The sequence below is a fragment of the Trachypithecus francoisi genome, unplaced genomic scaffold, assembly GCF_009764315.1.
Source record: "Trachypithecus francoisi isolate TF-2019V2 unplaced genomic scaffold, Tfra_2.0 Lachesis_group18, whole genome shotgun sequence".
NCBI classification, from domain to species: Eukaryota; Metazoa; Chordata; class Mammalia; order Primates; family Cercopithecidae; genus Trachypithecus; species Trachypithecus francoisi.
The window spans coordinates 22,274,955-22,347,043 of NW_022681463.1; the positions used below are offsets into that span (position 1 = coordinate 22,274,955).

A 72,089-nucleotide genomic window follows, 5' to 3' on the forward strand; every position below is an offset into this window, starting at 1 on the left:
TCAGCCTCCTGAGTAGTTGGGATTACAGGCACAAGCCCTGCTAACTGTACTTTTAGTGGAGATGGGGTTTCACCATGTTGACCAAGCTGGTCTTGAACTCCTGGCCTCAAGTGATCCACCTGCCTCTGCCTCTCAAAGTGCTGGGATTACAGGCATGAGACACTGTGCCCGGCCTACACTTGGATAACATTTTGGCAGTACTAATCTGGTAGTCATAAAATGGAACTTGCCATTACCCCCAAGATATTTGATCTACCACCTTTGTCACTTTTCCGATTTGTGATAGTAACTATTCACTTCTGCCAAGTCACCAGTCTCTTACTTGTTCTTTGTAATGCCTTTTCCATCTGTCCTGTTTTCACTTTTTCTGTTGTCACTGCCTTATTTAGTTTCTAGTCTTCCTTGCTAGCACACTATAATTACCTCCCTGACAACAATCTCAAAAATAAAAAACCAGAAAGATTTGTTGGCCTCTAATGCATTATTTTGATTAAATCTCTTTCTTATTCAAAAACCTTGAATGGTTGACTATGTATAGTACTATGCATGTTAAGATCAACTTCAAAAAAGTTAGTTATATCCAACGATGAAAAAAGGTTTGATAAGTAACTTAATCAGCAAAGAATCATAACCTGTAGTTGTATAATTAGGCCCTGGAAGAACAGCAAATGACTCAAAGTTTAAATAAGCATCTATTTTAAAAGTAGATTTACCTGTAATCACATTATTAAGTACAAAGAATTATAAAAATTTCCCTTCTGCTAGTAATTAGATATATTTCATTTGGTTAATTCACGAAAACTTGCCAGACAATCCTCATTGTCAAAAAAAAAAAAAAAAAAAAAGTGTTAAGATGTGTGTCTGTGAGTATCTGGCTCTTCACTCTTTACTATTTTAAGTTAGTATTCATGATCTCTAAGACACAGTCATCTGAGTTTAGCTTTCAAAAATATCTGGCCAAATAAGCCCACGTCTAGTTGTAGTCACTTCCTCTCCATTCCTACTATTTCCTTCAGACTTAAACTGCAACATCAGCTCCTTCCTGGCTGGGTTTGCTAGCTTGACAGCTTGCAGACTTGACCTATAAGACTGGATCTTTTCTGTGTCTGCAGCCTGATGACCTTCAGACTTGAACTGAAGCATTCTGTCTTCTCTGGGTTTCTACCCTGCCAGCCCACTCTCTAGATTTTGGATATGCCAGCATCCTTAATCACATGAGCAATTTCTTAAAATAAGTTTCTTTCCATATACATACATATGTCCTATTGGTTCTGTTTTTCTAGAAAATCCCAGCTAAGATAAATTCTGGTACCAGGAGTGGTTGTAGAGGAGCCAGTATCTTAGAGACATGTTTTCTGAATAGGTTCTAGGTTTCTGCATTTGGATCTCTAATCTTATTAAAGACATTAATGACTCTATTGCAGTCATAAAGAGAGCCCTGATAGTCTATAATGTGATGTGGCAACATAGATATGAAAAATATCACCAAGGAATACTCCTAATCAAACATTTGTAACAGGTAAAGGTATGATTAACAATGTATATGATACCTTTAAATATTTTTGTCACACTAATGAGTAAGGAGATTGACTGCTTATTTCTAATGTTGCTGGAGTAAGTGGAGAAACAAAATAACAATTTCAGGGATTTGAATTCCTAACTTAAGTGCTGTATAAATGACCTGAAAGCATGTACCCTGAAGGAGAGCCTATCTTCTGTAGCTACAGGGCTGGGATTGCTGAAAACTAAACCTAAAATCTCATCTTTCCAGTGGCTAAAGTACAAAATCAATTACATTCCCATCTGTCTTAGTCCATTTTCCTGATGCTGTAACAGATTGGCACAGACTAGTTAAATCATAAACAATGTAAATTTATTCAGCTTATAGTTCTAGAGGCTGAGAAGTCTGAGAGCATGGCACTGGCATCTGGTGAGGGTCATCTCATGGCACAGGGCAAGAGGCAGAAGCAAGTGCTTGAGACACAGATAAGCACCAGTGGCTAGACTTTCTTTATAACAACCTTCTCTGGTGATGACTAACTCACTCCTGTAGTAATGACATCAATACATTCAAAAGTGTTTCACCCTCATGATTGAGTCACTTCTTATTAGGCCCCAGTATTGTTGCATTGGAAATTAAGGCTTCAACACAGAAACTTTTGTGGAACACATTCAAAGCATAGCACCAACCTTGCAGGGTGTCTGTTGTTAAAGTTAAGGCATTGACTGGGAAAGAATGAGATCCTAAAAGTTGGAATGAGGACATTTGGGAAGACCCTGATGAAACTGCAAATACTGGGCCTCTAAATTCTAATGAGTCATCTTTGCCAGTAGAAGCAGTCTCTCCATCCATATTTGAAGAGATCAATGCCTCATTGCCTGTGGAAACGGTAATGACTTCCCCTGAAGCAGTTGCCTTGCAAGAGAATGCTGATTCTTCTTAGGGCCACCCCCGTAATCCATCTTTGCTTCTAGACCTATAATAGACTCAAGTCCCATCTGGTTCCTAAAGGGAGTTACAATGTTTGACCCATGAAGAAGTGTGTTGCATTTCAAAAGATCTTTATTTTTCTAATTTATACAGATATAAATCCTAAAAATATGTATGGGAATGGACATTAAATGTGTGGGATTATGTTGGAAGGAACATAAAGAAAGAATAGGTTGAATTTATTCATATGGGCCCACTAAGCAGAACTTATGCATTTAACACTGCAGCTCAGGAAGTTAGAAAGAGTTAACGTGTTTCCAGTTTTGTGCAAGATAGTGTGTCATGTTAGATGGAAATGTGCCCTCCCTTTCACAGTAGTCACCCTGGAAGGCTGGTGCTTTTGTTGAAATGTGTTCCCTGAAAGCTTATGTGTTGAAAACTTAGTCCCCAAGGCAAAGTCACACTGTCTTTATCTGGAGATTAAGTATGGTTTAAGGAGATGCATATGAGTGAAAGTTTACAAGAAGTGGTCTTGTAATGGTTAATTTTATGTGTCAACTTGGCTGGGACTTGGTCCCTAGATATGTGGTCAAATATTATTCTGGAAGCTTCTTTGGGGCAATTTTTGAGGAGATTAACATTTAAATTGGTAGATGTATTAGGGTTCTCTAGAGGGACAGAACTAATAGGATGTATGTATATATGAAAGGGAGTTTATTAAGGAGAACTGACTCACATGATTACAAGGTAAAGTCCTACGATAGGCCATCTGCAAGCTGAGGAGCAAGGAAGCCAGTAGTGGATCAGTCCTAGTCTCAAAAACTCAAAAGTAAGTAAACCGATAGTGCAGCCTTTAGTCTGTGGCTGAAGGCCTGAGAGGCCTTGGCAAACCGCCAAACTCCAAGAGTCCAAAGTTGAAGAACTTGGAGTCTGATGTTGGAGGGCAGGAAGCATCCAGCACAGAAGAAAGAAGAAGGCCGGAATACTCAGCAAGCGTGCTCATTCCACCTTCTTCCGCCTTTTTTCAGCTGCATTGGTAGCCAGCAGGGATGGCGCCCACCCAGATTAAGGGTGAGTCTACCTCTTCCCACCCACTGACTCAAATGTCATCTCTTTTAGCAACACCCTCACAGACACACCCAGAAACAATACTTTGAATGCTTTAATCCAATCAAGTTGACACTTAAAAATATTAACCATCACAGTGGACCTCAAGCAAAGCAGACTGCTCTCCAGAAAGTGGGGAAGGGAAGTATCATTCAATCAGTTGAAGGCCCGAATAGAACAAAAAGACTGACCTCCCCTTAGCAAGAGGGAATTCTGCAGTAGGTGGGCTTTGGACTTGTATTGCAGCACCAGCTCTTCTCTGGGTTGCTAGCCTGCAACCCAGCCTGACGATTTTGGACTTGTCAGCCTTCTTAATCTCATGAGCCAATTTCTTAAACTAAATAAATAAATAATATAAAAGTGGAGTGTGTGTGTCTCTGTGAGGGTGTGTAACCTTTATCCCATTGGTTCTGTTTCTCTGGAGAACACTGTCTAATACACTAAGCAACAGATTTTGTCACCAGGTAATGCTATATACAAATGAAGGTACATACAAGTTCACCATGCTTAAAATCTAATTTGTTCCGAGACAATAGTCACAAGATCATGTTTGTAAGTCAAAAATTTTCTGTATTGATATTTGCTGTATTATTATCTGCCCTTGCCCTTTCTAATCCCTCTTGCACAATGCAACCAGAGGAGCTTTTTAAAAGCACATATATGAAGATTTTACTACCTCCTTTTATAAAATCACTTAATAACTCCACACAACCTTTTGACAAATCCAAACTCTTCAGTGTGTTTCACATGGCTGTGTGCCTCTCCTGTCACTCCTGTCCTCGTATCCCATGATCCCACTGAGGAGAGCTATCTGTTGTGTTCCACACCCACCAATGATGTATTTCCACTTGTAGCCCTTTTTATCTTCCGGCTGTTGCTTTTACCTGGGATATTCTCCCCTGATTTTTCTACTTATCTTTAAAGTCACAGCTCAATTAGTCCAAAGGACATCCTTTCCTTCTTGTTTTGGCTAACATGGAATATATATATATTTTTACTCTGTGTTCCCACAGAGCTGTTATAGGCAACTAGGACTCATGGCATCTTGATTTCCCTCTCCTATCCTATCTTTCCATATCCAACCCTACAGCCTGTACTAGAAGTGGTGACAAGTACTTGTGTTTACCACTGCTTAGGGACACAACGTGGATACCAGTCTCAACCATGGCTATTGCTAAAAATGTCTTATTCTTCTTTGATCAAGCAGAGACAATCCATACACCACAGAAACAATAAATTTAACAAAGAAGGCATTCTGTAGGTGGCAAAGACTTATGAAAAACCATAGCAATACAGCAAATAAAAGATGTTTTCGACTTGAGCAAAGAGAATTAGATCATGTTAAGAGAGAAGTGCTGATATGACGAAAGAGTTCACAGTGAATAGCAAGTATCATCAAAGCAGATTCTAGAACTGGGATCTCTGATGATCCTCATCCAGGAATCTTGCAAGTTCGGAGTCATCTGTACATTATTCATTCATACGCTTTGTAAGATTTCCTCCTACTGTTTTTGTAAATAAATCTGTTTTTCTCTAAGAGAATGACAGCTCTCTTAAAGTTGGGGGGGGGGGGTGGTGAAGAGTGGTTGAAAAGAAGGATCGTTGAAGAAACATTTGATGAATAAATGAATGAAATCATGGAAGCAGGCAATAAAGGCTTACCTAATAAGCCTGTGGTTGACTGCAATAGTAATTGAGAACCTGCAAAATGAGCCTCATCATCTCCAGGGTGGGGAGAATTAAAGGAACGAACATTTCCCTGTCTCCTATTGATCGCCAGCTCTTGTCCTGCCTTGGTGAGAGGCACTTAAAATTATTTCATTTGACCTTGATAACAAAAATAAGAGGTAAATATTATTATTTCCCATTTTATAATTATGGATATCAGTATCAGAGGAGCCAAAAAACGGCCAGGGGAGGAGAGGGGGTGCTATTATTCCCCATATGGCTGAGGAGGGAGGGGGGACATGACATGACATGATGTGACATGACACCCCTGCCATGTGGATCGTTAATGGCTGGGGGTAGGGAGAGGGGGGTTCTATTACTCCCCATATGACGGGGGATGCCTGATCCCCCTGCCATGTGGATCGTAATAGCAAGTGAGGGGGACCTATTACTCCCCATATAGCAAGGTTGCCTGACACCCCCACCACGTGGATCGTCATAGCCAGGGGGAAAGAGAAGGTGGTTATTCCTCCCCATATGGCAGAGGATGCCTGAACCCCCACATGTGGATCGTTATGGGGGGGTTCTATTACTCCCCATATGGTGGGGGATGCTTGACCCCCCCCCACTATGTGGATCGTAATAGCCAGGAGGGGAGAGGGGGACTGGGAAGGGGGGGCACTATTCTACCCATATCGTGGGGGGTGCCTGACCCCCCATGAAATGTGGATCCTAATAGCCAGGCGGGGAGAGCGGGGTAGCTATTCCTTCCCATATGGCGGGGGGTGCCTGAATCCTCCCCATGAGAATCGTAGTAGCCAAGGGGAAAGGGGGAGGGCTATTACTCCCCATAAGGTGGGAGGTGCTTGACCCCCCAACCCCGCCACGTGGATCGTAATAGCCGGGGGGGAGAGGGGGCTGCTATGACTCCCCATATGGCAGGGGGGTGCCTCACCCCCCTGCCATGTGGATCGTAATAGCCAGGGCGGGAGAAGGGGGTGCTGTTACACCCCATATGGTAGGGGGTGCCTCACTCCCCTGCCTGTGGATCGTAATAGCGAGGAAGAGAGAGGGGAGTGCTAATACTCCCCATATCGTGGGTTGGGGGGTTCCCTCAACTTCTTGTTATATGGAGATGAACAGCATTCTCTCCCCTCTTGGATCTAAAACAATTTCATAGGGTGTGTCTACACAGCCTATGATATTGAAACTAATATTATCCTCTGCACCTCCGGATATTAGGAACAATATCCCAAGATGATATATACTGTTTGCGAGATTTGGAGTTATATCATGCTGTGTTTCCCTGAATATTTGTAGAAATCTCACAGCGTGGGTGTACACCCACTACCATATTGGGAGTATCTTCGTACTCCACTCCCTGATAATTAGGAGCCATATCACAGAAGGGGTGTAAAGCCACTGAGATATCTGAAGTAATATCATGCCCTCACCTGCTAGTTATTTGGAACAATATTACAGGAGGGTGTATACCTTTGCGGTATTGGGAGCAATATCATCATCTCTTCCTTTAGACGTTAGGAACAATATCAAAGGGTGTTGTACACCCCAAGTATTATTGGAAGTAATATCATTCTCTCTTCTTCTAGATTGTATGAATCATATCACAGGTAGGGTGTACCCGCCCTTGTTATATTTTGAGTAATGTTATCTTCTTTCAACCTGGATATTAAGAACACTATCACATGGGGGGTGTACACCCTTTCAATATTGGTGGCAATACCATTTTTTCCCTTCTGGGATATAAGAAACAATATCACAGGCGGGGTGTACACCCCTTGCAATATTGGGAGTAATATCACCTCTCCCCATGTGGTTTATTAGGGACAAAATCACAGGTGGGTGTACATTTCCTATGTTATTGGGAGTAATATCATCCACTCACCCTCTGAATATCAGGAGCTGTATCACAGAAGAGGTGTACACCCCCTGCAATATTGTCAGTAATATCATCCTCTTCCCCCCTGGATATTAGGAGCAATACCACGGGGTGGGGGTTTACAGCCACTGCGATATTGAAAGTAATAGCAGCCTCTTTCCCGCTGGATATTAGGAACTATATCACAGGTGTGTGTGCACCTTCTGCGATATTGGGAGTAATATAAGCCCCTACCACGCTGCATATTAGGAACAATATACAGAGGTGTTTACACCCCCTGTGATATTGAGCGTAATATTATTCTCTTTTTCCTGTAGATTAGGAACCATATCACAGGGGTCTGTATACCTTCTGCGATATTGGGATTAATGTTATCCTCTCCCCCACTGAATATTAGAAACAATATCGCAGACATATCTCAAACATAGCAAAGCTCCTCAGCTCACGCTCTTTCCAGGCTGTTTTTAAAGACAGGCCCACACCTGTGTAAAGTCTTTAACTCAAGTTGGATTGATCCAGTTAGCACTCCTTGTTGCTTCTGCCCTCCAGCCTTTTGTATCTACTATTCTCTGCCTCTCTCTGTCATGTCTTATCTCCTCCATTCTCCAGCACTTTAGTAAAATCCTTTTCATCAAGTAGTTTAGCTTCATCCCTGTGTTTCCCAATCTTAGCATGATTGACAGAGTGGGACAGATAATTCCTTGCTGTTGGGAGCTGTCCTGTGCTTGTAGGATGTTCAGCCACGTCCCTGGAATCCACCCACTAGATATCAGTTGTGACAACCAAAACTATTTCCAGGTCTTGCTAAGCATCCCCAGGAGTGCAAAACTGTCCTCAGTTGAGAATCCCTGTTATGGTGCATCTTTCCCTACGTATTAAAAAAAATGTATTTCAGAGGCTTCCGTGAAAACCATAGCCTTCATTGGTTATCTCTTATCTGCAATTAACCATATTTACTTCCTTAAATTCTCTTTTTCATAATTTTCTGCATAGTTTTAGTTCTTTGTTGATATTTAATTTTTCATGTAAATAATGATTTCTTCAACTTTTCTAAAAGCTTCTTTGAAATAAAGTCCTTGCTAAATCTTAATAAGCCCTTAATAAGCCTGTTTTCTACAGACATTCAACTATTTGATAATTTGATTATGTTGGGGCATGAGAATTTGGATTAATGTATGATGTGAAATTATTTAAAACATCTCATGAAACTCAGCAGCAGCTCAAGTCACACAAGGTGTAATGACAGACCCGCTGTTTAGTTTCCATCGTGCACCAAGTTAATCTCTTAAACAACAACACAAATTTGGGTTTCTACCTAGTTTTTCTATTGGAAAAAGCAAGAGATAAAAAGTTGAGGTGAGCTAATACATTCTGAGATGTTTGGTGTTTATATATTAGTGCAAGTGCAAAGTCACTTTTTGCCAGAAAAAATTATGAAAAAAGAGATTTTGTAAATCTGTATTTTTTTTTACATTATCAAATAATGGCAAATTATCTTAATAATTTAATTAATTAATTAATCTTTCAAAATTTTCTAACATCTTTCAAGTGCTTGGGTCTTTGCTCTATTTTAGAAATCTTGAGTTTAGGTAGAAACTGTGATACTGTAGTCTCATAAATCACCTTAAATATTGTTAATTTGGTGAAAATTCTTTAAGGGCTGGAATAGAAGACCTCTATTAATTTAATTCAAAAATTTTAAATTGTGGCAAAATATACATAACATTTATCATCTTATTTTTTATGTTTACAATTTTTAATTTCTATGGGTACAGAATAGGTATATATATTTCTGGGGTCTATGTAATATTTTGATACAGGCATACACTCATACACTGTGTAATAATCACATCAGGGTAAATGGGTTATCTATCATCACCTCAAGCATTTATCATTTCTACATGTTACAAGCATTGCAATTATACTCTTTTATAATACCATCTTAAAAATTTCTAAGTCTGCAGCTCAGTAGTGGAAAGTACATTCACATTGTTGTGCAACTAATATCTAGAGCTCTTCATCTTGTGAAAGTACCCATTAAACTCTGTATCCATTAAACAACTCTCCACTCCTTCTTAGCTCTTTGTAAGTGGCTTTGTTCTTGCACTAGCCCCTACAGGTAATCATATTATACTTTCTGTTTCTATGAATTTAACTACTCTAGGTACTTCATTTAAGTTTGATGATACAGTCCTCGTCCTTCTTTCTGTGACTGGCTTATTGCACTGACCATAAGGTCCTCAGGATTCATCCACATTGTCGCATGTGTCAGAATGTTTTTCCTTTTTAAGGATTAATAACACATAACATATTTTGTTTGTTCATTCAACTGTTGCTGGGCACTTGGGTTGCATCCACCTTTTGGCTATTGTCAGTAATGCTGTTATGAACATGGTTGTGCAAAATATCTCTTTGAAATCTTGCTCTCAATTCTTTTGGATAAATAGCCAGAAGTGGTATTGTTGGGATATATGATAATTCTACTTTCACATTTTTGAAGAAATGTCACACTGTTTTCCACAGCAGCTGCACCATCTTACAACCCTACCAACAATGCTTAAGGGTTTCAGTTTCTCCATATCTTTGTCAACAGTGGTTATTTTCATTTATTGTAATAGCCACTCTAATGGATGTGAGGGGGTATCTCTTTGCTCATTGTGGTTTTGTTTTGCATGTCACTAATGATTAGTGATGCTGAGCATGTTTACGTGTGCTTGTTGGTCATTCATAGATCTTCTTTGAAGAAATGTCTGTTCAAGTCTCTTGCCCATTTTTTAAATTGTGTCATCTGTTTTTTGTTGTTGTTGAGTTGCAGGAGTTCTTTATATGTTGTAGGTATTGACTCCATTTCAGATGTATGATTTGCAAATATTTTCCCCCCTTCCACAGGTTGCCTTGTTGCTCTGTTGTTTCCTTTGATGCCCAGAAGTTTTAAATGTTGATATAGTCTAATTTATCAAGTTTTAATTTGTTGTCTGTGCTTTTGCTGTCAGATTCAAGAAATCATTGCCAAATCCAATGTCTTAAAGGACATCTATTAAATTTATCTTTCTTACAGAATCTAGAACTCATGAAACACTTCCTTGTTGAGCGACTGAATGATTTCAAAATTAACCAATGAAATCTTCAGTTTCCCTACTACAATTCCATAATCTCTATGCACATTTTTTTTATTGTAAAAACTGGGGGAGTCCTTTTCTTCTCTTTCTCAAAAGATCTTTCACTCTCTGCTCTAGCTATTGTGTTCTTTCACAAAGTACATACTCTTTATTTTGACTTAATCTTACAAAACTAGTGCAGCTATTTTGATTAAGGTGTTGTCTCTTGATGCCAGAAAAATGCACCTGATACTATGGTGTGGATGTTAATAAGTCAGTTGAGTTTGAATCCAAAATCTGTCACTATGTTAGGACAAGGACTATGTCTGTCTTTTTCACTGCCTGGCACAAATCAAGAGCTTAATAAATATCTGTTGAATTAATAAAGGTGTAAAATGGATAAGATGCTTAACTCATCTAAATCTTAACCTGTGAAGGGACTAAAACTATCAATCTTATAGGTAAAAACAAGTTAATTACACTTATCACCGATAATTTTGTGAGGATTCAATGGAGAACAAAATGTATTTGTAGGTTTAGCAATGTCTGACAATAGTGATTCCCCATGAATTATGTTGATCAATTACTGCTTAATAAGAAAGTAGACTTGCAGGACCCAGAAAGTCCTTAAAAGTTGCAAAACTGATGCTAAATATATGCATGACACTGTTAAAAAGAAACCATGTAAGGATATTACACTCTTTTTGGGAAGACAAGGTTAGATAAAAATATGTACATAAAAAGAAACATGATCATTGGTGAGTGAAGCAAATATTCATGCCTATTGGAATTCCAAAAGAGATTACAATGGAACTGAATAGCCAGATAAAGCTTCCTAGAGATGATGAGCTTGAGTTGTTTCTTGATAGACAGCTGAATTTAGATGACCGCACAGGAAAATAAGGACATGCCAGGACAGGGAACATTTGAAGTGTAGTTTGTCCATCAATCTGTCTTCAGAGTGTGAAAGCCCTTCAATGTCATGCTATGGATTTTGTATGTCATCTTCTAGACCAGGGGTTGGCAAACTTGTTAACTTGTTCTGTAAAAAGCCAGACAGTAAATATTTTAGGCTCTGCATATTCCTCTTTGCTTTTTTCTTACAGCTATTTAAAAATGCAAAAACCATTTTTAGCTCCCAGGTTGTATAAAAAGAAGCCACAGACTGGATTTGGCATCGTTCACCGACCACAAGGCTCTATTAAAGATTTTCTAGCATTTACTTGATATAACTAGAGGTACATTCTAGGAAAATGACTGAGGGAAGCGAGAATCACCTTACTTATCTTTCTTCACCTGGACTTTTTTATTGTCAGAGAAAACATGTTTTACGATTTAAATACAAGGACAAAGCTTCATATTTTCTTGTTATGTATATACAGAAGAGAATTCTATCATCACCAAGAAAATAATAGTATACAGGTTATTTAGGACAACATTTTCATTGCCTTACACTCTTTTTGCTGGTTAGAGTTGGTATCATAATTGCTATTAATAACATTACAAATGGGTACATTGCAGACACTTAATGGCTACTTTAAGAATTGAATTTAGGAGGTAAAAAATGCTTTATGAACTCTATAATAAAGAAGTTTTATGGGAGCTAGTTAAGAAACAAATGTTATGAGAAGTGAAAATTCTTCTAGTATGTATCATAAAGCATGACAGTCTTTATGCTAGCAACTTAATTCTATAAGCCTTATGTGTCTGTGTTTAAAGATATTTCCATCAAAATCGAGATATGGAGCCAAAGATATATATTGCCCATTTACTAATCTCCTTATCAATGTTATAAAAGATAATTGTTTAATTGTTTGGTTTTTGAGATGGAGTCTTGATCTGTCACCCAGGCTGGAGTGCAGTGGTGCGATCTCAGCTCACTGCAACCTTCACCTCTTGGGTTCAAGTGATTGTCCTGCCTCAGCCTCCCTAGCATCTGGTATTACAGGTGTGTGCCACCACGCCTGGCTAATTTTTATATTTTTAGTAGAGACAGGGTTTCGCCACATTGGCCAGGCTGGCCTCTAACTACTGACTTCAGGTGATCCGCCTGCCTTTGCGTCCCAAATTGCTGGGATTACAGGTATGAGCCACTGCATCTGGCCTAACAAAGAGAGCTGTACCAGCCTTACAGTAAGGTTGATTATGTTGTTATATGAACAAATTTAAGTTTCTTCATCTTTTAAAGCGGTATAGGAGAACCCAAATGCCGGGAGTGTATGATGGTTAATGTTATGTGTCAATATGGCTAGACCATCAAACATCAAACATTATTCTTGATGTTTGCATGAAGATATTTTAAAGAAGAGATTAACATTTAAATGAGCAGAATTTGCATAAATCAGTTTATTCTCCATAATGTGAATGGGCTTCATCCAATCATCTGAAGGCCTTAGTAAGTAAAAGAATAACCTCCCAAGCAAGATGGAATTCTACCAGCAGACTGCCTTTGGCCTGCAACAGCAACTCCTCTCTGGGTCTGTAGCCTGCTGGTTTATCCTGAAGATTTTGGACTTGCCTCTACAATCACATAACCAGTTCCTTAAAATCTCTCCATTTCTGTCTCTGTCTCTGTGTGTGTGTATATATATATATATGCACACAAATATATGTGTCTTGTTCACCACCTGGCACATAGTAAGAGCTTAATAAATATCTGTTGAATTAGTACAGCTCTAAAATGGATAAGATACTTAACACATCTAAATCTTAACTTGTAAAGGTACTAATACCATCAATCTTATGAGTGAAAACAAATTAATTATACTCACCACCTAAAATATATGCATATATATATATATACACACACACATGCATGCAGAGATAGAAGCAGAGAGACTTTATGTATGTATACATCTATATGTATGTACACACACACACACACACACACGTACACATCCTGTTCTGTTTTTCTAGAGAACCCTAACACTGTGTGTGTGCATGCGTCATGCGTGTGTGTGTGTGTGTGATTGTGTGTGATTGTGGGTGTGTGGTGTCAGTGTCTAACTTGAAATCTAAGTTGTGCGGTATGCACAAAGTTAACTTACAGCAGTAGGTGAATGAGCTGGTAGGTAAGAAGGAATCTCCCAGCGTGATTGAAATAAAAACCCACTGACATGCATTCTGTATATAGAAAGCAAACGGACAAAAAAATAACCATTTCAAATATAAGTTCTTCGAATGAAAGCCATGTGAACAGATGTGGGAGCATTACAAGCTTTGATATGAGACCAGGTATTTTCTCATGGAGGGTAACTAAGCCATTTGCTCTTCAGGGAGTAGTGCAAGGACTTATTCATTGATATGTTGATGGTTAATGACTCTCCAAAGCCATCTGGTAAACTTAAAATTTTTACTTTTTACATTAACTAGTCATAATCAGGGCCAAGCATTCTCCTTCAATTATACACAACTATGGACTAAATTTGAGGTAATTTAGATAAGTTCAACTAACAGTTATTGAGTAACTACCAAGTGCTTTTATTAGGTACTGTTCAAAGATATGTAAGAGGCTGTTCCTTCAAGAAACAGTGTTATTGGGGTTAACAACAGCTCCTAAGGCCTTAAAAGAATATCAAAAGAAAGAAAGAAGGAAAGAGAAGAAGAAAGAATATGTGAATAAAGAAATAACATGATAGTCTAAATACATTATCTTTCTTGGAATAAGGGAGATGCTTATTTTAATCCCACTGTAACATAGATTTTTAAATAGAGTGCATAAAAGAAAGTCACTCAAGGTGGAATATCACTCCCTGGCATGTTCTGAGGAAACAAAATTTAGGGCAGGTAAGCTTTCAAGAAGAAGAGTGACAGGTAAGGATTTAACAAAATGGCACGTTCAGAATAACAGAGTGACAAGATCCATTGTGGGGACACCAGGCAGATAGGGATGGAATTAAGTCCCCAGACTTGTGAAGGAGCAGAAATAGGTGAACAAAACTGCTTCTGGAGATTTTGCCTTATTTGTGGTCTTGTCTAGAGTCCTTCAAATAGTTTTAATAAGCAGCTACTTGATGAATGCCCAAAATATCTCAAGTGTAACCTAGCTTAGAATATTAAAAATAGGAGGGTTTTTGTTTTCTGCTACTTGTTTCCTTCCAAACGGTCTCTGTGGTTATGATTTTTCAAGTGTTATCTATTCTTGCTTCTTAGGTTTTATAGTTTTTATTTTTTGGTTAGAGCAACTAAATTTCACTGATAGGGTCTGGAACACTTAAGGATATTTACCCATAGAACTATCTTTTATACAACAGCCTGAAAATAAGTAACAGCATTCTGGCATTTTACATTGTGAAAGGAGGAGCAATTTTATTTATTAGAACATCTAAGCTATTGGCTTTCACCACAATCTAAAATAAACTGTCTTGCTATTTAAATCATGGGTACGATGACCTATTTTCTACTTCTGTTCAGAGAAAATTCAGATAATTGTGAAGAAAAAATATTGAATGTCAAAGTGCATTTGCCTTTGCAGAAATAGTATGAGGTGTTATTAATGAGGATCTGCAGATAATCACAATTTTGCACTGCTCAACATTCACAAATAACTACTGGCTAAATCAAGGGAGCAATTTCTGCTCCTATTGTGTCTTGCATGTGAAGTGTACATGTTATCTCAACATCAAAGTGTGTGTAGTACTACTAAAGGAAGGGATATGATGATAGAAACACTTTGAGCCACAAGTTATCAGTAGATCACTTTGTGGTATGGCAGTGTTCCAACCAGGCATAGTTTCTTTTGTGATACAAACAATTCTTTTGCCTATGTTTGAAATCCAACTTGATATACATGATTTGTTCCACTAGACTACCGGCTGATTTAAGTAGGTACATATTTCTTTTAATTAATATTGTGAACATATAAATTATAAATATATTATACATTTGTATATATTACCATGTATTACTGGGAAAAATATATATATAGTGGTCTAAAAGTTTGTGCTGCCCCAAATTCATGTATTGATATTCTACCCCCCAAGGTGATGGTATTAGGAGGTAAGGTCTTTGGGCGGTGCTGTGTTCTGAATGTTTGTGTTTCTCCAGAATTCATATGCTGAAATCTAATCCCCAATGAGTTGGTATTAAGAGGTGAAGGCTTTGAGACTTGACAAGGTCATGGGGGTGGAGCCCTCATTAATTGGATTTGTGCTCTTAAAAAGAGACCCAAGAGAGCTTATTTGCCGCTTTCACCATGTGAGCAAGAAGCACCATCTTAGAAGCAGAGTGTGGGCCCTCACTAGACACTGAATCTGCTGACACCTTGATCTTGGACTTCCCAACCTTGAGAACGCAGATAAATAAATTAATAAATTCCTGTTGTGTATAAATTACCCAGTCCAAGGTATTTTGTTCTAGGAGCCTGAATGGACTAAAATAACACACACACACACACACACACACACACACACACACACATTTACTTGTTTTTTTAAACCAATGACTTGGAGATAATGGTACTTTTCTGACTGTATTCAGAAATCTAGTTGGTGAGTGGTTGGGGATAGATTTCTTTGTATTAATCAAATATTGATGATTACTTGTTAAATTATCCTTTTTTCATATTTATATTTTGATGTTTCAAGCTGGAAGTTAGCAAACAGTAGCTGCCATTAGTTAAAATGTTCCTGCTGATGGACTAGGTTACATCAGTTTAACTCTCCAGCAAATATACTCAGCCCAAAATGGTTTAAGCACATACTTTTTTGGATGGATTCTTGATAGGACCAACATTTGAACTTGAGTGAGATCTCAGATGCTGAAACTGTAATTTTTCTAATCTGAAGCCCCTTTACAAACAATGGTTTTTGCTTCTGATTTATTTTTCTCTGTTTTAATTTGTACACATTGTTTTCCAGCTTTCACCGCCACTACTAATGTGGTGAAAAGTTGCTCGAGGCACAGGCTGCAGATCATTGAATAATGTAATTATAGTCTGTTGGCTGGCCTCTCAACTCCCACTGAACAGAGTCTCCAGAAAGTGATGACTCACAGCTATAGTGCAGTACAGTGGACTGTAGAAGGGTGACAATTTGATCTTAGTATTTGTGAAATACTAAATATTTTACTTCCTAGTATGGTTAGTATTTGAGCTAAGGCGTCTTATTCTCCAGTAAAAATTCTGAATATTTGAACTCAGATTTGTGATGAAACTCAAATTTGATAAGTTCTAAAAATAAGAATTATAGAAGTGAAAAATTGTAGAGCTACGATGTGATGTCTCATATTCTGGCATAATTGTTTAGATAATTATAAAGCACCAATGAATATTTTGATAATGAAAGATACAATATTTTGGATAAAAATATATTCTCTAGAAATTCTTGGTACATTTTATGGGAGTCATAAATGTTCTTTTATAGTAGCTTGGATATATACTGGCAAGAGTGATTCTGAATTCTACTCCCTTTCTTCAAATATTAAATGGGTATTTACTGTGTGCAAAATTTTACATATTATATAATGATTTTTCTGCTTCTTAGGGATGAACTAAGCTTTATATGATTTTCTAACTGTTTTTTCCAATCATCATCTATGTATGAAACTATATGGAATAAACTGTAAACTATAAACCAAGTAAGGTATCCATGTAAGAAGTTGAAATGGGTAGCCTTTAGGGAGAGTAGAGTAAACTACAATATTTTTAAGTATATAAATACACATAAGTTACATTGTAAGTGGCCTTCTTTCAAGTAAGTCCCATGTAAGCATGCATAAGTGTCCTGTAAGGAGAACTCAGCTACAGGGACTAGTCAATATTAATGACTGCAATAAAACTAAATCTAATTATCAGAGAATCAAGAGTTTAACTTTGATTTAAATGATGTTTTTCCTGTTATTCAGTGCCATAGATATTTTAATCTCCAATCCAACACACTACCTACTAGCACACAAAAGTAGGAATCAGAAGGGCCATGCTATGTGTACCACTTCTTCAGTGTTCCTTAGGTGTCCTACTGTTTGGTGGAAAACTTTTTTTTTTATTGATCTTCCACAATACATTACTGTGGAGATACGTTTGTATATACATATCAACTTTTATACTATAGTCTTTTTATCAGTTACCTTTCTAGTCCTTTTTATCAGCTCTTCATTCCTTCCTGAGCTGGAAGCATGCCCCGTGATGTTTAGTGTGCCACTGATATGAATCTGGTCTGCTACTTGTCCATTAATAACAATACTTTAAGGATAGTGAATTCACTGAAAAGAGACAAAAAACAGCATGAATAGGAATCTCAAAACATTCTTAACTTAAAAAAATATTGATATAGTTTGGATTACTTATGCAGGTCAATGGATTTACATGTGATAACTTCTAAGAAATCCTTTGATTCAAACTACCCAATGAGTTGCTAATTGTGTGCTTTAAAAAAACATAGCATAATCTAGGAATTATTGGGCTGAGTGAATATGGCTAGAATAGCTTCAGACTTGATTTTAACACCTAAGTTACACTTCTAGGGTTGTAATAGAAAAAGGTGAATTGAGAACATTTAAAGAGCATGATTTGAATGAGATCATCTAAGAATGGTTCAAAGAAAATCAGAGAGCACTGAGTGGTGATTGTAGAGAGAAAGAATGAAATAAAGTTTAGACTATAAAATAGACCTTGAAGTGGATAGCGACTGTACCCCTTAGTAATTTGAGGTTGAAATCTAATGGACTTTAAAATTTGGAGGTCTGCTTTAATAGCATCAGTCTAATATAATTTAAAGGAAAGGGAATAGATAAAATTTATAAATCTTTTTTATTTTTATTTTTAATAATCAGGAAGCTAGACTAGAATAGGCAATGCATGCGTCTTCTTTGTTAGGTGCATGATCAGGAGGGAAGAGTGTGAGATTCAGGAAAGAATTAGGTCTTCTCAGGAAGCTTGTGTATCTTTTTTTTTTTTTGAGACAGAATCTCGCTCTGTCACCCAGGATGGAGTGCAGCAATTTCGGCTCACTGAAACCTCTGCCTCCCGGGTTCAGGAGATTCTCCTGCCTCAGCCTCCCAAGTAGCTGGGACTACAGGCACGTGCCATCATGCCCAGCTAATTTTTTGTGTTTTTAGTAGAGACGGGTTTTCACCATGTTAGCCAGGATGGTCTCAATCTCCTGACCTCATGATCCACCTGCCTCGGCCTCCCAAAGTGCTGGGATTACAGGCATGAGCTATTGCGCTCAGCCATCTTATTTTCTTAAAATGAGACAAGTAAATGTCCTTGGGGAAAGTTTTTCTATCTTAAAGATCATTATTCATCAATATAATTTCTGCCTGCATGGCTCAGTACATAAAATTGGGGGCTTTTTTTTTTTTTTTTTTTTTCCAGTTCTTTCATCTCTGAGAACATTCCTTCTTTCAGGGATTCAGATTCTGATTCTCTGTGACATATATCATCATCTATGCTAGTTTCACATGTTTGCATGCTTTGGCAGCGAGAAGTCATCACCAGCTTCTCAGAGGTATCCATGGGCCTCTTACAGAACTCTGCTGTATAGGACACAGATATCTCTGAGATTATCCAAGCTAACATAACTAATTATTTTCCTTAATTGACCTCCTGCTTTTACCTGTTTCTTAAGAAATTCAAGAAAGCTTTATTATGGCTTCTCCATCTTTGGTGACCAACTATCTCATAGAATAATTATTCTCAATCTACAGACACATTTGAATCACCCTGAAGACTTAAAAAAAATGTTTCCTGGGTCCCATGCCCAGAAATTCTGAATGAATGTGTATGTGGGGAGGTGGCAAGTGGGGGACAATATTGAATATTTTTAAAAAGCTTCCCTAGATGATTCTAAAGTGCAGCCAGGGTGGAGAACCACTGGCTGAAAATGTTACGGAGCTTCACATTTTAATTAGTCATGGTAAATTGACAGCAATTTCGAAAATTAGCATGAAAATGTCTTTCTATGCTACATGTAGTGCTCAGATTTGACTGGGCAGATAAAGAGAAAAAAAAGTGAATGAACCAGGTTATTGTATATATCTGAATGGTTAATACCTACCTAAGTCATCTCCAAAGTCATGGTAAAGCTCAGGAAATATAAGGAACTGTAACTTTTCTTTAGTAAATCCTGTGTAAGTAATTAAATTACTGACTACAGGACAATTAAAAACTGACTATAGAAATTTGATTGTTTAGAAGAACCCAATCTAAGCACAAGCATTGAATCATGTATGTTGTTCACGAAATATTCATCAATAAAACACAAGCTTCCCATCCCTTTCTAAGGAATCTGACCTGTTTTAAAATTAGGTCACTGATGCCTCTACTACAGTTATTTTGAGATTTTAAATTAATATATTTTAAAAGTAAGTTTCCTGAAATGTAAATATATTCTTTAATTTCTCTAGTTTTAGTGTTTTAGTCTAAACAGACCTCCTTCCAGACCTTACGCAAAATCTATATTCATTTTTAAAATTTAATTAACAAGGATTCCTGCATTATGAAGGATATTTTTTCCTCTACCTCATCCCATTTCCATTTTCCTTTGATTTTTAAATCAAGATTCAAACCAAGTCTTACTCATTGATGAGCTAAATAAACTGTTCTCTAGCAAAGAGGATGCTTTCTAATTAGCTGTAGGATATAATTAACACATGCTCTGGGCCAGTAAGAATTGGATTTGCCAGATGCCAGCATCTGATAATCCAAGCAATATTAATGGTAACAGGCAGAAGAGTGAATGAAGAATAGGAAAAAGAGAAGAATGTCCTTACTTCAAGGGGATGAGGCTGTCAGCATTTAAGTGTGAAAATTTCTGACAACTTAGTCACTTGTGCTATTAAATATGTTAAAGCTTCCATTTTTAATATGCGAGTCTGTTAGAGCAAAAGGAACCGTGGAGGATTCTGCATCAATAACCATGTATTATGGCAATTAGTCCACAAAGTGCAAAGCTGCCATAGAAACAAAGCATCTTAGCTGAAAACCAGAATCTTGGCTCTACGTCAAAGTTTAATTTTTGATAAAAGCCTACAGTTGGCTTCAGAATTTGTCTAGCACCAGGGCACCATGATAAAATTATATTATTTCTTATTAAGAAACCAGACCATGAAATACTTTAACTCTATCTCATTTTCATGAAGTTCCAATTTATCTAATCCAATTGCAGACACATGTACATGGACCCCAATGAAGATCTAAGAGCTTTTTGTGCTATTTGTAAGGTCCAAAAATAGAAAGCAGCATATTAGATTTGATTCTGAAATAAAAATACATTACTTACAAATAGAACAAAAAGTTTCACGTTTGACTAAATGATTTCAGAAATCTCTTGGGAGCAGAAATGTGATATAAAAAGGGGCATTGCAATTTTACGTGAAACAATCCCTAAGGCCCTTCACATCCATTTTACTTGATCTTTTTATCACAAATGGGGAAGTAATAGTTACTATGAATCCTTCAAAATATTCAGAGTTGCCTAGCATTCAAAGTAGAATAGCAGTATCAAAATGTGTAGGAAGCTTTATTAACTCTACCCCTACTAATGTGAAATCTATAAACATGAATTTGTTCAATTCACATCATGTAATTTGTGAATTCTGGATAATCATGAGGTTTTGTCCATATATATGTAAACTTCAGTTAGGAGCACTGTAATGTAGGCAATTATAATTCCAGTATTCTGTATAATGAACTAAGGATTATTCAAATTGAAAGATTTGAAAGTGATTCAACATAAAAAATGATTGAAAGAACTTAAAATGTTTGTCTTGAGGAAGAAAAGACTAGTTAGACCATAATAGCCATCTTCAAATATTTGAAGGACTTCCGCATGGAAGGAGCAGTAAGTGCTTAGGCACAGCTAAGAACAGCGGTGAAAATTTGAAGCAAGGATCTGAGACTCAGGATGAACTATCCAATCTAATCAAGATGGGGTTGAAATACAAATTGCTTGAATATGTTTCCCGACGTCTTCGTTTACTAGTTGTGTGAGCTTGGAAAAACTGCTTTACCTCTCTATGCCTCAAGTATGTAATCATAAAATGGGGCTGGATTTGCTAGCCAGTGGAGGCTTTGTGAGGCTCAGAGTTATTACTGCACGGTGGACAGAACTTTTGCCTACCATATGATCAGTCCACAGTAGGTGTTCCTATCTTTTATTATTATGCAATTTCATTTGACTACCTTAAAAATCAGAAAACCCCATCCTAGAGAATTTAGGGATTATCCAAAGAACACCCTCCACTTTCTACAACTGTCTGTGTCCCGTTAATCTTGTATAGTAGTGTTATGGCGTGAATTATGTCCCTCAAAAGATACACAAAGTCCTTACTCTCAATATCTAGGAATGTGTTCTTATCTTGCAGCTGAGCTCAAATTGAGATGAGGCTGGTGATTAGACTGAGCCCTAACTCAATATGACTGGTGTCTTTTTAAGCAGAAGGAAATTTCGACACAGATGCAGGAGGGGTAAATATCACATAAAGACACACATATAAGAAGAATGGCATGTGACCTGGAAGGAGGAGATTGAAGTGCTGCAGCTGTGAGCCGAAGAATGCAGAAGAATGACTAGCCAACCACCAAAGCTAAGAAGAGGAAAGATTCTCTCCTATGCAGAGGGAGTGTGTCCAATATCAATACCTTGATATTGGACTTTTGGCCTCTAGAACAGTGAGAGAATACATTTCTGTTGTTTTAAGCCATTCAGATTGGTAGTTGGTAATAGCAACCTTAGAAAACTAACACAGGGATATTTAATAAACACCTGAAAAATGAGAACCTTGTTACCGGAAGGATTTGTATAGAAACTGATACATCCATCAGTCAGGAAGGTTATGGGGAAACGTCCCACACCCGATGGGAAAATAGACTAAATCTATTCAGTGCAATGCTTTTTTGTTGAGTGCTCAAAATTAGGGATATAATGATGAAGTCATAGGACTTGCCCATAAATATTTCATAGTTTAGATGATTTCTAAGGTTCTTATAAATCTAAAACACTTTCATTATTTTATGGTGATTAAAGTGTATTAAATGTAGAAAATCAGCTTGTCCAAGTGTAAATACATTTAACAATAAAACAATACAAAAAAGTGCCCAGTAGAATTAGTTTGCTTATCAAGATAGAATTATTGATCCTAAAATAAAATGCTAGGTTATTAAAAATGAATCTATAAATATAACTTTTCTATAGCAGAACAAGGTCCCTTTCAATACAAAATTTGATACATGTCATTTTATAAGGTAACATTTACAATATAGTAAACAGTGTTTACAATGCACAGTTTATACCTATGCAAACATATTGTTTTACTGTTCATCCTTGCTTAAAGAAAAGATTTGTGTTTTCAAACTCTGTTAACTGGAAAATTGTACATACAGTATGGAGTAAAGTTCAGAATGTAAGTTTTAGAAAACTAATCATTGTAAATTAAACATGCTTTAACCTGTTTCATGTAAATTATTTTACTTTTCAATTTTTATCATGAAAATTCCAAAATATGCACAAAATTAGATGGAATAATGGAATCAATCGCCATGTACCCATCACCCAACCTCGACAATTATCGACATTGTGAAATAGTTTAAATGGTCACTTTGATTATTCAAGGACTATGGGCCCAACATCAAAATGATAAAACAAATTTTAATAAATTTGTTAATACTTCAGTATTCCCTTACAAAGAACAATGATGGACTCATGGTAGACTCCATATTTTCAAATTAATAATACTGATATAATTCAAGTGAGATTTTTATTTGCTTATATTATTTATCTATTTATTTTAGAGATAAGACCTCTTGCTCTGTCCCCCAGCCTAGAATGCACGGGTGTCATCATAGCTCACTGTAGCCTTGAGCTCCTGGCCTCAAGCAATCTTCCTGATCCTCCTGCTTCAGCCTCCCAAGTAGCTGGGACTACAGGCATGAGACACCACACCCAGCTAATACTTTTTTTTTCTTCTTCAGCTACGGGTCTCACTATGTTGCCTAGGATTGTCTCAAACTCCTGAGCTCAAGTGATCCTCCTGTCTCAGCCTCTCAGGTAGCTGAGACTATAGGTGCGCATCATTGCACCTTGTTGAGTTTTGCGTTTTAACACTGTAATGTAGAAAGTTAGGACAGACTGTAGAAAAGCTGGCATTGTGATTACATTCAAAGATCACTCACAAATAGAATGCAGTCTTTCATCTTAGCAAAATGAAAGACTGTCTTTTTTTAGGCAGGCACTTATTCAAAATATGTTAAAATTATGTGGAACTTTTTTTAAAAAAAACCTTTATTTTAGGTGCAGGGGTACATGTGCATGTTTGTTATAGAGGTAAGTTATACGTCATGAGGGTTCAGTGTACAGTGTGTTTCATCACCCAGGTAATAAGCATAGTACCCAATAGGTAGTTTTTTGATCCTGTCCCTCCTCCCATCCTCCTCTGTAGAGTAAACCCTGGTGCCTGTTTTTCCCTTGTGTTCTTATGTACTCAATGTTTAGCTTCCACTTACAAGTGAGAACATGTAACATATGGTTTTCTCTTCCTGCATTAGTTTGCTTAGGATAATGACCTCCAGCTCCATCCATGTTGCTGCAAAGGGCACAATCTTATTCTTGTGATGTGGCTGCATAGTATTCCATGGTGTATGTGTACCATAGTTCCTTATCCAGTCTGCTGTTGCCGGAAATTTAGGTTGATTCCATGTCTTCGCTATTGCAAGTAGTGCTGTGATAAACATACGTGTGCATGTGTCTTTATGGTAGAATGTTTTATATTCCTCAGATATATACCCAATAATGAGATTACTGGACTGAATGGTAGTTCTGTTTTAAGTTCTTTGAGAGATCTTCAAACTGCTTTCCACAGTGGTTGAGCCAACCTACATTCCCACCACTAGCGTATGTGTTTCCCTTTTCTCCCGCCAGCATTTGTTATTTTTTTTTACTTTTCAGTAATAGCCATTCTGACTGGTATAAGATGGTATCTCACTGTTGTTTTGATTTGCATTTCTCTAATTTTTAGTGATGACGAGCATTTTTTCATATGCTTGTTGGCTGTATGTCTTCTTTTGAAAATCGTCTACGTCTTTTGCCCACTTTTTTAGTAAGTTTTTTTTGCTTGCAAATTTAAGTTCCTTATAGATTCTATATATTAGACCTTTGTCAGATACATAGTTTGCAAAGATTTTCTCTCATTCTGTAGGCTGTCTGTTCACTCTGATGATGGTTTCTTTTGCTGTGCCAAAGCTCTTTAGTTTAATTAGGTCCTATTTGTCAATTTTTGTTTTGTTGCAATTGCTTTTTGCATCTGGCATGAACACTTCACCAGGGTCTATTCATAGAATGGTATTTCCTAGGTTATCTTCCTGGGTAGTCATTGGTAATTTGATAGGAATAGTATTGCATCTATAAGTTGCTTTGAGCAGTATGGCCATTTTAATGATATTGATTATTCATATCCATGAGCATGGAATAATTTTCTACTTGTCTGTGTTTTCTCTGATTTCCTTGAGCAGTGTCTTGTAGTTCTTGAAACAAGACACTCTCATCATTCCTATTCAACATAGTACAGGAAGTCCTAGCCAGAGCAATCAGGCAAGAGAAACAAATAAAAACCATCCAAATAGAAGAGACAAAGTCAAACTATCTCTCTTCACGAACAATAAGATTTTATACCACAGTCTCTGCCCAAAAGCTCCTGGATCTGTTAGACTGCTTCAACAAAGTTTTAGAATACAAAATCAATGTATAAAAATCAGTAACATTTTATACAGTAACTACATCCAAGTTGACAGCCAAATCAATAATCCAATCCCATTCAGAATAACTACACAAATAACTAAAATACTTAGGAATAGGCTTGGTGTGGGGGCTCATGCCTGTAATCCCAGTGCTTTGGGAGGCCGAGGTGGGTGGATCTCCTGAGGTCAGGAGTTCAAGACCAGCCTCAACATGGAGAAACCCTGTCTCTACTAAAAATACAAAATTAGCCAGGCATGGTGGCGCAAGCCTGTAATCCCAGCTACTCGGGAGGCTGAGGCAGGAGAATTGCTTGAACCTGGGAGACGGAGGTTGTGGTGAGCCGAGATCACGCCATTGCACTCCAGTCTGGGCAACAAGAGTGAAACTTTGTCTCAAAAAAAGAAAAGAAAAAAAAAAATGAATACAGCTGACCAGGGAGGTGAAGGATCTCCGTAAGAAGAACTTTCAAAAGGGCCATTATTTAAAAAAGCCCTCTTCCCTTCAAAAAATTGTTCATTAACTTTTTAGAAAAAAGTATGTGAATTTCTATGTTTAAAAAAAATTATATTGAAAATTTTTCTCTATTATCAAAATTATTTTCAGGTTGCATAGTTTTCCATTGTATGAACCAATCCTTATTTGAGGATTTCCCTGTTGTTGGCTGTTAATTGCCTTTTCAGATTTTTTCTACTATGTAGAAAACTGTATTAGTCCATTTTCACACTGCTATAAAGAACTGCTTGAGACTGGGTAATTTATAAAGGAAAGAGGTTTAATTGACTCACAGTTCACCACGGCTAGGGAGGCCTCAGGAAACTTACAATCATGGCAGAAGGCAAAGGGGAAGCAAGCACCTTCCTTGCAAGCCATCAGGAAGGAGAAGGAATGCAGAAGGACCTACCACACACATAAAACCATCGGATCTCGTGAGAACTCACTCACTATCATGAGAACAGCATGGGGGAAACCGCCCCTATGATTCAATTACCTCCACCTGGCCTCTCACTTGATGTGTGGGTATTATGGAAATTATGGGGACACAATTCAAGGTGAGATTTTGGGTGAGGATGAAGCCAAACCATATCAAACACTGCTATGAAAGTCTTTATATATAGATCTTTCATTGTTTTGCTTATTATTTTCTTAAGATACATTCCTGGAGGTGTAATTATAGGACCATTGACCATTATAAGGCTCCTAAAGCATTATGCTAAATTTCTTTTCAGAAGTGTTACAATACTTTCTTCTCTAACTACCACAACTCTTCAATAGGTATTATTTTTTAAAAATTTAAGAGAAAAATCTATACTTTTTAATGTTTTAGTTCACAGTTTTAGAATACTAGTAAGATAGAACATTTTTCTTGTAAATAGAACATTTGTATTTATAATATGTATTTATTTTTTAAGTTTCTAGGCCACTTTTCTTGATTTTTTTAAACTTACTGATTTATAAACATTTAGATAATAAAGACATTCACCCAAAGTGTTATTCTAAAGATATTTTATGAGTTTTTATTTTATTTATTTGCAAATCATGAAGTCATTGTATTGCCATCAAATTAGTATTCTATGGAATTACCTGTTCATGTGACTCCTCTGGAGTTCCTATAGTGGGTGGACCCTGAAGTTGCCTACTCAATGTCTGTCTCACTCCCTCGCCTTCCAGCCCCACTACCCCTGCCCCAAGTGTGACATCTGAGTGATTGAGTGCCACCTCCCACTCCTGGGACAGCCCTGAAGTGTCTAACTCGATCACAGTTGTCTCCTCCTCCTTTCCAGTGATTGCTTCAGAAATCTAGATCTGAGTCAATAAGGACATTGATCTGATAGGAAGAGTTAGTTGTGGAAAGAAAAGTCTCAGGTGAATTAATTTGAGCAAGTGAGATGTGAGTGGGAGTTCCCTGGAGGCACTTGGAACTGATTCCTGAGTCTTAAGAGTGACATACACACTTTGGGAGGCCAAGGCAGGCAGATTGCCTGAGGTCAGGAGTTCATGACGAGCCTGGGCAACACAGTGAAACACTGTCTCTACTAAAATACAAAAAATTAGCCGGGTGTGGCAGCATGCGCCTGTAGTCCCAGCGACTTGGGAGGCTGAGGCAGGAGAATTGCTTGAACCCAGGAGGCAGAGGTTGCAGTGAGCTGAGATCGTGCCACTGCACTTCAGCTTGGGTAACAGAGTGAGACTCCGTCTCAAAAAAAAAAAAAAAAAAAAAAAAACAGTTGCATACAGGGAGATCATTTCCTTTGCCCTGCATGCTGGACTCTGTGGTTGTGAAATCTGCAACAGCAGAAGCTCTTTAACGTCCAGTATGAGGATAGAGCCAGGAGATAGCAAGGAGCCAGGATGGAGCTTCACGCAGCATTGTCATCCCCATAGTCCATCTGATAGCTGAACCTCCAGGTACTAATACATTCCTCAGTGTTTATGCTTAAGTTGGATTTTCTATTACTTACAAAAAATTCTAAATAATATTAATATTTATTAATATTAACCATTAAATATCATTCATATGGTTACCTAGGTATTCAAGGCCAGTCTTATTTCTACTATTATACTTCCTGATTTATTTCCTGTGTACTAGCCATGTTATGTTAGAATACTTACTACACCTTCATGTTTTGATTTTCTAAAATGTGGTTCCTCAATTATATGTTACAAAAGATTAATTATTCTTGAAGTTCCCATTCCAATCTTACCTCTTATAGAGTGGCCCATGATTACTTTAGCTGGAACTAATCACATGCACCTTTAAATTATGATACCATTAATTATATTTTTTTCATTCATTCATTCATTTTTTTTATTCAATGCCTGTTGTTTGTCCCTTGAGGACAATAGTATCCTTTTATTTTCACGTCTCATATAATGTTTAGCAACAAGTAACCTATATATTATTTTCTACTTGTCAAGGATTTCCATACATTTAAAAAACTTTCTGTGATATGAGTGTAGCTGCTTTCTAGCTTCTGCTCTAGTTCTTCACATTACAATTCCTTTCAATTAGTTAACTTATTCATTCATTCATTCAATAAATAGTTACCAACAGACCATGATGTACTAGCTACTTAGCTGTGTGCTAAGTGTCCAAAATAAATAAGGCACCATTTCTTCTCTTTAGGAGCTCACAGTGTAAAAAGTGAGGCAAATGTGTAAACTGCTAATGTAAGAAACCCTGAAGTCCATGCTATTCCGCCTCACTGTTAAGGGCCACTAATCTATCATAAATTACCTCTTTAAACCTATTGGTTTTTCTTTTCCTTTCCTCCCAATATATTTATATCGATAACTATTAAACTTACATCTATAGCCCTGACCTCTCTCCTGAACTCCAGACACAAACAGTCTATTCAACATTTCCAACTGGATGTCCGATAGACACTGACCATTTCCAATTAGAACTCCTGAATCTTCATTCTCCCAACTCCAAACCTGCCCCTTTCTAGTCTTTTGTATCTCAGCAAATGGTAATTTTACTAATTCAGTTGCTAAGGCCAAATATCAAGCCAACTTTGACTTCTCTCTTTCTTATATGCGTTATATCTAGTAAGCAAATCATGTATGACTTTACTTTCAGAGTATATTATGGTCTTTATTGCCACAATGCTCATCCAGTCCTGGACTGAGAATAAAGCACCCCACATGTTTCCTGCTTCAACTCCTGATGCCCATGGTCTTTTCTCTACCCAAAGACCAAAGAAGTTCATAAAAAAATAAAAAGGTCAAATTACTTTTCATCTTGAAATGGTTTGACTGCTTTCTATATCCCTGAAAATATAATCCAAGATCCTTAACTTGCTTGAAAGGTCCTAATCTGACCTCATGTTATCATCGGAGCTCATTTTCTTACTCTTTGCATGCTGCTTCGGCTCCAGCAACCGGCCTCCTTGCTCATCCTTGAACAGAGCAAGCCCAAGCCTTTGCTGGGGCCATCTTCCTGGAATAATTTCCTGACATCCATGCGACATACTTTCTAGCTTTATTCAGGTCTCAGCACAAATATCAGTTGATTACATATGCCCATGACCATCCTGTCTAAAACAGCATCTCTCCTCCCTCCTGATCAATATGTTCTGCTTTATCCTCCTTAGCAGTTATCAATTGAAGGGTATATATAATTTTTAAATTTTTCTGTATTCTCTTATAAAAATATAAGCTCTGTAAGAATAGATACTGTGATTGTGAAACCATCCTTATAAACTTTATAAAATTGATCAGGAGGAAGGAGGGGGAGAAAAGAAAATAAGCCAACTTTGCAGCATGCTCAGCATTGATCTTTAGGCAGCTGGCTCTCTGACCTGCGTCCTCCTAGCTGTTTGGTCCTCATAGCTGTTTGATTCTATTGCCTCGGAATCATGTAGCCCTGTTACAAGATTAGAGTTCTCCATAACTGTTTTGCAGGTGACAACTTGAATGTTATAAATTATGAAGTTTTCCATTTGAGATATTCTTTCAAGGCCTGTGTACCAGTGAAACTACTGACGTCAGCTGGTCTGAAGGACGCCATGAGAATCTGACTCACTAAAGAATGAAGTTTCCACATCCTGATGATTTCATCCCTCTTTCCCCAACCAATGACCTCAATTTACCAGACTTTCGTCCTCTATGATTACCCCAGCCCCTCTGGGAGATGGATTTGAGGGTCTCCTCCCATCTCCTTGGTTGACTCCTGTGATCATTCAACTCTACCTCTGATGCATCCCTGCTGTCTGAGGGTGTTGGTCTGTTCCTGAGCGGTGGGTGTATGGACCTGGTGGTCCTATAGCAATGACTACTTCTATGAGTCAACTTGGCTAGGCTATAGCAAGCAGTTTTTTAATTAAACATGAGTCTATGTATTACTATGAAGATTTTTTTAAAGATCTTGTTAACGTCTATATTTAATTCACTTTAAGTAACATAGACTATTCTTGATAATCTGTGCAGGCCTCATCTAATCTGCTGCAAGTTCTTAAGAACAAAACTGAGGTTTCCTTGAGGAGGAAGAAATTTTACGTGTAGACTTCAGCATCAGATTCTCCTCTAGAGTTTCCAGCCTGTCAGCTTATTGTAAATAAATTATATTTATATTAATTTATACTTATATAAATACACTTAAATTACATATGAATATTATATATATATTTATATAAATCTCTGTGTGTGTGTGTGTGTGGTCTCCATCCTCCTGCTTGTTTCTCTGCTGGATCCCTGACTGATGCACACACCGTGCAGCTCTTCACTATATGCTATGCCCTAGCATTGACCTGCAGTGACTGTATCAAACTGGCCCTGTTGCCTTCTAGTTGGAGTTAGCCAGTGGGAAACATTAACAGGAAATTAAGAGACTGCAGCAGGGGCCTATTTATTCACCAGATTTCCTCCTGGCTGGTTACTACAAGTTGACTGTGACTCTCTGCTGAAGGCTTCATCTCTTGTGAGGCAGCTCTTTTCCTGCATCTACTCCCTGTGAGTTTCAGTAACTTCTCCCGCCCACTGTCCCTTCAAATCTAGAAATATGAACTGATTTCCACTATTGCTAGCCATGCAGCATTATACTATCCTTTGCTGGTTTCCCTGAAACCCACTAGCATCTTTGTAAATAAACCTTTTTATTATTATACTCTCCTCTTACTCTGTTTAGGTATGCCATGTGCTCCCTGCTGGGGCCGTATATAAAATAGGAATTTTGTCTTTCTCTACTTCTTTCCTTTCTTTCTGTGCTGTATCTAGCATAGTAGGATTTCTGTAAATCTTTGCTGAATGGATAACCAAATGAGCATGTAGACTTCATTTTGCTCACTAGCTCATAGCTCTCTTACACTACCTCAGAAACAGCCTATGCATATTCCTGCATACCCCACCTACAACGTCTCTCCTCCTTCCCTCAAACTGTTTCCCAACCACTGAGATCTAGTTTAACTTTGAACTTATTTAAGAAACATTCCCAGTTACTATCAGCAGCAGTTATTCTTCCATCTCTTCTGATTTCTCACTGAAAGCAGAGTCAGCCCATAAAACAGAAGTTAGTGCTTAATCATGCCTAGTCTTGCACTATTAGTTTTTGTTTGCAGGGACTTGTTCTATCCTCCCTAAATGACTACGTTTGCTGAGGGCAATAACCAGTTCTCATTCATGTATTTTATAAAACTTGAATAATGCTGATTGTTCTTTCAAAATGGATTAGATTAACACACCTGAATGTCATTTCTAAGTACATGAAAATGTTGAAATTTTCCCTGATCACTTTGTCAAAGTAATTGATTTTCTTTTGTATTGAGAATTTAAAAATCTTCTATCTCTTGAATATACATTTTCCTAATTTATATTCAAGAAACTAAATTTTATATTAGAATCTAATACTGCATTAAACATTTTTATTAAGGTCAACTGAAGTCTTACCTGGACTTACACATGTTTCTGTAGTAATCAAAAAACAAAACAAGGAGAAATGAATAGAGTGAGTTGAGGGCATTGACTAACAGCGAAGATAAATTGCACTGTCTCTCCTTTACTATGCGAACTATTATTTTATGAACATAAGAGACTACATGGCCTGAAACTTAAAGGGCTGTAATCTAGATTTCTGATTTGAACTGAGCCACTAAATTTTGATGTGATCCTCAAAAAGTCATTTAATCTTTTCTGTGTTTCCATTAATTCAGCAAGAGAGCATAAATATCTCTCAAAGCAAGACTCTGTTATACAAAGAAAAAACCTACTATGAGTTAACAAATCTATTTCATAATAAAATTAAAGCCTTTAATAGCTAACAATTATAGCATTAAAGTGGTGGTGTCAGAATTTAACAGATAAACAAAATAGGCATTCTTAAATGTAAGCTCACATTCACACTGAGTAAATAAGGCTAGGAAAAAAAATGCCCTTCTTGTTGGTAGTCTAATTTTTTCCACTGTGAATAATAAAATCCCTTCTCCCTCAAAATCATCAGAAGGGCTAAGTGCTATGGGCTGATTTGTTCTTTGCAACATGCTTTGAAGGAGAGCAAATGTGCTTTGTCAATTAGCTAGTTACTGCCTCTTTCCTTTTAAGAAGATCATCTTGGTCTGATTAGAAAACTAGAGAAAAGAAACTTTAATGGCCAGATGAGGACATGAACACCAATGTTGCAGAGAACCAAATGGAAAGCATTAGAATGCATTATTGATTGTTCAATCTGGAAAAAAATATGGTAATTACTATGAGAATAGCAGAAAAAACAGACTGAAATGTCTACTGTGTCTCCTCAAATTCTGTAATCTTATCTAACTCTCTCAGAGTAATAAAAATGTGAGTGATACTTTCAGATAAAATTGGAGGCATCCATATCTATGATGCTTGAATCACCAAGGCTTTCAGAAAATAGCACACAAACTCTCTACCTTGGCCACGTAGCTTACACACTTCACACATCTGGTCTCATACCTTATAATTTAATGCACAACTAAGTTGAACCTAGTGAAAATCTAAATTAAAAACCTAGTGAAAATCTAAAACAGCATTTGAATACTGATATAGCTGTTTGAAAGTACACTCAAATCAGTTGTATTTCTACCTGACAGTCTAACTTGATACAAATATTTCCACACCCATCCTATTTATTTTTCCCTGTTTGTCAACAATATAAGGATTTTAAAACTTTCAGAAAAATACTGTATATTTCTGAACACTGCATTTCTATTTCAAGGACTTGAAATGTCTTTCTGAAGATCTTGCATCATTATCCTGTTAGATGTCATTTAACTAAATGGGTGTACCACTAACATATATTGCAACATTTCCACTTGCAAAATATTTAAGAGGTCCAAAGAAGACATTATCAAGGACTAAACTTCAAATGCAAATTTCTCCTTGTAGTTTCTTCCATAGAAAGCAATCTTTTTCAATAGTATGTTAGCACATTTTTCTATATGAAGATGAAAAGCTAAATTGTTGGAAACTAACTGATGTTAGGAAAAACGGGGAGTGCATCTTACTGGGATAAGAGAAAACATTATTTAAATTTTAGTAAAAGAGATCACCAAACTCACTTTATTTCTAGAGCTATCCCAAATAACAATATCCATAGTTTGAGAGAGAGGTTGACTTTGGAATGAAAGGTAAGAAAAGAGAAGAGGAAGAAAACAAATATATAAGTCCCATAATCTTGGCAGGTCCACAGAGTCATACGGAAAATTCTCCTGAGCTGTAGGGCTTTTAGCCTGACAGCCCTGATATGTCATCCTTCTGAGTATACACATCCAATTGGAAATGTGGCATTTTATGCATACGCACGCATGCAGTCAGCATAAAAGGGCAATCCATGTCTTAGAAAAGATTCATCTTACAGAGATAATATGCGTAGGGACGAATTTGAGAAAATCACACCACAAATCACCTCTTTGTAGTTCTATGAGTGAGAAAGAAAATCTTCTAATATGGTCTACTGAGACTGAAGAATTTTTGTCCCCTCCCCCATTATTTACCTTTAATATCCATCACTTTATTAAATGAACAAATATACTTTTTGAAAAATATATAAAATTAGTTTTATTGTAAAATGGTTCTTGTCCACTGACATATTGTGCTATGTCTTTTCAGTACAGCATATCTTACTTCCCATTCCTTTTCCATATTGTTTTGCACAAAGAAAGCTGCAATGTTCTGTGAAAGAACAAAGTTAACACCCTATCCCGGTGACTTTGCTCACTGTCCAGAATGGCATCTGGACATCTGGAGTAGGTGACTGTGTTAGGCTGTTTTTGTGTTACTATAAAGAAATACTTGAGACTGGGTAATTTAAAAAGAAAAGAGGTTTAATTGGTTCTGCAGGATGTACAAGCAAGGCACCAACATCTGCTTGACTTTTGGTGAGGGCTTCAGGAAGCTTAGAACCATGGCAGAAGGTGAAAGGGAACACGTGAGTCACATAGTGAGAGCAAGAAAGAGGGATTGAGGGGAGGTCCCAGACTTTTGAACGATTAGATTTCATGTGAACTAACTAGGCAAGAACTGACTTATCACCAAGGGGGTGGTGCAAAGCCATTCCTGAGGGATCCACCCCCACGATCCAATCACCTCCCACCAGGTCCTACCTCTAACATTAGGAATCACATTTCAGCATGAGAGCTGGAGGCGACACATTCAAACTTTATCAGTAACCAAGGGGCTGGATGGTGAAGTCCTAACATTTTACCAGAATCTTCTTGTACAAATGTAATTATGGCAAAAACCTTGAGGAGGTTTTCTTTTATCTAAGTTACATTGCCCCAAATAGAGGGTCCATTATGGTAGGAGGAATAGGGCTTTTGGTTGTAATGCATGCCTGTTCCAATGGTCTTTCCCTCAACACCAATGCTGCCACCAGTAATTCACTTTAAATAATTTGAGAATCATTCCATTAAGACTTAGTTTCAATTGAATTGAAGATGTGCCCTTAAAGTAGAATACTTTTAAGAAATGTGATTTTAGTATTATATTCTGGGCTCTGGTCATGAGTGTTGTTTTATGAGAAAAGATAAGGTGGGAGTTTAAAAATAAAACAATTACTCTAAAAGCAAAATTATGAACCATCTGGAGAAAGTTTAGTAATATAGGAAAACAATGATTCAAATTACACTGAAAAAATATGTTTCAGGCAAATTAGCATTTTTGCTTTTGTCTGAATATCTGGATACTTGTCATACGCTAGCCAGAATTAATCACTAAAAACACAGTCAGCTTATATTTTCATGATTACTTTCACTAGAATAGTTGCTTGTCAAATGTCAAAATCAATCTGGCTTATTTGCTGACTTTCTACTTTTATGTACCACTCTTCTTTTGTTATATTAATTTTTAGACATGCTCATTTAGATCCACAAATTCATTCCAATGTTAATTCATTCCAATGTTACACTCCTGAGATTATTTTCTCTGAGCCTTGTAAAAGGTCTTCTTTCTGCTAATTCAATCTCCCAAAAGCATTTTCACAATCAACAAATATGAATCATGCTATAACATTTTGCTAAATCTAATAATCTACATTTTCTCAGTCTTGGATATCACTCACCTGCAATTACCCCACTGAAATGGACTTTTGTAATTTTTATAGAATAAGATAACCAGATTATGTTAATTAAAGTTGGAAGGCAGGGGCCATGTGTTGCGAGCTACAGAACTTGGCTATCTAGAAGATAATATGTTAGGGGTTGATTATACTGAGGCTTCCTCGAAACCTTTTTAAAATGTGGAAATACTATTTACCCACCCTGTGAATTTTGTGATAAAGTTGAAAAAGTCCTGACCTCAGAATACTTACCATGTAGACTTCTTTCCTCGTGGATTTTTTTTTTTAACTTATATCTATTTTCCCCAGTTGTTATTTTAAGGTATCATAACTTATTTTATTGAGTAGATTAGGTCTTGGAAGCCATAGCTAATTTTTCTATGTGAAATAATTATCCTCACTAATCTTCATTTACTTAAAAAGTCTTTTCTAGGATATTTTGTTCATAAAATATAGAGAAATTCATTATGTAGATCTAAATATTTAATAGTTACATATTTAATAAGATAAAAACCTTCAATATATTTTCCTCACAAATAAAAGTAATGCTATAATAAATCACAAAATACAAAAAAAAAGCAACTTGGATTTTGATTTGGAATTATATCTTACATTTTTGAAGGGCGAACACTGACAACTGAAACAAAACATGATCTTTCACTGCTTGAATTCTGCTTCCTGGGATTTTGTTAAGGCTGATGGCTTTTTGTGTTGAAAAGCTTGATCTGGGCTTTGTATTGAAAAGCTTGATCTATAAAGAAATGCAGAAACATAACAATTCAAAGATAACAATTCAAAATATTCCAGTAAAGGACAAATTTGCCAGTGCTTTGCTAGAAATAAACAACAAATGAAGGTGGTGTGTATTTTTAGAAATATAGTTTGCATGCATTCAACAGTACACATTTTCTATACAATATGTGCTAGGTAGGCACTGGGGATAAAAAGATGAACAAAAATCGGCTTCCGCTCTTACGGAGCTCAGACTTGAACTCTGTGTACTTGAAAGGGCGGGTCCTTTGTATTAGTCTCACCTGAAGTGCTTAGTAAAAATGCATTCTGTATTTGAATCTCTGACAGTAAAGTCCTGAAATATGCATCATTGATATGTTGTAACAAACTTCTTTGGCAATTCTTTAGTGCCCCAGATTAAAGAAATATTGAAGAGATCTGGAATACTGCTGAGGCTGGGGTTAAAAGTGCAGTCCACAGGCCAAGTGTGGTGGTTCACACCTATAATCCCAGCACTCTGGGAGGCCAAAGTGGGCAGATCATGAGGTCAGGAGTTCAAGACCAGCCTGACAAATATGGTGAAACCCCATCTCTACTAAAAATACAAAAATATAGCCGGGCATGGTGTCACGTGCCTGTAGTCCCAGGTACTGTGAAGGCTGAGGCAGGAGAATTGCTTGAACCCAGGAGGCAGAGGTTGCAGTGAGCCGAGATCGCACCACTGCACTCCAGGCTGGGCGACAGAGCGAGACTTCATCTCAAAAAAAAAAAAAAAAAAAAAAAAAGGTGCAGCCCATAATTCCAACTGACCAGGATAATGTTGAGAGCATCACTCTGCCTTTCTTAGCATCAATTTCCTACTCCATAAAATGAGGGTGAAGGAACTTGACAGAGATAATATCTAAGGTCCCTTGCCACTGAGGCCTCTTTCAACTAAGGGCTGTTGTTTTATTATGGCGCTCAATGTTGGGCACAATAATACCTGGTTTCCCCTTTTTCTGTCAGCATTTTATCTTCCTGTTATTACCTCTGGGAAGGGATGATACATTAAAAATACAAAGATAAATAAAAGAATCAAATACTTAATATCTGAGCTTCAAAAGTCAACATCCAGGCAGAAAACACTATATTTAGAATATTAAATGAATCAGAACCACTATTTTCTTGAACTCCCTAAATCAAATGAACATTTCATGGGCTCATAGGATAGAGACCAACCTACTCAGATTAAACCACAATACCAGGGTCAAATGAGATACATTTGGTTACAGAAAAATGATACTAAGTTTTATACATCTTGCATTTGTATCCTGGGATTCACGATCGGTTGTATGTTACAAACATACTTGCTTGCAGTGTCTTACTCATCCTTCCAGACCCAGGTTAAGAGTTCACATTCTTGTGGAGTCTTCTAGTTCTCCTCTAACAAAACGCAGATATTGTCCATCTCTATTCCCACTGCAACTTGTATCTATTTCTATTACACTATGTACTTCATTTTCTGACAATTGTAGCTTGGATGTCTGACTTGCTGTGAGTCTCCAAGAGCCTCCAACAGGATCTTGAATCTGACTTTTGTTCTCATTCAGTGCCATGGATGACCACATCATAACTGCTCAGCAAACATGCCTGGGATCTATTGCCTTCGAGTTTGTAAAGTGTTTTGTCATGTTGGAGAGAGAAAGTGAATTTTTATAAAATGAAAACAGGGCCAAAATGACAAGAGATGCAAAGCGGAGAAGGCTAATGAAATTATGGCCATAAAAATCACTTAGCTTCCTGGCAGCCAGAGTGAAAAGACAATGGTGCTGAGCTCAGTAATTATCGTTTGTCATAGAAAGCTAAATTACTAGAAATGGCCAATATGTCCTAGTTCTGAACTCAGAAGAATTTCTCATGTGGCAGGATAGAAGTTCATAATAAACTCTCTTGATACATTAACAAGAAATGAAGCAATGTCTAAGGTAACATTATTTCACACACTTCTCCAGATACAAGGCAAAGTACACTAAAAAGATAATAATAATAAATAGAGATGAGGTCTTACTACATTGCCCAGGCTGCTCTTGAACTCCTGGCCTCAAGTGATCCTCTTGCCTTGGCCTCCCAAAGTGCTGGGATCACCAGGTAAAATATTTAATTGTAGTTCTGACGATACATTGCTACACTGGAAGAATTAATGTAATATAGCACATGCGTATCTTTTTCTTATGATCAGAATGAAAAAAGGGTGAAAGAGAATCTCAGGAAATAAATGACTAGCCTGTTCTGATCCTTCTGGAGAAGAAATTGTCTCCATAGGTTTTTCTGATGGGGATCTGTGAGGTGTAGATCGTTCTGTCTTGTTGATTGAAAGGCAACTGACTTGCTTTAGTATTTAGGCATTTAGGCAGTGAGGCTGACATCTGATAAAATAATTAGAGCTGAGCAAATGTTTCTTATCCCTGGAGGTCTGCTATAGTTAATACCTTCAGGCAGGGCCAAGACTTTTCTAAAAGAGGCCTTTTAGAAAGGCACACATGCTTTAACACAAAGTAAAATAGATCCTAGTGTTTCCTATCATTAAGAATGGACAAGATGAATTTAGCCGAGGGAACCGGGGTATCACAGGTTACCAGAAGGCTGCCATTAGCAATACTGTGACCTCGGTAGAATGTTTCATTCTTCACCACAATTGCATCACTTGTGAGTCTATGAATCAGCCTTCTCAAAGGTAAACTTAGTATGCGGTAAATTTGTATATGTCCACATTTTTACATAAAAGTTCATGTCGTTTGTTCTCAAGCAACTTTTTTTCCATCAAATCTATATCTCGTTTCTACAATCATAAGATTTTATTCCAAATATTTGGCCCATTAAAATGACACGACATTCACAGGCTTATTGAGTCACAGAATAGTGAGGTTGTTTTTATTCTTACATTTAGTCACTGAGGAAGAAGTTAAATAGGTTTAACTGCAACAAAGATCCTGACCACAGACATTTAGGCAAACAAAAAGATACAGAAAATATTTTCAATATTATTCTTAAAAACTTCCCAATTTTTAATATTTATAGTGGGCAAGCAAAAATAAAAATGTATTTACTGGGAATGAGGATTTAAAGACAGATTTTCCATGAAAATATAGAAAATCTTTTATTAAAATAGAACAAGTTGGCAGGGCATGGTGGCTCATGCCTATAATCCCAGCACTTTGGGAGGCCAAGGCGGGCAGATTACTTGAGGTCAGGAGTTCAAGACCAGCCTAGCCAACATGGTGAAACCCTGTCTCTACTAAAAATACAAAAAATTAGCCAGGTATAGTGGCAGGCATCTGTAATCCCAGCTACTCCAGAGGTTGAGGCAGGAGAATTGCTTGAACTCAGGAGGTAGAGGTTGCAGTGAGCCAAGATCATGCCATTGCACTCCAGCCTGGGCAACAGAGCGAGACTCCATCTCAAAAAAAAAAAAAAAAAAAAAAAGGTACAAGCGGCATTTAGTGACTTCTTCTAGTTTGCTGTGAGTCTTACAATTAGTTCTTATTTTACTCCTCAAGTTTATATCTGCTCTAATTTTATAATTTTTGCCCTTTTAAATATATTTTATTTTTGGAGCAGTGTTAGGTTCACAGCAAAATGGAGCAGAAAGTATAGAGTTCCCATATACTCCTAGAACCCCCTCCGTGGGCAGGCCCAGCCTCCCTCACTATCAACATGCTGCACCACAGTGGTACATTGCTTGCAAACGGTGAACCTACGCTGACAATCATGATCACCCCAAGTCCATCATTATCACCCCAAGTCCATAGTTTACACCCTCATGTTCACTCCTAGCGTGCCAGGCCAATTCTCCCTGACAATCACACACACAGGCCTGCACAGCACTTCAGTTACACAGACACATTTCCACAGCACTGCCTTAACGTTGAGCAAATAGTTAAACCTAGGAAATCAGTGCCTAGACATCAAAGCTAGAAATAAAATATTTAGTCAGTAGGAGCCTTGAATGGGCTTCTCCCTAACCAGGAGCAAGCCAAAATAATAGAGAGTCTTATATTCATAGTGCCAGGACCCTTCTCGGGTTGACAAACTCTGAGACGAGTCAAGGTAACAGAGGCAGCTGTTTGAATAGATTCATTGTGGAGTCTAAGGCAGCTCTCCGGACCAAGCTGTAAAGAAGATGAATTAGAAATAATCACTCCGATACCACAGTAGACAGGCATTGAAGGTACTGGGCCTCACAGCTTAATCGGACTTAGCAACCATTTTTTGGCCTTTGACCTTCTAGTTAAAGCAAAATTAGTTACCTATAGACAGGCGAATGCTGTGCTACAGGTAGGCACATAACCCCAACCTATATAAGCACTAAGAAAATTGTAACACTTTGAGTTGGTCTGGTGGAATTATCTCCAGCCTTCTCCCTGTATTCGGTTACAGCAATAAATTCTCTTCTTTCCTAGTTTGTCTGCTTCTCATTATTGGGCCTGGAGAAAATGCGGTTGGACCTGGCTTGGTTCTCGGCATACTAGCGTTGTATATTTTATCGGCTTTGAAAATGTCTAATGACATATATCCACCATTGTGTATCATATAGAAGAGTTTCAATGTACTAAAAACTTTATGTTCTATTTTCTCATTCCTCCCTCACCTCTATCCCCTGGCAACCACTGACCTTTTTACTGTCCTCATAGTGTTTTTTTTTTTTTTTTCCTAGAATGCCACATAGTTGGAACCATACCTTTTCCAATCAGCTTCTTTCACTCAGTAATACGAATTTCTGTTTCCTCCATGCCTATTCATGGCTTGATAGCTCATTTCTTTTTGGCACTGAATAATATTCCGTTGTCTAGATGTACCAGTTTACTGATCCACTCACCTACCAAAGGATATCTTGGTTGCTTCCCTGTTTTGACAATGATGAATAAAGCTGCTAGAAACATCATTGTGCAGGTTTTTGTGTGGACATAATTTTTCAGCTCACTTGGGTAACATACTGGAGAGCAGGATTCCTGTGTCACAAGAGTAAGTTTAGTTTTGTAAGAAACTGCTAAAGTGTCTTCCAAAGTGTCTGTACCATTTTGCATTTCTACCAGCAACAAACGAGAATTTTTACGGCTCCACATCCTCCAGCATTGGTGTTGTCAATGTTTTGGATTTTGGCCACGCTACCCGGCATGTAGTGGTATCCTGTCCCATTGTCGTTTGCATTTGCCTAATGATGCATGATGTGGAGCATCCTTTCAGATGCTTATTTGCCTTCTGTATATTTTCTTTGGTGATATATATGTTTAGGCCTTTTGCTCATTTAAAAAATCAGGTTGTTTATTTTCTTATTGTTGACTTCTAAGATTTCTTTGTATATTCTGGAGAACAGTCCTTTATCAGACATGTCTTGTGCAAATACGTTCCCCGAGTCTCTGGCTTTTCTTCCTATTCTCCTGACAGTGTCTTTCACAACATAGTAGTTTTTAATTTGAATGAAGCCCCGTTTTTTTTTTTTTTTTTTTTTTAACAGGTTGTGCACTTGGTGTTTTATCTAAAACATCATAGCCATAAATGACGCCATACAGCTTTTTGCTCATTATCTTCTAGTTTTGTGTTTTACATTTAAGTCTATAACCCATTTTGAGTTCATTTTTGTGAAGGGTGTAAGTCTGTTTCTAGATCCATTTTGTTCATGTGGATGTCCAATTGGTCCATCACCACTTGTTGAAAAGATTTTTCTTCACCTTATTGCCTTTGCCCCTTTGTTATATACCAGTTACCTATGTATTACGTGGGTCTATTTATTAGCTGTCTATTATGTTCCATTGATCTATATTTCTTTACTTTTGCCAGTACCACTCTGTCTTTATTACCATGGTGGAATATTTTTAAATGAAAGGAAAAAAGTTACGGGGACACAATAAAACAAAAGCCACTTCTGAGGTAGAATTTTTTCCAAGTGTTTGCAAATGTTAATATGTAGTTGAAGTTATAGATGTGTATGGAAATAACCTGCTTAGTTTTTTTGTTTTTGTGTTTTTGAGACAGGATCTTTGTCACACAAGCTGGAGTGCAGTGGCATGATCTCAGCTCACTGCAAACTCCATCTCCTGGGTTCAAATGATTCTCCTGCCTCAGCCTCCCGAGTAACTGGCATTACAGGTGTACACCACCACACCCAGCTAATTTTTGTGTTTTTTGTAGAGACAGGGTTTCTCCACGTTGGCCAGGCTTGTCCCAAACTACTGGCCTCAAGTGATCCACCCCCGTCAGCCTCCCAAAGTGTTGGGATTACTGGTGTGAGCCACTGTGCCCAGACTAGAGTTTTTTTTATTTTTAATTTTTACTTTTTTACATAAAGAGCAAGAAATTATACAATTCCCTTCTGTCCTATTCACAATTCTAATTCTCTCCTCTATCATACCAAAATTCCATAAAAGGCACATATCTATGCTGTCGACTTCCAATTCAGCTCTTCCATTCTTTCTTGCTTTCCCAACAGTTTATTTTAAAAAATAACAAAATAAAAAAGCTGGAAAAATTGTGCAATTAATATATAGCCTTCACTTAGAATCATCACCTCTCAATATTTTGCTACATTTCCTTTCTCTCTCTTCTTCACACTTATTCTCTCGCTCCGTTTTGCTACCTACTCCAAGGCTGGGGTAGAAAGTATGATCACGTTTCCCATGAGGGTGGGAATTGGGCGATAAGTGAACCACATACCATTTTCAAAGTAAAACTTGGTTGTGGAGCATCAAGACCTTAGAGTTCTAGGCAGCAGGTACAACCATCGGCAAGAGAATTGTTTAGGGATTTCTATTGAGGAAGATAAGAGAGTTTTTCAGAGTTTTGACAGGCCCCTTTTAGCTCGGCATGATCCTATGTGCCTAAAGGAAGGAACCAGTATTTAAACTGTAGCCTGGGTGAGTGTGGATATGCAGGCTCCCATGTTTCTGAGAGTTGTGCCAATATTTCTTTTTCCTTTTCCTTTCTTTTGAGACAGAGTTTCATTCTTGTTACCCAGGCTGGAGTGCAATGGCGTTATCTCGGCTCCCTGCAACCTCCGCCTGCTGAGTTCAAGCGATTCTCCTACCTCAGCCTCCTGAGTAGCTGGGATTACAGGCAAATGCCACCACACTACACTAATTTTTTTGTATTTTTAGTAGAGACGCGGTTACACCATGTTGGCCCGGCTGGTCTCAAACCCCTGACCCCAGGTTATTCATCCGCCTTGGCCTCCCAAAGTGTTGGAATTACAGGTGTGAGCCACTGTGCCCATCCGGGTTGCACCAGTCCTTCTTCCCTTCCTTCCTTCCCTCCCTTCCTCCCTCCCTCTCTCTTTTAAGACGGGTTCTCGCTCCGTCGCCCAGGCTGGAGTGCAGTGGTGTGATGTGGGCTCACTGCAAGCTCCACCTCCCGGGTTCACGCCATTCTCCTGCCTCAGCCTCCCGAGTAGCTGGGACTACAGGCGCCCACCACTACGCCCAGCTATTTTTTCTTTTTTTAAATATTTTTAGTAGAGACGGGGTTTCACTGTGATAGCCAGGATGGCCTCGATCTCCTGACCTCGTGATCCGCTGGCCTTGGCCTCCCAAAGTGCTGGGATTACAGGCGTGAGCCACTGCGCCCGCCCTGAGTTGTTCCAATATTTTTTTTGGGGGGGGACTGGGGTGGGAGACGGAGTCTTGCTCTGTCACCCAGGCTGGAGTGCAATGGCACCATCTCAGCTCACTGCAACATCTGCCTCTCGGGTTTAAGCCATTCTCCTGCCTCAGCCTCCTGAGTAGCTGGGACTACAGGCGTGCACCACCACACCAGGCTTATTTTTTTTTTATTTTAGTAGAGATGGGGTTTCACCATGTTGCCCAGGCTGGTCTCCAACTCCTGAGCTCAGGTAATCCGCCTGCCTTGGTCTCCCAAATTACTAGGATTACAGGTATGAGCCACCACGCCCAGCCACGTTATGCCAATATTTCTAAGAGAAGAGGTGATCAAAGAATCCAACTGATCAAGATAAGGAAGAGATAATCACCTGGGACTATAACAGCAAGGTTTAAAAAATGATGTGCCTCCAAGAAATCACAAGGAACACCCAAGACTGATTTGAGATTCAAGAGAATGGGGCCCCCGAAAGACATTAATTTTATATATAGGAAAATAAATTTATATTTGTTGATCATGGGACCTTATGGACTAAGATTTTTATCAGGTACCTTTATCACAATTAAAGTATCAGTTTATTAAGGAAAGTAGATACAAGTTTTAAAAATTGATAGTCAAACATCCCAATAATAAAGGAACTTTTAAAAGAACTCATGTCTCAAAATCTCACTATTCTGCTCTGATTTGTGTTTTTCCGATTGTTTCCAGTTCTTGAAGACGTCCACATATAATTTGACAAAGATGTAAACATCGTGCAGATGCTGCATTGAAACCTGATTTTTATCTTAGCTTTATATTGTAAACATTCTATATGATACACCGTTTTTACATTTATATTTTAATCATTGTATGCCAGTCTGTCACATATCAAAATCTACTTCAATCACGTTTTCCAATTTTTGGATGTTTGGGATTTTTTTTGTTTTTCTTATAATAAAGAATTTTGCAAAGTACATTTAGGGCTCTAAAACATTCATAGGGCTAATCCTTTAGGAATTATCTTCAGCTTAAATTCCCAGAAAAGAACATTCTCCTGATGCCGATTGACTAATGTTACGGTTACTGATTTATAAAATACTTGGCTTTATTTTTGTCTTTGATATTGTTAGGGTAGTTATGTTTGCACGGAAAAAACGTCAATGGTAAGTATTATTGTTTTAAATGTTTCCATGTTAAGTGAAAATCTTTAAACTTTGAGGAAGCTTAAAATCATGCTACACAAAGATGCCAGTATTGGTCACAATAAAATAAAAAGAAGGGTGTAGATGAAAAAGCAATGGGTGAACAATATTTTAAGGTAAGGAAAAAGATTAAGGCAAGACAAAATAAAATGAATTCAAATGTACATATTTGTTTTCTACATGACAGTATAAGAATACCTCCTGCAGGTCACAGTGAAGATTTTTGTTGCCTTTTAAAAACAAGTGTTTGCCAAAGACGTCAAGGAATATGAGATTATGTAAAGTGACCAAATCTTTGACTTATTGGCATTCCTGAGAGAAGTAAAAGTAAACAACTATTTGAGGGAATAATTATTTGAGGGAATAATTTAGATAAATCTCCCTAATCTTGCTAGAGAAGCCCAAAATCAATGCTAAAGAAAACAATCTTAAAGACAGCTGGAGAAAACGGTCAAATCATCTATAAAGGAAAACCAAGCAGGCTAACAGTAGACTTTTCAGCAGAAGTCCTACAAGTCAGAAGAGATTGGTGGCCTACTTTTTGCCCCTTTAAAGAAAAAACATGCCAAAATTTTAGAATGTTATATCCTGCCAAAGTAAGCTTCATAAATGAAGGAGAAATAAAGTCTTTCTCAGACAAGGAAATGCTGAGCGAATTTGTCACCACCAAACTGGACCTATAAGAAATGATCAAAGGAGTTCTAAATATGGAAACAAAAAGACAATTTTTACCATCAGAAAAGCTTACATATGATGGCCAGGCGTGGTGGCTCATGCCTGTAATCCCAGCACTTTGGGAGGCTGAAGGGCAGGCAGATCACCTGAGGTCAGGAGTTTGAGACCAGTCTGGCCAACATGGTGAATCCCTATCTCTACTAAAAACACAAAGGTCAGAGATGCTATAAAGCAATGAAAAACTCCAAACACGATCAAAACTACAGAATAACTAGCTAATAACACTACGACAGTAACAGAACCTCACATATCAATATTGACCTTGAATATAAAGGGCCTAAATGCCCAGTTTAAAAGATAAAGTGGCAAATTGGATTAAAAAGACAAGACCAAACCATCTGCTATCTACAAGAGATGCATGTACTGGCTAAAGATACATACAGACCCTAAGGAAAAGGATAGAAAAAGATGTATGATACAAATAAAAAACAAAAGTGAGTAGGAGTAACCATTCACTTATCAGATAAAACAACTTCAAACTAACAACAGTACAAGGACAAAGAAAAGCTTTATATAATGATAAAGCATTCAATACAACAAAATTTAGCTATCCTAAATATATATGCACCAAACACCAGAGCACCTAGATCCATAAAACAAATACTATTAGACCAAAGAAAACAGATTGATAGCAATCCAGTAATAGTGGGGTACAATCAATATTTGGGTAATGGGTATACTAGAAGCCCAATCTCCAGCATGATGTATGTAATACCCATGTAACAAATAAATACATGTACCCCACTGAATTTAAAATACAATTAAAAAAATATAAACAAGTGTTTTTATCTTACCTCAAAAGTCATTTGGCCCTTGCATCTGCAGAAACAAGGAAAATCCAGTCAGTTGTTTTTTTCCTTATTTCTAGGAAGAAAGGTTTATCTTGTATAGTATTTCTCAAGAAAAATAACCCAATAAACAGACAAGAAAGAACAATACTGTCTCCAAAATTCCTCACTCTGAAATTAACTAATGATGCCCAAAGATTAGAAATAGACATTGTACATGTTACACATACCTATTTATACATATTTTGCACACAAAAAAGTGCAAGTTTAAAAATTTCCCAATCTTGCATATTAGTTGATTCATATTTTTCAATATTTTTTCTTGAAGTGACATTACTCCATTACTGTATCAGAACATTTTTAAAGAGAATCATATTTTTTTCCTTGAAGATCTGAGACCATGAAAATTATGGACCTTATCAGTTTAAATGGTTCTTTAATGAATTAGTGATTCAAAAGAAGATTGCCTAGGAAGAAATCAATGCCATTGTTGATCATTATTTGATTTTCAGTTATAAAATAGACACTTTTAATGATGTGGATGCTTCCAAATATGTATGTGGTAAATTGTTTGCAATTTCCTCAGCATTTCAAAAGTGAGTGTCTTCAGATTAGAGTTTCTAAATATATCCCTGTTCAAGGGGGAAAAAAACCAAGATGTCTCAGTTTTCTAATTTTGGTCCGTATCTGTTGGATAATATAAAGGAAAGTGCACCTGCTGCCATGTGGCTACAAGTTTTTATAGCATATTAGAGAGTCAAGCAGTTTGGTGTGGCAAGCTCACACAACCTCGTGGCAATAACTCAGCAAGTGTGATCAGAAAGGCAAGGGTGTGCTTAGCATCAGTGAGGCGAGTCATAAATAACCCAATGCCAATCCTTTGAACACTGACCCAATGCTTTAATTTTGAACGGTAAAATCCAACTACATATCTACTAGACGTACCATCCAGTCTGGAACCCTGATTCTTTCTCCTCCTAAGGAAGCCACATTTCTTCTGTGAATCACTGACCCATGTTGCTAAAGCAAAACATAAGAAAAGCTGTTCCTGCACCGAATCCCTGTTGGCCACATCATAACCCGTGTGATTGTGTCTATGGAAACAGGAGTAAAAGCCAGTGGAATGCTCTTTCCTATTTCAAGGAAAATGTGTTTTCTTGGGTAGTATTTTCCAAGATAGTAAGTTGAAAACAAATAAACATCAGCCCTCATCCCATTCTTTATTCTGAAACTGATGATACCAATAAATGTAAGAAAGAGTTACTGTTGAATATACATAATCGAGTGCATTCGTAGGTGAATATTGTGCTGCCACATAATCCATCACCTGCTTTACTTACTCACCAGGACAACATATATTAAATTTGCATAATTTTTTTTTCCTGAGAAAATGACAAAACATTAAGCCATGTTGCTTTTAAAGTACATACTCATGTAAGTAACCCCTATTAAACAGTATTTTATTCTGCAGCTCTATATTATATGGGGACTAAAGAAAATATTTTGGTTTGCTTTCGCTGCATAACAAACTACTTCAAATGTTGGTGAACTAAAATAGCAACTTTTCCCCAGTAATAGGTCAGTTGGACAGTTCTGATATGAGCCAGCTTGGTAAGACTGGATCATGTAGGAGGGCCCCACTCATGTGTCTGTGGCCTTAGCTGGTTCAGCAGACTTGGCATGCCTTGCTTACCTGCTCTGTCATACTCCAGGAGGCCAGCCTGGGCCAATTCACACGGTGACAAAAGAATTCCCAGCAGCAAAGAAAGAGTGAGCTCCAAGGTGCAAACACTGGCCACACTCTGCTTCAGTTGCATTTGTTTAGGCCTCCCTAACCATAGTAAGTCACATGGCCATGCCTAGATTCAAACGGTAGAGAAGTAGGCTCCATCCCTTGATTGGAGTGAATGAAAAATACTGTGGGTGGTTTTTTGTATTGGTTTGGTTTTTAAAAATCTATCACAGAGAAATGCCAGAAGAAAAACAAACAGCTGAGCGGCTACACTTCAACTTTTCCTTAACTATTTATTTAGGCCTTTCTGAGACTAGAACTTTGTGTTGGGGTGGAGAGATGGGGGGGAATCTCCAGGTTGCAGCTATAAACAGAGATTCCCGAGAGTCTGAAATCCAATAAAGAACAGTGTCCGCTTCTGAATTAGAGCTTCAAATTGCTGCAGTTGAGAAGAAATGTCTCTGCCCCACACATTGTCACCATGTGGAAATTACATCTTCCAAGACATTAAAGTTACCCTTTGGAGAAAACATCAAGCCAGGCTTCCAGTGGATTCCTGTTGGGGTGATCAGACCCAACACCAGGTCATGGGGGCAACGAAGTCCGGTGGAGTCAAAGGATCGAGAAAAAGACAGTTCGAGAAGTAAAGTGGGACCAGGAGGCCATCGTATTGTAGAGGCTGCAAAGGCCCCGAGCTCTGGGAGCCCACGCTATTTATTGGTAATCCAACAGAGAAACAGGTGGTGAGAATGTGGTGGTCAAAAGGGCGGGTGCATGATCTACAGCTGTGACTGTTTAGCGTTTATATGGAACGTGTTCTGCTACTTGAGATAATGGGAATACAATTGATCTAGGAGCCTAGGAGGGCTAGAAGCAGGGAACCAGCAAGTCTAGACACATTCCAGAGGACATTATGCAAGCCCTGCCTCAGCTTTCTTCCCAACACTCAGCATTTTCCCCAACATGCCCCCGTTCTCTTTTTTGTAAAAGAGAAGGTATCATTACTATCATTATTAGCATAAAAGGTGGCCTCTTTTAATTGAGCAAGTCGATTGCAGGTTGTGCAGCCCATAATTGCCAGCTGGTGATCCAGCTTTTTTCTTAGCCCTTATTCAAACTGGAGTCGCTCTGGTTTGAATGCTTCCCACATACCTCCCCTTTCCCTTCTACAAGAGGACCCTTAATCCTAGGGGTTGCAGGATGAAGGTCCGTCTTCTGTAACTTCTTCATGCTGAATAGGGGCAATGATATTCCTGCCTATTAGGGTCTCTTGTATTCAGGGTAGAGAGGAGCTGAGTTAGAAATCATTAGTCTATTTAGCATCGTGACTCTGGATGGTCTTCGTTTCATCTTCTCATTCAGATTCAACTGGCTCATGGCTCGTACTGGGGGAACCCAGTCCATGGTTGGGATCCATGGGTCCCTGCAGTCTCCCGTTCCATGGTTGTACACATCTTGAGGGCGTCCACATGGTTCGTTCATCTCCTGCAAAAACACAAGCATACCCTCATCCCCCATGGTAGTAAATCCACTGAAACAGAAGCAAAAACTTGTGGCTGAAGCCGGGAGGCATGCCATTGCTGAAGCATTTGTAACTCGGCTTGTGCCTTAATTACTGTGGGGTAAAATTTACTGTTGATAACGAGAAGCAGGCCCCTTCTAACAGAAGGCACAGAAAAAGCAAATCGAGGCTTAAAAGCAATCCTTAAACCTTCAATTTGCACTCTACAGGTGGGTCCACTAGATGCTGTGGCTTATGATAGATCTTCAGATGTTTGGTGGGCACCCACATAGGCACCCGATTGTCACCTGGAGAGACACAAGCAAATCCTCTTCCCCATAAAATTATCTTTAGGCAGGGATCGGAGGAAGTAGATTCAGAGGTAAGGAGAATTTGGGGGCCTAATGGCTTCCTGATGTTTGATAGGTGTTCCCTCAGAAGTGAGGAATTCCCTTTCTCTCCATATTGCTGCATGGGCATGGAGGACTAGGTAAGCATACTTAGAGTCTGTGTATTTTTACCCTTTTTCTTTCTCCTAATTGTAGTGTATAATGGTCCCTGCTTTTGCTAGCATGTCTCTCCCTAACAAAGGAGTGGGGCTTTCAGGCATAATTAGAAAGGCATGTGAAAAGAATAAATTTCCCCAGTCACAACCTAGTGACTGGGAGAAGTACCTAGTGACTGCCTGTCCTAGGAACCCTCAGATAGTGACAGATCTGGAGGACAGTCGTCCGGGACAGGAGAGTAAGACTGAGAAGCCCATGCCAGCGTCCAGGAGACAGTTAACCTCTTAGCCCTCAATGGTCAAGCATACCTGGGGCTCTGTGAGGGTGATGGCATGGGCTGGCGCTTGCCCCAGGCACCCTAAGTCCTGCTGCTGGATCATCTGGTTAAGTGGCTTCTGACTCAGAGGACCTTCATCCCTTGGGGCAGTGGGCCTTCCAGTGATTCCCTTGACATAAGGGGCATGGATGAGGGGGCAGCTTATTTCTATTCAGAATATCTTTTTTAAGGTGTCCTTGTAGACCGCACTGGAAGCAAGCCCTATTAGGCACTGGATTTGCCCAGCCTTTTCCTTTTCCAGAGCCTCCAAAATCCACTTGCCTGAGGGTCATGACTAAAGTGTTGGCCTTTTTTTTTTTTTAAAAAAAATTCCATTTGTCCCATTCCACCTGCTCCTCCTGATCTTTATTATAAAAAACTGAGGTTGCCAAGTTCAATAGGGTTTCTAAGTTTTGTTCCGGGCCTAAGACAGACTTCTGAAGTTTTTTCTAATGTCTGCAGCTGACTGGGTGATAAACTTATCCTTTAAGAATAGTTGGCCTTGAATAGAGTCAGGTGACAGAGAGGTATGCTTCCTCAATGCCTTCCTTAGTTTCTCCAGAAAGGCGGTAGGATTTTCTTCCTTTCCCTGTTATAGTGGACATCATCGAATAATTCATAGGCTTCTTCCTAGTTTTCCTTAGTCCTTTTAGCATGCGAGTTAGCAGATGTCTGCGGCACCAATCTCCACGTTCTGATTCTGTGTCCCGATGAGGGCCTACACTGGGAACTGCCAGCTGGTCTGTGGGGAATCGTTCTCTTTCCTCTGTTGTCATCCTATCATTGACCTGACTGAGACACCAGAGATCATCAAACTCTCAGGCTGCAGTTATGGCGGCACTTCTCTCGTTTGGGGTTAGTGTCTGATTTAGCAGTAACATCTCTCTCCATGTCAGATCAGAGGATTGTCCTAACCCTTGTAAAACACCAATATAGCCATCAGGGTTATCTGAGAATTTACCTAGGTCTATTTTAATTTGCTTCAAGTCTGAGAGGGAGAAAGGTACATACACTCTGGGCCAAATCTCAAGAATACATCTTAAGGGCGTTTTTGCCTTGGGGGGAGCATTTCCCATCTGAAAAAAACAGGGATGCCAGCACCCCTAGTAATGTTCTAATGAGCGTTAGTCCTAGAGTGTCCTCTATGGTCCTAATGCTTATTCCTTTCCAGGGTGCATAACCACCCATGAACCTCTGCTTACTGGATTAGTTATGTTCACCGATGTAGCAGTCTTGCACCTGTTTTCCCACTTTTCTTGACCACAAAGGGGTCCTGGCTGCTGGATTCTAGTGGTCCGTCACCAGCGTGCCCAACATTGCCTTTGTGCTCAGGGCTGAGTCCTAGAGCTGGGCTGGGTTCCTGAGTATTTCATAACAACCCAGCTGCCCCTTCAAGATGCACTCCCGTAAACAGATATTATGCAAATTTGTTTCAGAGAGGGTGTAGGTAACCTTTTGAGTCAGCATTGAGGTAGAGTTTTTTGATTCTGTGAGTACTTTAAGGCTTGGCTGAGTGCAAACAGCTCACACGTTTGAGCAGACCAATTATTAGTTAATTTTCCTCACTCTGCCTCTAGAAGAGTTTCCTTATCAATTACCGAATACCCATTGTGTGTATGTGTGTTTTCCCCTCAATCACCTAGGGGGAACCATCTATTGTCCTGAAGGGAGTTTCTCCTAGGTCTAGTTGGACCTTTGTATGGTAATTAAGATTTAAATCCCTTATTAGGAAACCTGCTGGGTTAAGGGAATTTTTCAGTGGTTAATGTTAAATCACCTTTTTCTAACAGAATAGCCCCATGCTTTACGATTTAGTTTATAAACTACCTTTTGCTTGTTTTACTTAGGATAGTTCTGAACTGGTGAGGTGTGCTCACAATGAGGTTTCCTCTAAAGGTTATTTTTCTACTTCTGTTAGCAAAGCAGTTGCTGCTACTGATGGAATGCATTTGGGCCATCTGAGGGTTAGTGAGTTGGGGATTTTTGATAGGAAGGCTACTGGTTGGCAGTGGTCTCAGTGCTTTAGGATTATGCCCTTGTTTACACTGAAAACAAGGTAGTATTGGAATGTTATAGGGTCACGGAGAAGACCTTCAATTATTATAGGTTTTAAATTTACCCTGGTTTTTAAAGGATATAGGGTACATTGTTTTTTAACTACTTGTATATCTCTCTTTCTCCTTTGTAGATGGATTTTGGAAACACAGTGGAAGGACGTTTGCTTGTTGCCCTCATTTGCCGCTATAGGAATATGTGCCTCCCTTTAATTTACTCAATTCGTTTTCATCCTGATCTGTTTTGTCGTAGACCCAGTTGCAGTTGTTAAAGTACCGGGTTGTCAGTTCTACGGCCCTGGCCAAGGAGTCAAGGCTTGGAGATTGTAATGCAGGGGGTGTTAAGCTGGGTAGAAATTGGGGAGGAGAGCATCTTAAAAGGAAAGGTGGCCCAATTCGCTATATTCTGTCTTCCCTGCTGGATTATAGTTACGGGAAATTGCCATGCTTCAAGGTCTCCCTTGGCTCTAGGCTTTTGAATAGAATTTTGTATAGCACCACCAATTGCTCCAGGTTTTAATGTTGCAGCTATAGGGGCAGTAAGTTTTGTAGCTAATTCATCTTCTACGCCCATTAAAGGGAGAGAGAGGAGGTGGCTATTCACTTAATTCAGCAGGTGGAGCTGACGGGCTGACAAAACATACTTTTTTCAGTTTCCCTTTCTTTTAATTTCCTCCATTTCCTGTTCCTCACATTTAGAACCTGAAGCTAATTTTTTTACACTTGTCCTCTTCCTCATCTGAATCTGCCTCATCATCTGTTTGAAATAGCTCAAGAGCTGCTTTTATTAGCGCCCACATTTACCAAACTGAGACTGGAATTTTTGCTCCATCTTTATACACTTTTTAAAAGATCCCTTCCAATTCTTTCCCATTCATCCAACTCCATAGTCCCTTGTTCTGGGAACCATGGGCAAAACTGCTTTACTGAAGAGTGAGTGATAAATTCTGAGTACCAACTTTCACTCCCCCTCTTTGTAATAAATGCCTTAAGAAACTTAAATAAGCAGAATGTCTGCTTTCACTTTGTCCTGTTGCTACCCCTGTTCTTCCAAGCACTCAGCTTTCCCGCCGAGCTTTTTTTAGACGTCCTTGGGCGTCCTTTAGACGATACATCCTCCTCTTTCACATGCTCTAGCGTTCCTTCACTGGGGTCTTTGTTGCCCCACATTAGGCAGCCAGGAATGTTGGGGTGACCAGACCCAACACCAGGTCTTGGGGGTAATGAAGTCTGATGGAGTCAAAGGACTGAGAAAAAGACAGTTTGAGAAGTAAAGTGGGACCAGGACGCCCTCGTGATTGTGGGGGCTGCGAAGGCCCCGAGCTCTGGGAGCCCACGCTATTTATTGTTAATCCAACAGAGAAACAGGTGGTGAGAATGTGGGGGGTCAACAGGGCAGGGGCATGATCTACAGCTGTGACGGTTTAGCATTTATAAGGAACATGTTCTGCTACTTGAGATAATGGGAATACAATTGATACAAGGAGCCTAGGAGGGCTAGAAGCAGGGAGCCAGCAAGTCTAGACACATTCCAGAGGACATTAGGCAAGCCCTGCCTCAGCTTTCTTCCCAACACTCAGCTTTTTCCCAACAGATTCCCAGAGGCTCTTGCTGCAAACCACAGGAGCTCACATCCTCTGGTTTTGGCCTACTGGTAATGACACCATCAAAGTAGCTCTGTACTGCTAAATCCATGACTAACCTGGCCACAGAGATCAGGAGGTCATTGGAATGTCAACTCTTTATCGAAAGGGGATGAGGAAGAGCTACAACATGGCCAGTGACTGTTCCTTATTATGAGATCTCTCCACCCCTCAGCTTTCCCTGGGTCAGCCTATAATGGAAATTGTAAAGGAGAGAAACAAAGTGTACAGGATTCAAATTTTTGTGCTTTTTGCCTCAATATGTCTCCAAAGGATAGGTGTTTCTCAATAACCACACACACAAATATATATATATTTGTTGAGATGGGGTCTTGCTTTCTGGCCTAGGCGAATCTTGACCTCCTTTTCTGAAGCCATCCTCACACCTCAACCTCCCAAAGTACTGGGATTACAAGCAGAAGCCACCACGCCGGGCCCATACTTTTGTTTTTTGTTTTTATAGAGGTAGTTTTTGTTACTTCTTGTTTCCACTAAAAAGTAATTCTGGATTGCCTGGGGTAGGAATTGAGTAGAAAAGAGTATAGAGAGAAACCTGACTTTAGAACTTTGGATGTGAAAGCAGTCTGGAAAATCCAGATCATGACTATAACAATGAGAGTGGTATTAGCATTTATTGTGTTTCTACTCTGGGTCAGGGGCTTTAATTACACAAGTCCATTTAATCTTCCCTATAAACCAGAGTGGAAAGAGTGATCTTCATAGCACATATGAGGAAATAGGTTTGGATTTTAGCTGGAGTAAATTATAAAGCAGCCACATTGAGGTTTTTGCAAGTCAGCCACTGACATTGCCTGCCTGTCCTCTCCGTAGGCTCCTCTTCCCAGGGCACAGGCAATTTGACCTGTAAGTTTCAGGATCAAGGTTGTCTCACTTCCAAAGAAAACATTACTTGATATCATGTCCTTCCTAGATTTTTACCATAGTCATCATTAATTAATCACGAATTATCAATCAATTATTTAGTACAAAGACCAAACTTCTCAATCTAGTATCTGATTTCTAGTACCTAGGGTTTTATGTTATTCCCTCCACCCTGTCTTCCTGCATTTTAATCTATATGATCCATTGTTCCCTCCATAACTCAGTTCCATTACCCTGTCAGAGATGAGTCTCTGTGTTCAAATTAAGAACGAGTTACTTGCTCTCAGACTTCCTTGATTTCTTCTGTTTGTTTGCCTGGGTTTCTGAAGAGATCTAGCTCTTCCTTATCACTGTTTTCAGAAACTCTGAGACATGTTGCATGTCAGATCACCTTTGACAGACTGTTTTCTTGAACTATCACTGTTTATTTTATTTATTTATTTGAGATAAGATCTCGCTCTGTTGCCCAGGCTGGAGTGCAGTGGCACAGTTATATCTTACTTGAACTATAACCTTGAATTCCTGGGCTCAAGTGATCCTCTTAGCCTCCCAAGTAGCTAGGGTTATAGGTTCATGTCATCATGCCCAGCTCGTTTTTGTTTGTTTGTTTTTTAAATTTTTTTGTTTTGTTTTGTTTTGTTGTAAAACACAGTCTTGCTATTTTGCCCAGGCTGCTCTTGAACTCCTGGCCTTAAGAGATCCTCCCACCTCAGCCTCCAAAAGTGCTGGGTGTTTGTAATATTTATTTATCACCCAGATGCCATCAATACATTTTGTCTGTAGCATGGGATTCTTTCCAGCATTCACAACTTAGTTCTCCTCTTACCTGTCTCATCCAAGTGCCAGGAGACGGAGGGTGTCAAAAAAATGGGTCTGGGTCCAGTTTGCCCTGTTTGTTTGTACTTGATGCAGTTAATCTCTAAGAGAGGGGCTGCTAAGATATAGGAACACTATAGTTATATCATTACTAGTTCTAAGCAGACAAATGTTGATGAAACCAGAGAAGTATATTTTGTAAAGAAGTGCTACTAATAGAAATACTCAGTATTTTAAAAAAGAGAAACATAAATAGTTTTGAATTATCAAAAAGAAAATGTTTTCTTCAAAAGTATGCAATAACCCAGCTAAGGTGTTTAAGTGTTTTTTTTTTTCTTTTAAAAGCTTGGATGGAGTATTGTAATGAACCTGACCAATTAAAAAACTTTAGAAGATTCTAGCTATTAATGAGCATATATTTTACTTCATTAATTTTGCATAAATGCCTTTTCTGACCATTCATGACCTAGAGAGTGGTCCAAGGTATTTACAAATTGGATGGATCACTTGCACACCATTAAAATGATCAACGTTGCCCTGACTTCTTTACTTGTTCCCATGACTACCATATAAATTTCCCGAAGCAATCATTTAAATGGTCACATAAAATTTTAGATGATTTCCTTTGGAAGGGTAAGAGACCTTGAATTAATAGGACTACTCTTCTGGATGTTTAGAATAAAAAAGGAATTATTTTCTCTCTTCCTTAAAATTATAAGACATTAACATACATGTGTCTCAGATACAGTCTTATTAAGAAATTGCAATTGTAGTTTGTCTTTCTTGGATATTTTCTTTTTAACCTTATAAGAATGGACAAAAATGCTGAATTCTCTAAATGTGGAGAGATCTATCACAGATTTCACTGAGAAAAAAATTATAATTATGACCTTCTACCTGGTTTTACAGTTATTGTATTTTAGATAAATTAGCCAGCCAAATGGCACTGCAAAATTTGCTTTTCATTTTTTAGTTACTTCTGTAAAAGCTTATGTAAGCAGTTTAATGTGTCCACAATTTTCTCTAAATTGTGAATATAAAAATGAGTTTATAAATCAGAAATTCTAGTTTTGTAGTATAATGTGTCATTTTTAACCATTTTAATACTATAAAATTCCTGCTGAACATTTAACATTAAACAATCAACATCTCTGTAATCCCAGCACTTTGGGAGGCCGAGGCGGGCGGATCACAAGGTCAGGAGATCGAGACCATGGTGAAACCCCGTCTCTACTAAAAATACAAAAAAATTAGCCGGGCGCGGTTGCGGGCGCCTGTAGTCCCAGCTACTCAGGAGGCTGAGGCAGGAGAATGGCGTGAACCCGGGAGGCGGAGCTTGCAGTGAGCCGAGATCCGGCCACAGCACTCCAGCCTGGGCGGCAGAGCGAGACTCCGCCTCAAAAAAAAAAAAAAAAAAAAAAAAAAAAAACAATCAACATCTGTCTTGTCACGAATGTTCCAAGATTTAAGTAAAAACTTAGATACTCACAGATTTTTAGAATACGAAAAAACATTCTTGTAATGAACACATATATTAATACAGACATTTATTATGTTTCATGAAACCTCTTCAGAAAAACTTCTTTTCAAAAATATTTTCCAAATGTTAGGTAGACTACATTTTAAAAATAAGACAAAAAAATCATATGATAATAAAAATGATACCATTCAATACGGGACTAGATGATGCAAATCATGGTTGGCCTTCTAATTCTAATTATTTTAAAACAAACTCATTTCAAACCTCAACATTTTTGAAAAAAGTTACTGATCTTAAAATTTCTCTAGCTGTAAATATTTAGGCAATAAACAATGTCTGATTTACTCAATTTTATTTTACATAACAGCCCAGGAGATATATCACTATGTGTCCATATATTTCCTGAGGCGGTCAGCTGCAAATCCTAGGCAACACAGAATATTAATTCAGTTTAGCCTCCTGAATTTCAGGAAGTTTTGATGCAAACCACATATTATATTTACTTTCTGTTTATGGGTTTAAAGATTAAATGATTTATTTATTAAATAGCTGTTCACCTTTTTTTCTTTTAAAAACTAACATTTTATGCTCTAGTTATATAACAAATGATACAAAGTCAACCAGTCTACAGATTTATAGAATCATGTTACTCGCTATTGACATTACTATAGGGTATAACTTACTGCCCTCCATGAGAAAAACGTGAGATATTTGTTTAATTTGAATAAATTATCTTTATCATTTTGAGAGAAGCAAGAATATTTTGTGATTTGGCATATATTTTTACAAAAATAAACCTAAGAAAACTGACCATATTTTAAAAACGAAGACACTAAATTAATTGTTCTCTTTTTTCCTAATAGGAGATTAGTTATGATAATACAGTTCAAACGTTTTACTCATTGATTTCTGTTTGCATTAAGGAAATACGTATTTTCTGATCCTGGGATTGAGTCATATACTGTGCTCGAGCTGTTCTGATTTGAGAGAGAAGGTGTGAATAATTAGAAAAGAACTGGAAAGGTAGCCCACAAAACTATCCTGGCCTATATTCAGATTCTACCATCAGAAACGTATTTATTATCAATGGTCTTCCTGTAGGATACTTAAGACTGAATTATTTTAACAAATTATTTTCATGATGGTCATTGAGACCATTATTTTTATTATTATTATTTTTTAACTAATGGGGAGTTCTCATTCCCATTTTAGAGAAATGGGAGGTAGTTACCAGAAAAGGGTAAATCACTATGCCTTGACAGACGTCCCAGAGTGTTTCTATGATAGGGACTGTGGTTTAGAGTAGGAAAAAGACGGGAGGCCAGTGAATATAAACACTCTGTACTTGACAATTTTTCAAGAACCAATGTTTTTTTTTTTTTTGCTCACCTTTTCCAGATTATCCCTATTTCCTGGGTTTTCAACCCAGCTAAGACAGGTGACCTTTGGCCCTTTGGACAGTGGCATCCCTTGACAGGGAGAATTTACCGTAAAATATTTTTTTTTTCTGTTTTTAATATGCAGAAAAAGACTGACACATTGTAAGGGAGGTATAGTGTAAAGAGGTCAGGCATTGGGATTTGAAGATCTTTATTTAAATTTGATCTATGCCACTTATTAGCTATGTTAATGGTCAAGTTATTTAGCTTTCATCTTTGTCAGGATGGCTAAGTTATACACTGGTAACAAATAATTTCCAAATGTCAGATGTACTTTTCTCTCAGGTTACTTGCCATGGTATTTGGTGCCTTCTGTATGCCTCAATCTGGAACCCACTATCTGGAATTTGTCAATAATGGAACAAAAGAAAAGACTTCTGGAGCATCATTTGGTATCAATTAAAGCTCATAACACACTGCCTAGAGGTTATTAGGTGACCTCATCACCCCATCAGAGAGAGGCAGTACAGTTCGATTATGTACTTAGAAGGCAAGTAGAGAATTATGTACTCAGAAGTGCGGATCTTAGAGGATATCCATTACAGTGCAAATATCATCGGCCCTTGCCTAAATTTGTATTGCAACTTAAACTAGTGATTTTCAACTGCCAGGATTTTTAAAAGGAAATAAAACCATTGGAAATTAAGCTGGAGATGAGTGTAATGAGGCCAAAAAACAATTGAAACCATCTTTTCTCATAGCTTCAATATACTACTTCTTACATTGTGCATCATAACTATTGCCAATAGAATTTACTGAAGAGCAAAATAAGAACAGAGAGAACAGAGCTCTATTTATAATGTCAGATAGTGAGGAAGAGACCTTAGCTCCATGCATCATGTCTCCCAATTCCTCTGATTTCAGCCTCAGTTGATGGACAGATTGTTTAAGATTGAATAGCCCATTCATGCTTCATGGAGGGAAACAAGATTTTTTTTCATACAATCTCAGTGAAGGAGACGATGAAGACGTAAGTCCACATAAAACAGCAACTTTTTGGCGAACAACATGAATGATGAGCACAGCATTTCTGAGCTTCAATTTATGCATAAATAATATAAAAATGTGGAGTCAAACATGATAATATATGTAAAACACCTGCTAGAAATAATGCCTCATACGTAATCATTTTAATAAAATGTAATTGTTAGTTTCACCAACTATTATCATTAGGATACTGAAGCCCAGGGGAAACCAAGCATATTCTAATGCATTGCAGAAATAATTTAAGTTTCATAGAGATTAGCAATCTGTGGCCCACAGACAGCATGTGGTGCACCACTAGTTTTCATAAATATATTTTAATTAGAACATAGTCACACCCATTCATTGTGCATTGTTTATGGCCGTTTTCACTCTAAAATGGTAGAATTGAGTAGCGGTCACAAAGACCGTATGAAGCACAAACATTTACAGTCTGTCCCTTTAGAGAAAAAAAATTGCTGATCCCTGTTCTAAAGGAATAGCAAGTTGTTAACAAAGTAACTTGTCTTAGTTTGTGTTCCCTTGAGACAAAGACCTAGGTGTGAGTAGTTTATATTGGAGTTGATGTGAAAGTACGGGTGAAAGGGTGGCTGAGGTGAGACAGGGATGGAAAAAAAAGCTAACAGGGAGATGTATTATTGAGTTTGTGCCTGTGCACAGCATTCACTTGATTCCACCAGGTCCTATTGAGAAGTGACAGAATGTCTACTAGAATTTCCAAAATTATCACCCTGAGGACAGGAGGCAGGAGCATTTACTCACTGGCTTCTGTTTCCCAATAGGGGCTGCTGCTGGAGGTATTACTGCAGGACTTCTGGCTTTACTTGCACATAGGGCATGTGGTCTTCATAATGTTGGAGAATGTTCTTGGCAGACAGTAGAAAGGTGTGTGGAGTATGCTTGAGGTGAGTAACTGTCAATCAGAACTTGTGTGGCACTGCCCATCAGCTGAGGCTGAAATCAGAGGAATTGGGAGACATGATGAATGGAGCTAAGGTCTCTCCCACACTATCTGACATCATAAATAGAGTTCTGATCTCTCTGTTCTTATTTTGCTCTTGAGTAAATTATATTGGCCATAGTTATGATATACAGTGTAAGAAGTAGTATATGGAGGGACTATGAAAGACGATTGTTTCAAGGCTGGCACTAGAGTCATGCCTATAATCTCAGTCTAAGGAGGTGATAAAAACAAGTGCCCAGAAGAAGTGATGAAAAAGATTATTTACCACTTATAGTGGACAATTTTTTCTGTAAAGGATAAGGTAGCATCTATCTGATAATAACTGTTACATGCTTTGATCCTTTTAAGTCTGATAGCAATGCTGCTGCTAAAAAATTTCCTGTTAGGGATAGATATAAAGTGCTGATTTTAGAGGGTAGCCATTACAGTGCAGATATCATCAGCCCTTGCCTAAAATTGTATTGCAACTGAAACTAATGATTTTTAACTGCATGGGCTTAAAAAAAGCAATAAAACCATTGGAAATTAAGCTGAAGATGAGTGTACTGAGAACAAGAAAACCAGACTGAAGAGCCCATTCATGCTTCATGGAGGGAAACAGGAGATTTTTTCATACAATCTCAGTGAAGGAGACGATAGAGACTTAAGTCTGGGTCAGATCATTCCAGGCATTTATCTGCTAAATATGGTTCTATTAAAGAACTTCTTTCATTCTCTTTTTTAAAACAAAAGGACAGATATCAAGAAAATTACATTTTTCTACACTACTAAATTTTACAAATAGGTGTCTCATAGTCATTTATTTTAAATTTTGAATTTGAAATCATAATGTAGTAGATAAGCTACAATGAGAAGATGAGAATGCTTTGAATAATTTTGTTCAAAAAATAACTACCCAATTGTCTTCATGGGGGAAGGGATGCATTAGTCCGTTCTTGCATTGTTATAAAGAAATACCTGCTGGGTGCGGTGGCTCATGCCTGGGAGGCTGAGGTGGGTGGATCACCTAAGACCAGGAGTTCGAGACCAGCCTGGCCAACACGGTGAAACCTCATCTCTACTAAAAATCCAAAAATTAGCTGGCCATGGTAGCGGGTGCCTGTAACCACAGCTACTCAGGAGGCTGAGGCAGGAGAATCATTTGAACTCATGAGGCGGAGGTTGCAGTGCCGAGATTGCACCCCTGCACTCCAGCCTAGGCGACAGAGTGAGACTCCGTCTGAAAAAAAAAGAAAGGAAATAAGGAAATACCTAAGACTGGGTAATTTATAAAGAAAAGATGCCTGAAGGCCTCAGGAAGCTTCCAATCATGGCAGAAGGAAGAGTGGGGAGAAGCATATCACATTGTGAAAGCAGAAAGAAGGGAGTAAGTGGGGACATGCTGCACACTTTAAAACTACCAGATCTCACAAGAACTCATTCACTATCAGGACAGTATTGTAAGGCTAAAGGTTCTTGCCTTAGCCACCTCAGAGATTTGGTGTGGCGGCAGCCCGAGGTGAGAGAGAGACACGGATCGAACAGAGAGGAAAAAAAGCTGTAGGCTTTATTGAGCAGAGTAACTGTAAAAAGCTTCCATCGCGTGGAAAGGGTCCCGGGCGGGTAGCCAGTGTTAGTCCGCCCAGGCTGGACTGCAGTGGCCGGATCTCAGCTCACTGCAAGCTCCGCCTCCCGGGTTCACGCCATTCTCCTGCCTCAGCCTCCCGAGTAGCTGGGACTACAGGCGCCACCACCTCGCCCGGCTAGTTTTTTGTATTTTTCAGTAGAGACGGGGTTTCACCATGTTAGCCAGGATGCTCTGGATCTCCTGACCTCGTGATCTGCCTGCCTGGGCCTCCCAAAGTGCTGGGATTACAGGCGTGAGCCACAGCGCCCCCGCTGCCAGTGTTAGATTTTTTTGATCACCTTTTAAATTCTTTAAGGCGGGAAATAAGTGCCTGAGGAAATAAGTGCAGTAGGAAGATGTTACCAGAGCGAGAAAACAAAGACAATTAACATGTCTCAGATCTTGAGGAGAACCAGAATTGTAACTTACATTTTATCTACTTTATAACCTTGCAGTGGCATGGCAAAGGAAACAGGATCTCACAGGATTTTACAACTTGTGTTTACAAGGAATTGGAATTGGGAGCATAGACAAGGTCTGCTGGTCACAGAAAAACAGGCTTTTAACATTCCTTTTAGTTTCAGGGGAGGGGGAAGGGAGAGAGGGAGAGAGGACACAGGGAAGCTTACAGCAAAATTTTCGCTGTTATTTATAGCTTTCTTGGGGGAGAAAACACATGCACAAATTCTGATGTTGGGAATATTTTAAGCATATATCTTCAATATTATTCATCCAGGACCAAAGTAAGCCCTGATGCAGGAAAGGAGTAAGTTTCACAGCTTTCTGAGCCCCTGCGACCAGGAAGCCCAGCTGGAATCTCCTTTCAGTATCAAGTGGGATGGTGCTAAAATATTCATGAGAAATACGTCCCCATGATCCAGTCACCGCCCACCAGGCCCCACCTCAACACTGCAGATTACATTTCAACATGAGATTTGGGTGGAGACACAGATGATTCAAACTGTTTCAAGGAGTAAAGAAGATTGAAGGAGTAAAGGAGACCCAGATTCAAGGAGTAAAGCTGAGTACAGATAGAATTTAAAGAAGATAATCATGCTTTCTAATCAAGCATTCTATAAAATGCTTAATAATATCAAAACTTCGTCTGTAAAAGGACTATTGCTTGCTTAAGTGAATGAATATGAGTAGACAGTCTAAGATGATATGCAATGTCAAGAAAACCCTGCATATTTCTCCTCTCTAGTTAAGACCAAAGCTGTTAAGACTTTCTATACTACTTAAATAGATTCTCATTCCAAGCAGGCCAACCTCCTCTCCAGCCGCTGGGCAACAGGCTCTCTTGCAGTCCTGTATGATCTTCTTCCCCTGCAGCATACACACCTGACGGTTTCAAGGTCTAGGTCAGTACCACATCTATAGGAGGCCCTAGCGTCACAGCTCCTGTTCACACTACTCTAATTGTTTTGGAAATTAAGTAACTAGTCACAAATGAACACACTGCACAAAAACTTTACTTTTACCTAAAGTTTTACCTAATGTGTACATATGTTTTATTCCATGACATTGTTCTAAGCCCCTAGAAGGGAGCAACAATTTTTTTTGTTTTTTTTTTTTTTTGAGACAGGGTCCTGCTCTTTAACCCAGCTAAAGTACAGTGGCATGATCGTGGCTGATTGCAGCCTTGCCCTCCTCAGGTTCAAGCAAACCTCTCACCCCAGCCTCCCAAGTAGCTGGTACTACAGGTGCACACCACCATACCTGGCTAATTTTTGTTTTGGTTTGTTTTGTTTTTTTAAGAGACAGGATTTTGCCGTATTTCCAGGAGATTGGTCTTGAATTCCTGGGCTCAAGGGATTAGCCCGCCTGGGTCTCCCAAAGTGTTGGGAATGACAGGCATGAGGAGGAACTATGCCTGGCCTGGAGCAATGATTTCTGTAACTCCTTTTGTATCGTCTGATTCAACTTGTTGCTATGTTGAATGCTTATTTTGGCTTCACATATATTGTGCTTATGCTAGATAGTCAAAAGTTATGAATGAATTGGTCATCTCTGAATTGCTACTGTTGCCATGTTAACAGAAGCTTACAGTAAAGTTGTCCTATATTCACATGCAATTAAACAAAAACTCTGGTTTCCTTTCTTTCACTGATAAAAGAACAATTTTTTCTTCTAAAACAGACAAATATACACAGTTGTTTTCTTTCCGTTTATCTTGACTGTCTTTTAAACTCAGGATCTGCTCAACTCTTTCACAAGGCAACTTGTGGTGGAAAGCAGCTTTCCGCAAAGTGGCTGCATGGGAAAGAATCACTACAGAGGCTTGTTTACAAAATAGATTGCCAATCTCCACCCCAGAACTACTGAATTAGAGACTTTTAGAGAGGAGACCTGGAATCTGGATTTTTTTCACGTGCTCAGCCTAGTTCTTATATGCCCACAAGTTTGAAATTCACGAACATAAAAAACTCTTTGAGTATCCCCTTTGAAACACTAAAAGGCACACAAAAATACTCCATGTATAGAATTACACTGGATATTGAATGGCATAAATATGATGAAATAATATACCTAGGGAAAACCCAAGGATCATAGAAAATAATTGATAAACTGCATTTGAGATTTTCCTATTCACTTACATCATTTTATAAGATTTTATTTTGAAAACAAAACAAAACAAAATCAACTCAATAAGCATCCCTTTAAGAAAGTCCCAACTTTGTGGTTGTTCTATTACTGTGTCAGCTTATTGACTTATTCCAATGTCTACTTTATTTTTTGGTGAAGCTAGTCTTAGTCGGTTTAAGGTAAAGATCGGTGGTTTAAGATAGAGGTCAGTTCCAGAGCAGACCTGTGGCTGGGCCATGTCTTTTCTTCTGGGATTTTTAACATCCAATTTTCTAATAAGTCAAGAAGATATTAACTAGTATTAGTCTGTCAGTACTACAAGTTATGACATTTTGGGCTGAGTGATTAAAAAATACTGTAAGATAAATTTTTCATCTACTTTCACCATTTCTATATCTTGAAAATTCCTTTTAATGTGTTCATCTGGGAATTTGCACAATGATCATTTTCCTATCTATATCTATCTGTCTATCGATCTATCTTATCTATCTATATCTGTCTACCATCTACCTACCTGTCTAGTTAGCTAGCTAGAGTGATTTTTTTCCACCTCTCAGGGACATCTGAAACTAATAGATTAATATCCTAATTAAAATTATATTATTTCCCAATCTATTTTATATACAAATATTTACTGAAGATAATTCAGTTGTTTATTGATTTTTTCTGTGAAATCTCAAAAAGTTCTGGCCTCCACCTTTTTTCCTGCAGAAAGCAAGACTGTTTTCATTTTTGTTAGATTTCCTGATGAGCATTTTATTTTGAATTCTCTAAATAAAGACATGGAGTTTAATATTACACCTGGACTTTGGTAGCTACCTTAATTAACCATGATGAATTGAATGATCTAAATATTCTTGGTCCCCTGTGAAACTCAAGTTGACTTAGTCAATGTGATTCAGACATATAAAGTAGAACTTTAAGAAGTTATATAAATATCTCACTTGCCAACAGCCAACAAATACATTTGTTCATCTATGTTCCTATGTATCTATTTATTTATCACTTATCTATGCTTAGGCTATTCAAGAATGCCAAAGAAAAGGAATAAACCATAATGACAATACATTTGCTGTTTTTAAAACATTAACTTTTCATTGCATATGTTCTCTAGAAATCATTGAACTCTAAATTCCTTGAGCAAAAATTTAAGCTTCTCTTACAGTTATATAAGTACTCAACTAAAAATACAAAACCAATTTCCTAATTATACCAAAGTTTGCTTGTGAAATACGTGATTGTTTTTCCTCTACAATTTATCTGGTCAAACTGTCAAAATGAATTATTCAAGTTCCAAATGCGCATTGTTTTTCATTTTAAAGTATTTAGAATTTAGCAAGTTTCCCCAGGGTTCAAGGATTCTGATCCAATGACATGGATATAACTAACAATTTGCCTGATAGAGTCTTGAAGCTTGCTCTCAAGTAACTACTACTAACCTTGGGTACCGGAGGCACCCATGACTTAGTTCATGTGGAAACTGATGTGAATGCTGTGATACTGACTAGGCATTTGAACAATTATCTTTGAATTATCAGTAAATCCTGTGAACTATAGGAAATCGTGGGTGACAAAAGTAGAATCCTGTTCAGCTTTGGAAGGCTCAATAGATGATGTCATCTGCAATGCTAAGAAATTTTCTAAAACTTTGTATGCTCTTTCTGTCATCAGCCCTGTAAATTATGATTTTATTACTGGACAAAGATAAAAATAAATGTATTTTGGAAAAAATAGAAAAATAAAGTCATATGGGTTTCAGGAATACTCAAAGCTATGTAGAAAAAATTTTGCTTGGTTAATCTACTCATAGTAAATAAAATATTGTAATTGCTTACAGCTTTGGTAAGTTTAAGCTTGGGCAAGTTTCTTTACTTTTCTGATCATAGTTTTGTCATAGCTTAAATTTTTGCAGAAATACCTACCTTTCAGGCTTGATGTAAGGTCTAAATGAGATAATGTGTAAGTCTAACTTTCAGTATGCTGCTTCCCGCATGGTAATGAATGGATATTGTTGTATAATAGCACTGCTTATTCTTTTTAACAACACTACCCAAGAGAAAAAAATAGAGCATATTAAAAGAAATGCTTTTTGGAAATATTTTGTTGAATATACACAGTTTTTATTTTTTTAAAGATAATGCTACAAGTTCTAGTCCCCAAATGATTTGTTGTCATTGTGTAGAACTAGCCTCTTTAGTCATTTTTACTCATGTGTCTTAATGAAATGTCATGGATGTTCTCTAAGCCTCACAAAAAGATCTCTAGAGGGACCTTATTGCACCCAGGCTTTTCAGCTAAGTGAGGACAAAAGAAAAATGGATAAACATGAAGAGAGGTGTGACAATTATTGTAGCATTGAAGACTTGGTTTAATGTAGACCACCTTATTCTTTTAAATCAATATACTGTTATACATCTTGATAAATGTTAGAACGTAATCAAAGTAATAAAATTTGTAAAACTTCAGCGCATTCACATATTAGTTATTATAAGCTTATATTTTTTGTTAAAATTTTGTACCAGTACAAATAGATTTTTTATTATGAATAGTTAAGAAAAATAAAATCACCATTAAGTTGGCATCATTTCTGATGACAAAGAAGAGTAATAAAAGTTAATATCACAATTCTTGTATTCTGGAAAACTTTCCGAAGAACATACATGACATCAACATACTTTTTTTCACATCTCAAGTAGCTTTTACACTAGTGATTACATAATTTATTGCATTTTAAATTGTGATGAAAATAAAAGCCTTATCTTTAAAATTTGATGATAACCACATTACCTTTTAAATCTCTTCTGGGTAGAAAAATTTTACGTGTAGCACATACTGGCAAACAAAAATTCCTTGACTGACTAAATTATATTTTTTATCTCAAGAAAAAGTAAATCTCACACAGTTAACATAAATGCTAAGAAACAATTTTGAATCAATAATATTTAGAAGAGGTTATTTTTGTGTTTTTATTTCACATTTCTCTTCATTTTCCCCTTTGAATATTGTTTTTCCTTGCAGCCAGACACCACATAAAATAACTCAAGCTGTTTTCAGTGTGTTGCCACACAAAAGGAACAAAGTTAAACCTTAAAGAATTTTTATAATAATTTTCTGAATTACTTATTCTATAATCATTATAGTCATTGCATAAATGTTTAGTTCATATTCTCTTAGTTTCAATAACGTAAAATATCACAAACGGCACCTAAAATATTTTACGGTTTGATCACGGGAAGAAGGTGGAGACAGGGATTCTACAGTGCCACAGGCACCTTGTGGGATAGGAAGTATTTTGATGCTATAGAGCAGGAAAATATTAAGTGAATAAATTTACTAGAAAATAGAAACACCTGAAGCTACTAATATGAATTTACATGTCACTGTCGTGTCAGGACCACCCCTAAATATAACTCACAGGAATTTCTATACCCCTTATACAGTAATTTCAAGAAAGATGCCATATAACTCCAAAGAAGAGGAAATAAAGATTTTTTTTTAACTTACTGCTAGTATGTGGAAGTAGGGAGTAAAGAAACTAAGGAGAGGAACTGAAATTCTTCCTTTTTTATTAAATTTATGATTGAGGTGAAGCATGAAATAGCTAACCTAAAGCTGGCACTTTAGGAAGAACATTTGTGATAAAGGATAATCTATTTGGAATGAACATTTAGAAATAAAAGTAAAATAATATGAATCATTATAAGCATCTCCAAGTCACTGGTTCAATTAGCAAGTGAGAAAAATAAAAAGGGATTTTCAAGATAAGTGTTTGGTATTAGACTCTGAGTTAATAGACTATATTTTCTTAGGGCAGTTTATCCCTACAATGAAAGTACAGATTGTGACTCTAAGTAAATTATAGGAACTGGAATACAGTTACAAGGAAACTTAAATGTAAAGTATTTACCACTAATTGTGTTTACCTAACTCCAGACCAGAACAAAATCACACAAGCGGAATATCTTTGATATGTATGGGGGTCATTAGTGCTATTCACATCGGTTCCAGTTCTCATTCTGGGCACAAAGAATGATTGCATTTTATCTCTTCTTTTGAAGTTGGATGTGGCCATGTAATTTGCTTTGATCAACAAAATGTTTGTACAGTTATGCAAATCATTTGAAGATGGAAGCCTGAAAAACCAATGCAGGATCACCATGTTCCCTTCCCCAAGTCTAACATTGAAGAAGCACATGTAAAGATGGAATTTTTGTCATCCTGGGTACATGGGTGATTCAAGAATGGATCCTCTTACCGACCAATCATGTGAGTTTTAATTTAATTTAATTTTTTTAGAGACAGGGTCTCACTCTGTCGCCCAGGTAGGAGTACAGTGGTGCAATGATAGTAGCTTACTACAGTTTCAAACTCCTGGGCTCAAGTGATCCTTTCCTCTCAGCCTTCCAAGTAGCTGGGTCTACTGGCATGCACTACTGCATTCAGGTAGTTTTTTACTTTTTGCAGAGAGAGGGTCTTGCTGTGTTTCTCAGTCTGGGAAACTCCTACGCCCAAGTGATCCTCCGCCTTGGGCTTCCAAAGTGCTGGGATTATAGGCATGCACCGCCACACCCAGCCTGAGGTTTTTATTTTTGGAGTCAGGGTCTTGCTCTGTCACCCAGGCTGGAGTGCAGTGACATAATTATGGCTCACTGCAGCCTTGACCTCCTCAGCTCACGTGATCCTCCCAATTCAGCCTCCTGAGCAGCTGGGACTACAGTCACATGCCACTATGTCCAGCTAATTTTTGTATTTTTTGTAGAGATGGGGTCTTACTAGGTTGCCCAGGCTGGTCTTGAACTCCTGGGCTCAAGCAGTCTTCCTGCCTTGGCCTCCCAAAGTGCTGGGATTACAGACGTGAACCACTGCACTGGGCCCAGCCCGAGTTTTTAAATGTGCTTTATCTCTTTAAGTCTCAGAAGAGCTGTAAAGTTGATGTAATCATAGTACTTACATTACAGAATTATTGTGAGAATCAAAGATGATTTATCCTTGGCGCTTGATACGCTGCCCAACAAGTGGTAACTTTTAGCGTCGTTGTTAAAACTTTTAAAAAAATTGGTAAAATGCTTAAAGCTGTCTCTAGAAGTTTTGTCTTTTTGCTTCTGATACTTTATAAAGTGAACTTTGACCATTTTAATTTTGAGTTTTTTTCTTTTCCTTACATTGTTACTTGCTTCTGAAAACGTGTTGGCATGCAGAAGTCACTGCATCTCTACAGTAGGCTTAACACAGAAATCACATTAATAATCTGGCTAGACAGGAAACTACATAAAGCAAAAAGTACACGCCTCCACAGTTCACCCAGGAATGAATGGCGAAAAGCGCAGAGAAGAGGTATAGTGGATTAGCCTTTGGCTGCCCAAGGGGTTTATGGTGTTCTAGGAAACTAGAAGTGAGTCCTTGAGAATCACGTTTCCATACTACGAAGAAAGCAAGGGAGTTATTTTCTGATAACTTGTAGTTCAAATCTACTTGTACCTTGAAATCACTCAAAAATACGTTAAAATAGACAAGGTCATCACCCTAGAATAATTTTTGACTGTGAACTTTACAATGGATAAGAGTTAACAACTCCTGGAAAGAAGGAGCTCACCTAATAGGTTAGGGAATAAGTTCAAAAGGGCAAGTTCCTTTCCCCTAATAAGTAATTTCGGTCTACAGTGTACACGTCTGACCAGGCTCTAGGATTTTCTGTAGAATATATTCAGTTCTGAAGCCACTTAAATAAAATCTTTCTACCAGGTTTTGTTGTATTTGTTGTTGACTAGGTTTTGGCAATGCAAAAAGGGGCCACTTAAATAATTAATTGGTATTATCACTGATTAACTGAGACAATATAACTATTACATAAATTAAAATATTAAAATGAAGCAAGGAAGCTATTTTCATATCGCTTTTAAAGTAAGGTTTTCTGTTAAAGTGCAGGCTACTCACAAGTTATTTTCCGAGTCAACTCTGCCTTAATATTTAGAATAGCCTTGTATCTTTGTCTCAGATTTTTCCAGTCCACAGAAACATTTTATCAACCCGCCCTTCTAGTAAGGTTAATCTATTGAAATGAATGAAGTCAATATTTAATTTTATTTATTGCACATACAGTTTTTCTTATCTCCCTGATCTGAGAAGAAAAGAGGACCTATTTCACTTTGGCAGTTAACCCAAGATCTCAATGCCTCCTACTTTGCTTATTTTTTCGTCCAGTTCACTAACTAATAAGGTTGGATTGCAGTGCACAGCTTTATATTGTTAAAGGCAACCACTAGGGTTACCAAAAATATTAAAGAACCAGTCTTCTCCTCCCTGAGAATCAGCATTTTGGACCCGTGCTGTAAAATAGCCTCTTACCATTCTGGAAACTTCACTGTGCACAGTTTTACAATTTAAAACCAATCTTGTCATTCATAGTGATTAAATAGAAGCATGATTCTTTCCAAGCCTTCATTTAGCTTACCATTTAAAGGTACACTGGACTAAGAACAAAAGCATTTAAAAATAGCTGGCACCTTCCTAGTACTCTGAAGCTTTCTAAAGGAAGGTATTTTAATTAAAGTCTTACAACAATCTGGTAAGTGTAACGTTATTACCTCAATTTACATAAAAGAACAGAGAAGTTAAGTGAATTGTTCATGATCACACAGGTTACACAGAAGGGGCTCAGGCTTAAATGTTACTCAATTCCAAATTTGCTCTCTGTAACAGCACTGTCCCACAGAAATACAATGCCAGCCACAAATGTCACTTCAACTTTTCTTGTGGTCACAATACAAAAAATAAAAAAAGAATAAGTGTGATGAATTTTAATAAGTTATTTTACTTAATTAAAAATATTGTCATTTCAACATGTGATCAACTTAAAAATGATTACAGTAATGAGATACTGTTTTTTTGTACCAAGACTTTGATAACCAATTTATACTAAAGTACATCTCAATTTGGATTCAAATTTTTCATCAGAAATACTTAATTTGTATTGTATAAAACTTAAAAGTTGAAAAGTATATTCACACAATTACATTATTCCAAACATACTTAGATGTTTTCTAATAATGAAGTTGGTTCAGATTAATTTTCAAAGTGAAATTAAATTAAAATAGTTCTTTCATAGTGCCATTCATGTGTTCAGTAGCTAGGTTGCCAAAACAAGAGTCATTGTATAGTGTCTGATTGTAAATTAGGCATTAGAGTTTAGAGTCAGTTTCACATGGTTTCTTTCATCTTTCACATAATCAATTATTAAGAAAGAAACAAAAGTAAACAATTACGTATTCAGATTGACTGATTTTTCTTTCTTGTTTTCTAGGAATATTTTAACAGGGCAAGTTGATCAAAGACTGGGTTTTTCAGGGAGACATGTTGACCTAACAGAAAAAAAAAAAAAGCATTCATTCACAGGTCAATTAGATACACAATATTTAAGAAAGCATAACTCATTTTCCTCATCTTTTAATCAAAGTCCTGGCTGTGGGCAGTCACTTCATGGGTTTTTGTTGAAGATGAAAGTAGTTTTCCTCTCCCCGGGCACTGCAGCACTGGTTTGTAGCTGTTTCCTCCACGAAATGTGTAGTTTATAAGGATCTTTGTGATATATTGGAATGTGGTAAAAAATAGTGACAGAGATGAAATTTGTCTC

The 72,089-nt window shown here is 37.8% G+C and overlaps 1 long non-coding RNA gene across 1 annotated transcript; it reads right to left on the reverse strand.

Annotated features, from left to right (window-relative positions):
- Positions 1 to 35,308: 35,308 nt before the first annotated feature.
- On the reverse strand, positions 35,309 to 47,674 carry LOC117063387. The gene is made up of 4 exons (XR_004428895.1): positions 47,644 to 47,674; positions 45,957 to 46,026; positions 36,700 to 36,741; positions 35,309 to 35,636 (listed from the first exon to the last, which is right to left on the reverse strand). It is a non-coding gene; the product is annotated as an uncharacterized LOC117063387 (long non-coding RNA).
- Positions 47,675 to 72,089: the final 24,415 nt, after the last annotated feature.